The sequence below is a fragment of the Hakea prostrata genome, chromosome 7, assembly GCF_041222555.1.
Source record: "Hakea prostrata isolate BN-2017 chromosome 7, UWA_Hpros_2, whole genome shotgun sequence".
Lineage (NCBI taxonomy): Eukaryota > Viridiplantae > Streptophyta > Magnoliopsida > Proteales > Proteaceae > Hakea > Hakea prostrata.
The window spans coordinates 21,558,450-21,619,397 of record NC_142606.1 but is presented as its reverse complement, the minus strand read 5'-3'; the positions used below and the strand labels follow the sequence as shown (position 1 = coordinate 21,619,397).

General features: G+C 37.8%; 6 protein-coding genes across 16 annotated transcripts; 5 read left to right on the top strand and 1 right to left on the bottom strand.

Annotated features, from left to right (window-relative positions):
- The first annotated feature begins 4,065 nt into the window (after positions 1-4,065).
- Positions 4,066-5,950, top strand: LOC149010518 (RNI-like superfamily protein). Its single transcript, XM_089162932.1, has one exon. It carries the CDS (start codon positions 4,366-4,368, stop codon positions 5,581-5,583), a length of 1,218 nt encoding a protein of 405 aa, XP_089019058.1. The 5' UTR covers positions 4,066-4,365; the 3' UTR covers positions 5,584-5,950.
- An 885-nt stretch (positions 5,951-6,835) lies between these two features.
- LOC149010517 (uncharacterized) lies at positions 6,836-9,434 on the top strand. The gene has a single exon (XM_089160872.1). It carries the CDS (start codon positions 6,944-6,946, stop codon positions 9,149-9,151), a length of 2,208 nt encoding a protein of 735 aa, XP_089016998.1. The 5' UTR covers positions 6,836-6,943; the 3' UTR covers positions 9,152-9,434.
- On the bottom strand, positions 9,421-19,513 carry LOC149010516 (transducin family protein / WD-40 repeat family protein). Of its 4 annotated transcripts, none has more exons than XM_089160873.1 (10): positions 19,208-19,513; positions 18,366-18,926; positions 18,122-18,241; positions 16,731-16,808; positions 15,801-15,977; positions 14,751-14,828; positions 12,615-12,790; positions 11,411-11,569; positions 11,024-11,084; positions 9,421-10,409 (listed from the first exon to the last, which is right to left on the bottom strand). In XM_089160873.1, the coding sequence occupies exons 2-10, from the start codon at positions 18,801-18,803 to the stop codon at positions 10,218-10,220; spliced, it is 1,479 nt and encodes a 492-aa protein (XP_089016999.1). In that variant the 5' UTR covers positions 18,804-18,926; positions 19,208-19,513; the 3' UTR covers positions 9,421-10,217. The 4 variants fall into 4 exon arrangements, with proteins under 4 accessions (XP_089016999.1, XP_089017001.1, XP_089017002.1 ...); XM_089160875.1 differs by having other exon boundaries at positions 18,366-18,913; XM_089160876.1 differs by having other exon boundaries at positions 18,366-18,782.
- Positions 19,514-31,426: 11,913 nt separating this feature from the next.
- LOC149010515 (uncharacterized) lies at positions 31,427-37,068 on the top strand. 4 transcript variants are annotated; one of them, XR_016174494.1, is made up of 6 exons: positions 31,427-34,058; positions 34,499-34,942; positions 35,033-35,279; positions 35,422-35,486; positions 35,756-36,783; positions 36,857-37,068. XR_016174494.1 is itself a non-coding variant. In XM_089162059.1 (3 exons), the coding sequence occupies exons 1-2, from the start codon at positions 31,427-31,429 to the stop codon at positions 34,912-34,914; spliced, it is 3,048 nt and encodes a 1,015-aa protein (XP_089018185.1). In that variant the 3' UTR covers positions 34,915-34,942; positions 35,033-35,678. The 4 variants fall into 4 exon arrangements, 1 of the variants encoding a protein (XP_089018185.1); XR_016174493.1 differs by having other exon boundaries at positions 35,033-35,486; positions 35,756-35,999; positions 36,127-36,783; XR_016174492.1 differs by having other exon boundaries at positions 35,033-35,486.
- Positions 37,069-40,087: 3,019 nt separating this feature from the next.
- LOC149010514 (uncharacterized) lies at positions 40,088-46,321 on the top strand. 4 transcript variants are annotated; one of them, XR_016174722.1, is made up of 5 exons: positions 40,088-42,829; positions 43,334-43,777; positions 43,868-44,331; positions 45,594-45,689; positions 45,763-46,321. XR_016174722.1 is itself a non-coding variant. In XM_089164006.1 (3 exons), the coding sequence occupies exons 1-2, from the start codon at positions 40,108-40,110 to the stop codon at positions 43,747-43,749; spliced, it is 3,138 nt and encodes a 1,045-aa protein (XP_089020132.1). In that variant the 5' UTR covers positions 40,088-40,107; the 3' UTR covers positions 43,750-43,777; positions 43,868-45,754. The 4 variants fall into 4 exon arrangements, 1 of the variants encoding a protein (XP_089020132.1); XR_016174721.1 differs by having other exon boundaries at positions 43,868-44,838; XR_016174720.1 differs by having other exon boundaries at positions 43,868-45,689.
- An 8,652-nt stretch (positions 46,322-54,973) lies between these two features.
- Positions 54,974-59,247, top strand: LOC149010513 (uncharacterized). 2 transcript variants are annotated; one of them, XM_089162266.1, is made up of 3 exons: positions 54,974-57,726; positions 58,232-58,675; positions 59,157-59,247. In XM_089162266.1, the coding sequence occupies exons 1-2, from the start codon at positions 54,984-54,986 to the stop codon at positions 58,645-58,647; spliced, it is 3,159 nt and encodes a 1,052-aa protein (XP_089018392.1). In that variant the 5' UTR covers positions 54,974-54,983; the 3' UTR covers positions 58,648-58,675; positions 59,157-59,247. The 2 variants fall into 2 exon arrangements, with proteins under 2 accessions (XP_089018392.1, XP_089018391.1); XM_089162265.1 differs by lacking the exon at positions 59,157-59,247 and adding an exon at positions 58,766-59,132.
- Positions 59,248-60,948: the final 1,701 nt, after the last annotated feature.

Sequence of the window (60,948 nt, the reverse complement as noted above, 5' to 3'; positions counted from 1 at the left end):
TGGTATTTTAAGTTAATATATAAACAGGTTTATAACTCTTAATAGTGAGATTAATAATGAAAAGCAATGAGAGATTGAAGCTCATTAACAAAAGGTTGGTTTGAAGACAACAATAATTAATAAACTCCATGATTGATGTTAGTAGTTAAAAGCTCCAAGACCACAGCTTTCCTCAAAAGAAGACTGGCTTTAGAGCATCTGTCCGTTGGGTGGTGGCTTCCCCTTTCTCTTAAACTTCCCTTCTAACTGATTAGTTTTTTCTTGGTTTTTTGGTTTTAATTTTTTTCTTCTTTGTTTTCTTTTTCCACCTTCCACATCTGAAGAGCTGTAATATATGTGGTTTTAGCTATGGAGACTAGATGAGTTAAAAAAAATATGGGTATCATTGGAGATTGAGACATGAGTGGTACGATAATAATGGTATCAAAAAAGGGGATTTTGCTTGGGTTCAGTGCCATAAATGTGCTGGAACCATTAAGCGAAGTTTTTAGCTGTCGGATCTAGAATTTGGTCCAAATTTTGATCTCAACTGTTGATTTGTAATAGTTGAGATTTCGAAATCAAAGGTAAAGTTTTGTCAAGATCGAAATATCAGTTGAGATCTCAATCCGACGGCTTATGCTGTATCGCTTAAGAATGCGTTGAACCCAAGCAAAATCCCAAAAAAGGGTGGTCAAAATTGTTTGAAAAACCCTAATAACGACAATTCTTTTGGGTAAAATGATATCTATCTAGTTGATTTAAAATTTATGCTCTTATCGAGGATGATATCATGCAAAAAATCTCGATCTAATTGTAGTAGGAATACCTTTAACATGACTCTCATTCATGAGTCAAGTGTGATACCATTAAAGATCTCCGATAATAGTGGGAATACCTTTAACATGACTCCTATTCATCAGTCAATTATGGTACCATAGAATACCATGAGCCAAGTGTGAACCACACACTCAGGGGTGGAGCTTCCCTCATGGCCGCCCCCCTTTTTTATTGGAGAAAATTTTTAAAATGTAAAGACAGTAAGTAAAACCCTTATTGTGGTCCTCCCACAATGTCGAATCCTGGGTCTATCCCTGAATGCAATGAATTTCTAAATGTAGTATGAATACCTTTGATATGTAGAACTCTAGTTTTTGGGTCAAACATGATATTATGCATACCTTTAGCATGGCTCTCCTTCATGGGTCAAGTGTATATACTATGCAATAAATCACTAATTAATTGTAGTAGGGTCTCGTTTAACACATCTCTCATTTTTTAAAGACATTTAGTTACCACATATGGAATTTTTGGAAGCATTTCATCCAACCAACATGGAGAGAATTAAAGACACTACGTGTACCTCAACTTAGCTTTTTATATGTAACTTAAATATTAAGCAGACTTTGCCCAGACACCAAGGTCATTCAAATTCTTGAAATTTCTATAATTATCAAAATCAAAGACTCTATCAACTACTAATAGTAAAGGAAATCTTTTAATTATCGACTTTGGATCCTCAATGATATTTTCTATGAATGTGGATCATCTTCCTTGACGGTTGTTGATACGGAATCTCGCTCGTCCTTCCCTGTCAAGAACCTGCAAGATACGAGCTCGACCTTGGAGGGTCGAGGTACGTCTCCGACGAACAAGTCAGTACCAATAATCTGATCTCAACTACTCAATAGAGAATTCAAGTAATTGATCACAAGAAGTATGATTACCTGCCCTCTAGTGTTTACCAGAGGTCTTTATATAGTGTATGGTGATAGAGTTATATTCGAAATAACCTGCTATGAGTTGTTGTAGGAGAGTAACTCTTTTAGAAGAGTCCTTTTACCTAACTAACTCTCTTTTCCAGTTGTTTGGTGGTAGGAGTCTACCTACACCAGGCCATCTCATATTGCTATAAAGATGGACTTTTTAGTGTGGTCGGTCCTACCATGAACCGCCTGGCCGGATCCTGTTGGGTTGTAATCCTGGTCGGACCGTGCAACCGTCGGTTCAGACCGGGGATATAGAATGACCATTTTAGTCATTAACAACGGTGAACACTCTATGTTCTCCCAATGGCTTTACAACCACAAATTATGTAGGACCTACAAGTAAAAAATAATAAAATATTTAAAAACAAAAAACCATCATCTTATCCTGTGGGTTTTCTATAATTTGTGGTTAATAGTTGTGGGGGAGATGATCCAAACTCTTCTTGAGTCTTCTTAACAAAAAGCGTGCAGCTTATGCTAGAAACCTGCAGCTTACAATAGAACCCAGTTCGGATATACTACCAAATAACAATACGGGAACGTAAAGGATAAGCCTCTGAATTCAAATATAGAGACAACACACTAAACCCACTTCTCAAAGGTGTGAGGTGATAAAAGAATTGAGGGAAGCAATTGTTAGTGTTGTACTCCTGATTTGATTTGTATGCATTGTAACTCATTGTGCAGTTGAAGTTGCAAGAGTAGGAAGTGGTAGGTACATTGCATGGTGTTCGGCACATAATTAAAAGTCTTAGACGAAATGAATGCTATGAGGTCAATTTCAAAATGGAATTTATACCATTGTTTGATAAGTGGGCTGATCTGAATGGGCCCTTAAAAGGCCCAGGTTCCAAAGGAATCGGCCCACCCTGCGTGTTTACCTTTGTTACCAGCAAAATCTCAAAGAACTAGAACTAGCACCCGTCGAGTGTTGGCCCATCATGACCTTGATTTTGACCCCACAGATTCAGGAAGGATTGGAGCCCAGAAGAGGCAGCTACTAAGTTGTGCCACCCCAGCCCATGAAGAATTCTCATCTGCTACTAAGCCCACTTACCAGGAGACCACCTCTACGGCCCAAATCTCTACCAGCATGGCTAAGTGGGAAGGCCCACCGACAGGCTGGCACCAAGTAACAAAGAAGTTATGGGCCTGGGCTACACGCAATCGGTTTTCAACTTGACTGAGCGAGACCATTTCCATGGCTGATGGACCTTCTTTCTTTAGTTTTGTGTCTACCGGCCCAATAAATTTACTTTCCTACCAAAAAGCAACCGTGTCAGGTAAGACCGTTCGATTGGAGTTAAAACTGAAAAGGTAGTCAAGCCACGGCAAACCCCCATAAATTTATCCAACAAAAGATCACATATATCTTTTACCCCCACCCCAAAAAAGAATTTACAATCTCATCTTTTATTATTAACAAAAAGAGAAAAGTGAGTTTACACATTAGGGTAGCGATACGGTATCACTTTTTTTCTGGCATAAAGACTTTTCACTCATGAACTCAACTACAACGTTGGTAGGTCTGTGTAGGATAGGCACTGCTAGCTGGTAGATGTAGCTTCCATTCAATAAATTTCTACTTCTCTGAGAAATAGAGATCTCTAGAGGCTCTTTCCCTCTAGTTTGTAGTTTGTGGTTGTCCATTAGAGGCGGACATAATTGCTTCCTCACTTATACATTGAACATGGGCCGGTGGGCAGCATTACTAACATTTAGTATCATTCACCACCGATGGGTCTGAGAATGAATCTGGGCCTTACTTAATTAACCACTCGGTTCCGGTTAAACCTTCTTGCTGGTCGGACCAGCTTTAAACCGCTTGTACTTCGTACGCTTGGCTAGCAGTGGATGCTGGCCAAAGTGAATAAAAAAATTCCCATTCCACTAATTTTCCACCGTTAATTTTCAGATATCAACGGTCCTGATACTTTTAACCCTGTGTAAATTGTACGGGAGCTACATTGAATACAAGGGGTATTCTCCGCTTAACGACAGTCGACAGGTTACACGTTGTTCTTCTGTCTTCCCTAGTTAGCCTCTGGTGGTTCCCATGCAAAACGACAACTGCAAGGCTCGAGCTGGTAACTGACAGCTGGCAGGTGTTCCATATGTCCAAACAACAAACGTTACTTGTTGTTTCCATCTGTCCTATCATCTCCAGCTTACGTGGTAAGCTGCTCTATGAGTTGACATCCGAGCCTCAGGTTTGGAATGCCAGCTAGGTTTTGAGAACCGTTTGCACTTCCGAACCTCATCCCGAGTGAAAAAGAGTAAACAATTACGACAACTATGCTTTGTAGTTGCAGTCATTGCATCTTCTCTGAGAAGCCCAAGATAATAATGGAGGAAAAGCGAAGAAGATAGAGAGAGTAAGCGAAGAAGGAAGGACCAAAGCGAAACTGAAACTTAGTCCTCAAGATATCTGTTGTCTTTTTCTCTCTCTTTCTGGCTACCCTCGTGGTCTTACCTGGGGTGTAGCCATTAAAGCTCTCCCGCCCACTCGCACGGGAAGCCTGTAGCTTGCCCTGGAGGAAAGTTGCAGAAAATCTCATCTTCTATCCTTTAAAAGCCCTGTCAATCACGTATTATCTTACCAGGGATATTACAAGGAATGCAGGTGATGAAGATGAAGAACACTACCAAGCAGCTTGTTGTCTCTGTCATTTTTTTGCCAGTTCTGTTATACATTCCATTGGGCGCATTTGCCATTTTAGACCCACTGGATTTCTTGGCTTTGCAATCTATTCGTAAATCTCTAGATGACATGCCTGGTTCGAGCTTCTTTTCTTCATGGGATTTCACCTCCGACCCCTGCAATTTCGCCGGAGTACTATGTGAAGCCGATAAGGTAATCGCTTTGAACTTGGGTGATCCCAGAGCTGGTTCTCCTGGTCTGATTGGCCGTATCGACCCTTCAATCGGCAAGTTGTCAGCTCTTGCAGAGCTCTCCATTGTTCCTGGCAGAGTAATGGGTTCTCTTCCGCCGACATTGTCTCAGTTGAAGAATCTTCGGTTCCTCGCCATAAGCAAGAACTTCATTTCAGGCGAAATACCCACTGGTCTCGCCGGACTCCGGGGTCTTCAAACCCTTGATCTTAGCTACAATCAACTCACCGGCGGTATTCCTCCTTCAATAGGCGAAATCCCTTCTCTGTCTAATTTAATTCTCTGCCACAATCACCTCACTGGTTCAGTCCCTTCCATCACTTCCCAAACCCTAACCCGTCTCGATCTCAAGCACAACAACCTCACCGGTGCCATCTTCCCTTCTTCGCTGCCACCGTCACTACAGTACCTCTCTCTTTCCGACAACAGGTTAAAAGGACCGGTAGACCATTTACTGGAACGACTCAACCGATTGAACTACCTCGATCTGAGCATGAACCGATTCACTGGCAGCATTCCAGGCACTATATTCACATTTCCGATCACGAACCTCCAATTGCAGAGAAATTTCTTCGCGGGACCGATTAAACCACTGGATCAGGTCACAATCACCGCCGTCGATCTGAGCTTCAATAGATTTAGCGGCGAGATATCACCATTGTTGTCGACGGTGGAGAATTTGTATCTGAACAATAACAGATTCACTGGGCAGGTACCCAGCAGCTTCGTGGACGGATTGTTGTCAGCAGGAATACAGATTTTGTACTTGCAGCATAATTACCTGACCGGAATCGAAATCAATCCGACGTCGGAGATTCCAATGAGCAGTTCTTTGTGTTTGCAGTATAACTGTATGGTGCCGCCGGTGCTGACCACTTGTCCTCTTAAGGCAGGGGATCAGAAGACGCGGCCGACGACTCAGTGTGCCGAGTGGAAGGGATGAGATGGGGATAGTGGGGATAGGTATGGGCACAAGTGGGAATCTGATTCTATTTTGTTGCTATTATTCTTTATTTTCTTTTTCTTTAATCTCATTTTTTGTTGGGTAAGCTCTAGTATAATAGGATTCATTTATTTGTATTAGACGATTAGTGGGGTTGTTAATTAAGTATATTATAGAAAGAGGAGAAACAAGGAAATAAGTGGCTGTGGCCTTAGCTTCTGTTGAATGTGTATATATATATTTACCCTTTTGAGGAAGACTATTGAATTGAAAATCTACTTCTCAATGTGACCTTGATGTGTTGTTGAAAAGAAATCATAGAAATTGAAATGATATCAATGCTTAGATGGATGGGTATTTTAGCAATTAAGCCTTATATAGTTTACAATTTTTTCTAAATTGCAAAAATTAGCCCCAAGCTGGATCAAAATTTACAAAAATGTGGTCGCTAAGGAACCCTAACCTCTAGATATTAATAATAACTTTCAATTTGTAATATTCTAAGCAAGGTTTAAAGTATCGGTATCGAGTATTGTATCGGTAAGTTGAATTTAAGAGACGTATCGTCCTGTATTGAGTATTGTATCACTCAGACTAATGTATTTTAGTGTAATTCAATAGAGAGACGTATCGAGATGTATCGTATCGGTTGGGTCAAATATGGATACGTATCGGCTAGTGTATGGTATCGTGGGATACTTTAAACCTTGATTCTGAGGCTTCCAGGATGATTTCGGGTAACCTAAGACGATGCCCACTACTAGATTCAGCTAAGAGGTCTTCTGTGAGGGAAGCCCATCATCTGTGAGGCTTTTTGCTCCTCTCTACAATACGTCCAACTATTGGGCTAGTAATGAATCCGTTGAGACATGACATAGTCATGCTTAAGAACTTTGGTGGGCTTCCAATTTTCCAAATCAGCCTCAGATTGTGTTTTCATATTTTGGGCTGGGCTTTTCCTTTGCCGTGTGCTTAGGTTAAGTTAGGTTAGGTTAGTGGGTATCACATATAGTTTTATGTCCATATGTAAGGCCCATATACAAATCCTTAATATCATATGACATCTCAACCGTGGGTTTAGTAAGACACGTGTTGCTCAGCCGTGTCACGCAAGTTCCAAAGCCAAAGAACTTTCGAACGTTGTGTCCGATTTGAATTTCAAAAAACAATGAGATACCTAATATTCAACTACCCTTTTATACATATATATTATCTCAGACCACCGAACGGCTTCATTTAACCATAAAACCCTAAGAAGGAAAAACCCTATCTTCTCTTCAGTCGCTTCATTCTTTTTTTCACCGTCGCTTCCCAATCGTCGCGAGAACATCGAAGACCTTCTCTCTTCCAATAATCAAAGATGACGAGGAAGAAAGCTTCCCAGCTGCAGGAGAAGCCTCACCAGACTGTTGTAGAAGATACCGCAGAAAAGCTCGCCAGCTTGAAATCTCTCAATGCTCTTCTCCTCAAAGAGACGGTCGAACGCAGACAACAAGTCGATGCACTTGTTCAATCCAAAGAGTCACTGGAATCCGAGATGTCTCGCACTTTGCTCGATAAACAGAGATTGGAGTCCGAGAAATTGTTCATAGAGGACAAAACCATCGCCGCGGACCTTGAACAGAAGCTGACACTAGCTTTTGTCTCTTCACAACTCGGCCAACAAGCTGAGAGCTTGAAGAAAGAAATAAGGAGAGCAAATCAAGAGACCACAACTCAGGCCAACATCTTTCAAGCTAAGCTGGAAGAGAAAATCATTGACAAGGAAAAAGCCCTAAGGGAGACAGAGTCGAAGATGGCAGAGCAGCAGAAAAAGATGAACGAGATGAAGGACGACTTTCACAGGTACAGGAACGAAACCGAGAAGGATCTCGATCTGAAACAACTGGAGGTGAATCGACTGAGGTCCACGGTGGTGGAGCTGCAGAAGAGCAATGCCGATGCTCGGAACGAGATTGTTCGGGTCCAAATGGAACGCGACGAAGTGGAACAAAAGATGGAGAAGAGGTACGGAAACCTGAAGAGAGAGATGGAAGCTGCTGTTCGAGAGAAGAATGAGATTGAGGCGGCGAAGTATGAGCAGCTTCGTCAGGTTGAATCCTTGAAGAAATTTGTTGAGGTCTTAACAGCCGACATCAGCTGTGAGAAGGAAGCGTCCGATCGCGTTCTTCGTGAGAAGAATCTGATTCAGCAAGACCTCGACAACCATATAGAGGAAGTCAAGAGTCTCAGGTCAACTCTTCTTCAACTGGAGAAAAGTAGATCATGCCTCCATGACGAGAACTATCAGTTACAGACAAAGCACAAATTACTTTCGGAAGACAGAGAAAAGATGGAAATAAGCCTTGCTGCTCTGGAAAGAGACAAGGCCTCTGCAGATAGAAACCTGATGCTGAGTTCACAACAAATAGAGGAACTTAAGAAGCAAGTCACGGAACTTGTGGCAGGTGAGAAGCTGATCCAATATGAGAGATCTCAGCAGGCAAAGACGATCATAGCGCTGCAAAATGAAGCAACGCAACTCAGTTCTACCATTTACAGTTTACAAAAGCAGGAAGAAGGTCTCCAGATGAAAATTTCCGAATTGGGAAGAAGTAAGGCTAATGCTGAAGAAAAGGAAGAGCAGCTTTTGATGGATTTCAATGCGGTAGTTAAAGAAAAGGAAGAGAGGGAAAGAATCTTTGAGATGTTGATAGCAGAAAAATCTTTAGACATACAGAGTCTTGAAGAGTACGTGCAGCGGTTAGAGGATGAAGGGAGAAAGATGCAGGAAATAGTCACTGAGAAGGCTGAGATAGAACAGGTGAAGTTTAAGCTGGAGGCCAAAATCTCTGACCAGCATGAAGAGATAGGAAAGCTAAGCGCCACTGTATCCACACTGCAAGACTCGTCTAGAGAACATGAAGAAAACGTCGTTCAACTCCAAGCTGAAGCCACCCAAACTAGAGATGCTCTTGATCGTATTGCTCTTGAGAGGGACGAAGCTCTAAAGGTAATTGATGCCGAGAAAAAGGTGCTCTCCAACTCGAGATTGAAACTTCTGGAATTGGAGAAGATTGTTAAGGAACTCAAAAAAGAAAATGCTCAATTATGTACAGAACGTGACGGTCTACTCAAAAAAAGCAAAGAAGAGGAGAGAAGCCTTCAATTGCTCACTGAGGCGAAGGACTCAGTGCAGAAGAACTTGTTGGAAGTTCAACAATGTCTTCAGGATATGGAAGTCAAAATGATATCCACAAACAACTTGTCTGACCGGACCTTATCCTTGTTAAAGGACACCGTAGCTGTTGTGCGTGGATCTGAACAAGAGGAGCATGGAAAGGCAGAATCAGCTATTGATGCAGAGAAAATTGAAGAGGAGATTCAACCAATTGCAGCAGAGTTGGAAGCAATCAAGAGAGCCTTCAAGAACAAAGAAGCCAAGTTGGAAGACTCGTCCAAACAAGTCCAGTCCCTGGAGAAATCTGTGGTGGAGGCAAAGAAGAGGAGCTTCTGGGCGTGGCTGTCCTCTGCGACAACAATTTTTGCTGCAGCGTTTGTGGCATATGTCTCCAGGGACACCAAGTGATCAGTATTTTCTGATCTCTCCGTAGTTTTCTCTATAGTTTCTTCCTCTGAATAACGGATAGTTGGGGTTCATAGGTTTTTGAACTAGGATGAACATCTACTGATCTGGAAATTAGAAGCATAGATTTTAACGTGGGGTTTGTAGGCCTTTCGTAGGTAACTGGTTCATGTTGCCATTGAAACTTCATTCTGAAGTGAGCAGCAATCTTTGCGCAATTCTTCATGTAATTTTGGCACATCAATCTACATCAAAAAAGTTCAAAGCATGAGACTGCTTTTCTTGTTTACCCCCACAGAAAACCATATTTACTCGATTAAGTTGTGTTATATTAAACACCATTTATGTTAAAAGAAACACCAAGAGACATTTTGACCAAAAACAACTCCAAGAGACGCACCAACAAGATATGTTACATTCACACATATCTTTCACGGCAGAAGAAAAAAATACTCATCATGCATGAAAGAAGATTACAACACCCAAAACGGCCTTACAGAATACTCAAAATCCTCATCCAAACTCCATCACAAATCTCTAAAAGCTGATCCTTTGGTCCACCATCAAAATTTTTAGGAGAGGACCAAAATCGGATACAAGAACTTAAAATCACATACCACAAGTTCAATTTGTTATCTTGAAAGGGAAAGAAGAATAAAAAAAGGATATTAGGGATTATCCGATAGGACACCACCACATTGCATACAAACACGGCACAAGCACACACAGACAAAAAAGGACACAAAGCATTAGCATATGCTTCCACAAAAACAGAAAGGGCCACTACAATGAGGAAAAGATAAGAAACACTGGGTGATGAAGCTGCAATTTTCTATACATGACAGACATATGCTTCCACAAAAACAGAAAGGGCCACTACAATGAGGAAAAGATAAGAAACACTGGGTGATGAAGCTGCAATTTTCTATACATGACAGATTTAGAACCATATATAGGTGTTTCCCTTCCTGGTTATTAAAGAACTTACAGCAGCGCTTCAAATAATAAATACTTGCAAAGAATATTCCATAAACAACTTTTATATGTAACACCATCAGCTTTTCAGTCTTCAAAACATATTTCTCCTTCGGTTTCTCCTTGGTACCAGAGGAGCTGGTTCTTCCCCTCTTCGAGCAAATTCCCATCTGGCTAAGGTTCCATCCCAAGAAGAGGTCACAAGCGTTGGTTCGGAAGGGTGCCAACTACAATCTCTTACAGTAGAGTCATGGTATGCGAGTCTACCAACTTGGGCCCCACTCACCTGGGAAAAAGAGTAAAAATGTTATTGGATTAAGATACAAGGGATGCTACTCTAGTAATGACTATATACGTCTACATGATCCAGGAATTCCTGTGTGGTGTTAACCTCATGAATAGAGGGCAGGTTGGGAATAAGATCCATTTCTATGTGATGTCTATGACTCCCTCTATTATTCCACATAGACTGTCCATTAAAAAGGCATACATTTAGAGAGAACACTAGTTCTAATGATTTGCTATTAATACTCCAACTTCCCCCACCTGGTTCCAGTTTGTCCTCAATTTTACATCCCTATCTTTAAGTCCTCATTTTTTAGATAATTAGTTACAGTGGGGGAACAACAAATTTCACACATTGATTCTTAACAGATATCTTGGGGCAGCTTGAAAACCCAAGGTGGATATTTTCAAGAAGCACATGGAACATTTATCTTCGTGGAAGTACATAAACCATGACCCCCTATAGAGAAACTTATTTTTCTTCAAATTGTCGGAAGATGTAGATGGTGCATTGGAGTGATCATCTAGGGGCATGCAATATTTTAACATCACATCCTCAGGGAAACCCTGCTGAGGTGTTGCATAAACTCCAAAGTTCAGAAGGAGAGAACATACCAAATCATAAATATAAACGCAATTATCATTAGAGCCTGTATATATGTACTTTTGACCAGTGCTGCAAAATGAAATTAACTTCAGATCAGTGAAATTTCGGAATCCAATTCATTTACTTGAAAATAAAATTTCCGGGCAAACACAATCTACAGTTATGAGAGACCAATTTTATGAAATATAATAATAGACCAAGAGAGAGAAGAATAGAGGTGGGGAAGGATAATTGCCGTTGTCCATGTTCATTACCTTCTAAACTTCAAATTATGACTCGGCTCATTAATTAGACTGGCAATCCAAAATACACCACCCACATATCCACACTAGGGAAATTCACACGATCTCTTAAACTGACTTTAAATGACATCCAAGCTGAGGTTAGAAGATCACCTGTAAGCTGGGGAGAAATAACACCGAATGAGAGTGCGCAAGACTGAATGGCCTCTGTATGTAGCCAGTGATCGATCACATGGATGTCTCCGGTATCTTGCCTCATCGGGGTACTCCATCCATCTGTAGTCCCATTCAGAACTCCTGTATCTTTCATTGCTGTTGAGGATTTTTTTTTGGGGTGGGGTGGGGTGGGGAGGTGGGGGAAGGGGAGAAAAAAGAAGAGAAACATCATCACATCAATATTTACCTCTTGAATCTTTTTATAAGGTAATCAATGCATTTAAATATTTAGAAACCCTAACACAGCCTTCTCACGGACTCCTGGTTACAAATTCAGAAGCAGAAGTAACCAAGGTAGAGTTCACATGCTTGGAAAAGATTAGGCAGCTTGGGTTCTTGACATCATACATTTAAAATTTGAACATACAGATATGCAGCCCCCATAGACCATCAAATGGATAAATTTCTGTGCACAAACAATCATCCAGGCAGAACTACGACTGCAGATTCACTCTTCTGTGTTAAAAAAAAATTCATTCAGCCTCACATGCATGAATGCAGCATGAGTATCCAACTTATGTCCAGGGTAAATAATGTGACAACAAGGTTGTACTTATGACACTCCCCAGACCATATAATGGCGATGACACTCCCTAGATCATATAATGGCGGAAGCCTTGCGCATTGGGTACAACCCCCCCCCCCCTTCAATTTCTATTTCTTTTTTAAGCTGGAAATGTAGTTTATGGATTCCATCTTGCACAGGGAGACATCTGAAGAATTTCATTGTCAAAGACTCATCATAGGCAGCATGCTTCAGACGTGACAAATCACTAAAACTTTGAAGAAAAGAAATTTCATCAACAAATCTGCAAGGCCTACTCTGCTTCCGCTATCCAAATAGAATGTCACAACTTCACCAGAATATCAATGCCCGTCCAATGGTTGGGAAAGCCAGGTAGCAAGGGTTCATTGAATATGCCCTCAAGATAATAAAACTCCATTTTGAGGGTGATAAAATGATGGTCTGTCCATCCTGAGGCAAATATCCCATCAAAATTAGTTCTTAGCGCTACCGGGAATGTGGCATCTTCATGACACTGCCTCATTCAGACTCTCAACAATTAGGAAGTTCTGCACCCCGGTTATTCATTAATATAATATTAGATACCAAGGATCCAATTATGGAAAGTAAACATACCTTGTAGTATCTGAGGACATTTTCCGGATATCCCAGAGTTTGATGGTCTGATCTTTACCATTTGAAATAAGATAGCGGCCATCTCCTCGGCTGTCAATAAATGTAATGCCTTCTAGATGTCCAGTCAGGACCCCGGCTGGTTTTTCTCTAGCACTAAAGCACCGTCGGTCCCACACCTGAATAAACATACTAAAATCAATCTATAATTTCAGGAATACAAAACCAGAGCTCCAGAATAATTGCCTACTCCTGGGTTTAAATAACATCGGTTAGTAACTATATTTGCAAATAAATGCTTCTACTACATTACTGTTCCAAAGAAAATTGAAAACAAAGCCATAAAGACAGTTCTCAAAGGCAATAGAGATGCTGAATCTGGATTTGAACTACAGGAATCAGAATAATCTTTATTGTAAACATGATGACAGCTTTTTTGGGGGAAAGAAGACTATTTCAACCACATTAAAATATCTATTCAAAAAGAATCTCAATAAAACAAGGAGGAATATAAAGTACCCTGAGACAAAGAACTTGAAAATAGGAATGCAACCATGAGAAACTGGACCTTCAATTTGAACCACGTTGGACCATTATGTCAATTCAAAACTCATTTTTCCAAACCCAGCTGGACCTGAATAGCACCCTTGTAATGATATTAGTGGATAGTCAGGGTGACATATGAGTTCTTAAGGTAATAATTTAAGGGGGAAACTTATCACCACAATGGAAACAAATGCATTTTAACCATGACTCACATTCTACCACTAGGAAGGTGACGTGGCAGACCCAACTACTGCATATCTAGGGGATAGTTAGGATTTATTCGCATGTCAATTTTCAGCCTTGAATACAATCATTTTTCCGTCCATGCAACGGTGTACCTACCATGTATATCCATCCACCACCTTATAGTTTTGTACACCCTTTTTAAGCATATGAGTGTTCAATGCTTTCTCTTGATATCCACAAACTTGTTGTCTGACCAGACCTTATCCTTGTTAAAGGACACTGAAGCTATTGTGCATCGACCTGCAGAAGAGAAGGATGGGAAGGCAGAAGCAGGTACTGATGCAGAGAAAATTGAAGTGGAAATGCAGCAAAGCGAGGAGCAATCAAGAGAGCTTTTCAAACAAATAAGCAAAGTTAAAGACTCTCCCCGACAACTCGGACTCTTAATGGATCTGTAATGGAGGCAAAGAAGAGGAGCTACTGGGCATTGCTATCCTCTGCAACAACCATATTTCTTTCCCCTAAATTTTTGAGGGTGCAACTTCAACTATAATTTTGGCAGCAGTGTTCTAACATATGCCAAAAAAGGATTCATGCCTATCTGAGTTGCCACATGATGGTAAAGATACATGGTTAAATTAAAATCAAATGTCATAAAACGCAGTGACAAGAAGTTCACCCCTAAAAATGTGTGTGAATTAGTTCCTTAAGCTTCAGCCCCAAAAAAAATGATTTTTAAATTTGGGAACAGGTTTTTTTTCTGTTTCCCAGAGAAAATTTTCCGAGAGGGAGAAAGAGATTCTGAATACAGTTGAGAGTTATCAAACAGGTATTGTCAAAAGAACCATTTTCTGCTTCATAAATCAGGAAACAGTTTTTGTTACCAAATGATGGCTAATAATTTTGAGCTATTGGCAAATTGGAATCAAACCACTTAATCCTTACAAAAGCTCAGATAAACAGGAACAGAGAGACAAGGTTCCCTGACTCAAATCCCTGAAAGCCTATGGTTATTGTTTTGTCTCTAAGTTCCCAAAAGGACCTCTTTCTATGATATATAGATGGGCCAAGGGTCATCCAACCACTACACCACTACCACCAAAGAATCTCCAAGCTCAGCAACATCCATAAGGATTCTCCCAGTCCCAGCCAAAACCTCCAACAATCCCTCTATCAGTGCCCCAAAAGAAAAGCATAAAGAAGAATAAAATTGAAAAGGAAAGACAAAAGAGATATATTTCAGTTGCAACTTTACTTTGTAGGACTCCTAAACATGCTGCATTATCCCAGAGCATCTATATCTAAAAAAGTATCCTTTAAAGAGAGAATATTAAGATATGGAATAGATTCCTACGCTGACAAGTAATTCCATCACAACAGAAAATAGTTATTGCTGGAGGGTCTTACCTTGCAAAGGTTATCATCGCTCCCAGAATATATCAGATTACCACTTTCATCAGCAAAGCATACTGTATTAACATCAGACTGGAAAGGTAAAAGAAAAATTAAAAATCAGTACCATACTATGCAAACATTCATTTTCAATGGAACAAAAGTATGCATTTAACAGGTTTACCTTTGGAGAACCACAACTGATAACATAATTTTTCAGCTCCCCCCCCCCCCCCTTATCTTAACATATAAAAAAAAGAAATAAAACGATGAAAGCAAGAAAGGATATGAACTGGTTTCAGCACCAAGGCTTGTGGGAGGATTCACCACCTACGATTTCCTGATGAATCACCACAGTACCGAATATCTCAAAAAGACAGTTCGGTAACTGAATAGCCAACACCAACAGCAGTGTCTCCCTTCCCATGCATTCATAATATTGACAGTCGGTAATATAGTCGCTTAGGCTCTGTTTGGTGAGTTAAATAAAATCAAATAAAATAAAAGGTGTTTTTGGTGTCTTTCAGTGTCTTTGGAAAAGACATAGGCCAAATTATGTACGGGTGTTCTGGTTAATTTTTTTTCCTCCCCTTTTTTGGCATGAACCAAGCTGCCTAGCCCACTTTTGAGCTTTATTATAGAAACTCCAACTTTTTGCTTCTTCAACAAAAAGCATTTCTTAAAACATGCAGTGGCACAAGAGAAATACACTTAATTCACAAGGGCAAAAGAGGTATTTGCATATGAAACATAACATAACTCTAAAAATGCTTTATGTTTCGTTTGTTGTTATAGAAATGTTTTTTCCCTAGTGTTACCAAATATACTCCTGGGCCCAGATACGTGCAAAAATACATGAAATAGAAAATCTGTGCCCGACCTAGAAACGTGAAAGAACCAAAAAACAGAACCTTAAACGCAGAAGAAATGAAACAAAAAAGGTAACTGCTAAACAAAGAGTTACGAAGCACAAGACCCATTACAGAAAATTGGACACTGAGGTAGCAGTAGATCTAAGTTTGGATTTTAAAAAATACAAATTTATGATAACAAAAAATTATGTACCGCATGCGCCACAATCCGAAGGCTAACTTTATTTGCTACGAGGTCATAAACATAGATAGATTCATCACTACTTCCAGCAACAAGTTCCCGCCCATCCGTTGAAAATTTGACAGAGAAGATCCCGATGGAATATTCACCATCATCACCCACAGAAAAATCCAACCCATCATGTATCTCCTGCACATAACAAAGGACTCCAATTGTGAGGCAAACTAGTGATGAAATTAGAGTAACTCCATAGGAAGTCGTTATAACATTTGCAGGCTAACCATTCTGTGTTTTACATTATGAAGACAAGAACAAGTTAATTTAAATTTGAACCCTTATGGGAATAAATCTCAGTAGTTGGTAGGCCATAATATAGTACAGATGGTGCACATTTGGATCAGAAAGACCCACCACCATATATCTCTAACCTACTACAAACCCTGGAGTAAGGAGTGTACTTTTCAGAGGAAACCGACACATACAATAGAAGAGTACCTGCTAAGAGGAACCTAACCATACCATGCTACACAATTTTTTGCATGGACATTTTAGTACTGGTGGAAAATGAGCTGAAATGGAAAATCAGTATCAGGATCAAAAGGACATCTGATTTTCCAGTTAAAGGGGATTAAAAAACTCGAAAGTTAAAATGTCAAACATGAACATTTATGGCATTATCCAAACAGTCCACCTCATGACTACATTTATTCATTCAACATTAAAAGCTATTCTCTTAGGAACCCCCCCCCCCCGGCGGAAAACCATTATCATACCTACTGATTTTGAAGATCATGAAAAGAAGGTAAAACTAAAACAAGGGACATCAATAAAAGAAATAAAAGTCATGCCCAAGCTACAACTCTCGTGTCACTAATAGAAGCACCTATTAAGTACTCAGACTTCCTACTGAACTGAGGAACTACAATTATTTCAGATACATACAGTAACATTAGCCACTGACTTTGTTGTAGCTGATTCAACATTCACAATATGGACAAACTGTGACATACTAGCATAAACCTGCATTAAAATATATAAGATTGGTGAGAATGTTACCGAAAATTGGATACAGTTCAAATTAACAAGCTCAAATAATCTAATATGGTTACCAAGGGAAATAAAATAACACAATGATATGTTCAAGTAGTGCACAACACTAGAAAAAGTTAAATTCAAATGTCTTCTGGAACTTAAGAATAGGGATGTCAAATTAATGCATGTTGCAACATTATATGTTGTAAGTGCTAACTGTTAAGCTCTAGCAGCAGCAAGTGCCTGTTCAAGTTGTCTGTGATCAACAATTAAAGAATTGGACATAGTCATTTAACTGGAAAACACAAGCACCATTAGAAAGTATAAAAGCATCAAGGGATGAGATCAAGGACCAAATCTTGTGTTTGAAGCCCCTGTGGGATATTTTCTCACACTTTTCTATGGGATCCTAATGCAGTTAAGTCACCTAAGAAGTCACTTATTTTAATAAAAATAAGCTCTGCATTGAATTATATGTGCATTGGGCCTTTGTTCCCATGTGTCTTCATTGTAATAGGCCACCTTAATAGGTCTAGAATACCGCTAGAGGCTACACATACATGATCTAGCCCCCTCCATCTGTCCCCCAACCCAAACCTTTCCTCACCCATCATTCTATCCAAGCCAACACATCCTACATTTTTTGCTTTGACAACCCATAATGCCATAATGGACTACCTCTCACCTCTCCTTTGCCTTCCAATTCACTCGTCCCATTTGCATCCTTGCCCTTTCCTGTAGTTGGCTTAGATCTAGGCACCCTCAACCCCTGAACATTGAGTGTTGCTGGTTTGGTTCTACTTTTGGAGATTCCTCGATCACCAACACTATAAGGAAGCTTTTCCTTGGGGTCTGTATCTCACAAATTTCAATGAAGCGCAACTTCTGTAGATGGACTCCCAAATCTCAGACCTCTAACCAGATTTAGAGAGCCATTTGTAATGATGCTAGCTCTAGCATTTCCATTTTTCCCTATTAAGGCCATTTTAGAAACCCCAAGGAACAGGCATATTGTTGTTACCTAGGTTGATAGCTCCTTGTTAACTTCTGCTAAGCATTCTTAGTCTGGCCTCTCCCTTCCCCTCTCTTCCCACCTTGGGGTCTTTCTTTCTCTTCAGGGTGTTTATAATACATTTTGTTGATTCAATCAACACCCAAAAAATTTAGGGAATCAATACCCAAAAAAATCAAGCAACCCTTTGATTATGTTTATAATATATTTGTTAACTCACCCCAAAAAAATAATACACAGCAGATATATCAACGTATTTATTTGCATTAAGAATCAACACTTAGCTTACAAGATAACGTTGATCTGGAGAGAGAGATGTGTCGGTAACTGTCCATCTCAGACTTCTAGCGTGAATGTCTTTCTGAACTTTCCAACCTTTATCCACATTGTATACTCTGATGTGGCTCCCCTATTCCAAAAAGGAAAAAGTAATTAACTGCACCTTATTACGAAAAACCACACAAACAAAATTGTATGCTTTAATTTATTCTTTCTCCCAAATAAGTACAATATAGAAGCAAATGATGAAATACCTGAAATCCAGCAACAAAAAGGGAACCATCAGCAGAGAACTGGGAGACATAAGCTCGGCTTCTCATGGCATCCACCCGGGTTGGAGGACTATTGACAGGTAAATATCTACCAAGAACATGACAACAATCTGATTGGGAGAACCTCCCCCTCCCTGTATAGTTGGCCTCTCGACCAAATATCATCTTCACCGTAGAAACGGTCGATTCCCGCTTCCCAGGTGACACCCGACTCAAAAGGTCACTTGGTCCCGATCTAAGTTTGGTGAGCTGAGAAATTTCATGATCAAGGTGAGCCAAAGGTTCATTGGGTCTCTGGTTTTGACTGACAGAAGCACTCTCGCTGGTCTGCTCACTATCGCAGAGGTCAGAATCGATCTCGAGTCTACTCATTGCATAACCCATTTCATCGTCTTCAACCTCAAAGATTGGCATAAACATAATTTAGAACCATCGATGACCAATCACACCAAGCAAACCTTGAACTCATTCCCAACCGAACTTCCCATTCATATTGACTTTTACCAAAACCGAAATAACTTCTCCAAACTCTGCATGATCATGCTGTGAAAATTTACAGAAAAAGACGAGACAGGATTCAACCAATTGGAGTGGAATTCGTGTTCCACTACAAGACTGTAAGCACGCAAGGAATTGCCAAAAACAATTGCGAGAAACACAAGAAGAAAAAAAAAAAGATAAAAAAACGAAAATAGAGGACCGTACCAATCATCGAAATGTAACCGACAACTAACTCTACTACGCAAAGCAAATCAGAAGTAATCAGATCTTTGACACTAAGGAAAAAGAAGATACAAAAGTTGAGAGAAGTATTGAAATCTCACCTCTAATCACTGAACCTCAGATATTCAGATTCCAGACGATCGAATCTTCTACTGAGAATCTGAATCAGGCAAAGCAGATTCAGAAACTCTCTCTCTGTCCGTCTCTGTCTCTGTCTCGCTCTGCTTTGGGATTTTGTACAGGAAAACCAAAGAGAAGTTAAAACTTAATCTTCTGGTTCAGTCGACCTGTGTGATTCTGTATCACAAACCCCTCTCTCTTTCACTTTCTCTGTTTTCTTTAAATATCTTCAGGTTCAGGTAAACGAGGGCCTTTTATGTCGACACATCTCGTGTACGATTTCTAAACAGGCAAGGCAAATCGACAACTGAATATAGCGCGCATCGGCCTAACCGTATATGTGTGGGGTCGTGCTTCGATACGGACTTTATCCAAAGGTTGAGGAAAAATTTTTATTTTTATTTAATCTTAACCTTTGAATATAACTGTTGACACGTGTCTTTCATCTAAAAAAATTATATTAAAAAATCAATATGTGTGTGGGTGGGGGAGTGCGCGAGGTGGGAACTTTTCCTTTCTTCTAACCCTGTGACGTGGAAAATATAGAAGCCACATATGAGGGAGTGTTGATCCTCTGCTGCGCTACCATCTGTGTGATCGTATCATATTAGGAACAGAAATAGATCCAACGGTTCTAACCGATTTAAGTGCGTAACCGTTCGATGTGCATCTATACTTGGATGTTGCAGTCTCAACGATCTATAATAGGGAAGGCGTTAATGGTTATCTTAGGAGAGATTTTATATGTGTTTTTTTTTTCTTGTGTTTTGAAAAAACAAAATCTGAAGAGTTTTTTCAACTCATTTTATATTTTCTTCTATTTTTTTTTTCTTTGGTACGTGAAAAGAGATTTTATATAGATAGCAACAAGGTGTTAGATCTATGAGAGATTTCTAACCAAAGATTTTGTTCTTTTTTATTTTATTATTATTATTATTATTTTTTTTTGTCTTTTAGATATTATATATAAATTTTTCTAATGATGATCATTTATCTTAGTAAGTCAATAAGGATTTTGGCATTGAACTACATGTACCACATCATAATGGGGTCAATTGATGATATTAATTTCATTTTACAAACATACTTTCGGAAAAAGTATGCATGAGGAGCACCGTTTGATGATCACATAATAATATGTCAAATTCAACTCAATTTTGTAAAATATTTAAAAATAAAATCAAGAATACATAAAATATGTCAAAAGCATAACTATGGAAGTATCATCCAAGCACTCTTACGCAGAAATGATCAGGAATCAAAATAATTTCAGATTTACAATAATTTTAGTAAATAAAAAATAAATGCTAAAATGTGTAGTATATGTTGGTACTTCTTTTGTTTTCTCTCTCATTTTATCTTATGAAATAACATGCATGCCTAGTCTCTCTTTCTTTGCTAATCTCTATTTATGATTAATTAAATGTCATTTAGATTAAATTAGTCTGCTTATGGCAATCTCAGAAATCAAGAACCAAAAATCAAGATTTTAGTTTACTTCGTCGAAAGTTAAAAAGAGTGATCTTTTATTTTAATTTCATAAGGGGCAGATCTGAGTTTCAAACAAATTTTCAAGTGCAAAATTTGCTCTCTTAGATTGTAAAGAAAACATGCTTGAAATAAACTTACAAAAAATCGCTAATGATGGGTTAGTAAAGCGGTTAAAGGCCCAAATCTCCCTAAAGGAGATCTTGGGTATCCATTCGGCAACATTAATTATATAAAAAAGCTCCCTTGAGAATGTAATCGTAGTACGCGTAAGCTGGCTCGGATGAACCTCATCAAAAAAAAAAAAAAAAAAAAAAAAAAAAAATCCAATCCCTAAATCACTTCCAGTTGGGAGAAATAAAATCTCCTAGTTGTCAAAGTTTATTGAAAACTTGTTTAATTAAAAGAAATAATGGAGACTTAAAGCTTAACTTTTTTTTTAATTTTTTTGGGAAGAACCTTTATTTTCTTTACTCTTACTTACAAGTCCCAATTAATGGAACAAATTAGGCTTCACATTGATTAGCCTCATTCTTATACTTCATAAGACAAAATGTAATATATATAAGTCAGACAAGCAACCATATTTTTCTTCATTGCCAATTTGGACGATCAACATGTTTTATTAGTCCACCCCCACTTTCGAACAAGATCAACGGCAAAACGTCAATTTACGCCCCCCGCTAAGCAATGTTTTGACTTTCAAATTTAACCTATGCAAGCATTAGCCTTGGGACATGACGGCTATCAAACCGTTTGGGAGTAAACTTTGTACTAGTAGACTACCACCTCCAATGGTTCTCATATCTAGAATTTAGAATTCAAAAATAAAAAATGTGTTAGATTCACTAATTCAAATCCTCTCTATCCAAGCAGACCATCCCATTATCCCCCACCTTCTGGGTTGGGTTGACACATGACTTGCCCGAGGTACATGGATAGCCCAACCCAATGGGTAAGGGGATTAGGGGATGGCCTGGAGAGGACCTGAACTCTAGATTCACTAGGTCATCAAAGCCATTAAAGAAGGTATTATTTCAAATGACGTTGTCTCTTATATTAAGGACATTTTGTTATTTTCATTTTCTTTTCTTATATTTCTTGGCATTTTTTCTTTAGTAGTTTGATATTGGAGGCCCATAGACCTAGGGGAGGAGAGAGGAGGAGAGGTTTGGAAGAATGGAGGTTCAAATTAGAGATGTTTTTGGTCTTGGCTCCTCTATATAAAAAATTATCACCACTAGGTCCACTATCATGCGAGAAGCACGAACAAATGAGTGAAATCATCATGAATTATAACAAAATTTTATTTCTAGGTAAAAGGGTTTTTTTTTCTTGATTTATTTATATGGGGATTGTTAGAGACTAGTATTATACTATGTATTTGTTGTGTATTTTTCACATATACTATATCGTATATTATACTTTATACCTATGATATATATATGTGTTCTACTCTCTCTGAGGGTAACACAAGTCATTCTAATTTCATCATCTAACAGGGATGGAGAATTATGTATACCCTAGGCGGGAGTCGAACCCACAACATCTTTATTAAAAGGTGTTGGTCATCACCAATCAAGCAGCCGTGTGATTGTCCTACTTTATTGAGATAAATCGGTCCCTGTGGATCGCCATTTCGGTTGTTTTGAGTTTTGAGTTTTGAGATTCCGACACAATTAAATCTCGATCCAAAGTTTGGACCTTAACACTGGTTATGGCGTCTTCTTGGCATAGGTAGAATTGCAAAGAAAGGAGAGCTTCTAATCCATTAATTTAGGGTCATAGACATGGATGATATTGGGTTTTTTTGGTTCCCAACACGTGGAGTGGCCATTGATTTTGGTTGTTGCAGCTCGCTGGAGTCGCTCTCCTCCTCCCCAACCCTCCCTCTGTTCGCATTTCACAGTTCGCAAAGCCTAACTTTTGATTCAGAAAAACTCGGAACCCTAAAGAAGTTCAGTTTAGTTAGGTGACGATGAAATGAGCTTGTAATGTTTCCTAGGCCACAACGGTGAAACTACTTTTGCAGGTACGCTCTGTAGAAGCCAAATCTCCATCTTTATTTCCTCCACTATCTAACATTTGGGGAGCTCTAGCTGCAATTTCATCAAAGGAATCATTGATCCAACGACTAGTTACTGCTACGATGGCATACCGAAGTCGTTCGCTTTACTCACAAAGAAGAAGCGCTCTTCACATCACATAGCTGAAATTGGCGAATCAATTGGTTTCTCATATGGGAGACTTCAACAAGATCTCCTCAATCTTGGAATCCGGAGCTTCTTCCTTAATTCAACACTACAACAATGGATATGCGTTGATTGAGCTATTGGGTTCCTGGCCTCGGTTATCCGTAGAGGTACCATTCTCCTCATTCTAGGGTTGTTAGGTTTTTTTATTAAAAATCTATATTAAGTTTCAAAATTAGTTTTTGCATTTCTTTTATTTAATTATTTTGTTAGTGTGTGAGGCACCATGAGGTAAGGGTGGTAATGAGGCACCCTGAGTAAAGGAGGCCCTTCATGACTTTGGTTATGAGGCTCTTCATGATATTGGTCATGGGTCTTAATGGTCTTGATCATGGTGGTGTGGTGGGGTTACTTGAAGGGTGGAATTTACTTCAATTCTAACTCTTGACCATCAATTCTCATTTCAACTTCATGACCATTCATGGCCATTACCATGAGTGGAGGTTAAGGTCTTTGAATGAGTTAAATCTTATTCATTTCAAAAAAGTGAATATGAGAGTTACTTCCCCAAGTAGTGGGGAGGTTAGGTCAATGGGGTTTATTCACATTAATGGAGGAGGGACAAGCCATTGATTCTCCATTAGTGGAGAATTGATTCTCCCCTTGTGAGGAGGTGTGGTTTGGGCCTATACAAACCCAACCCTTCCTTGCATATTGTGTGCAATAGAGACACTCCTCACTCACATTGTTTGTTTTACAAAGTTCATTTCTTTCTTGAGTTGTCTAAGTGTTGTGCTCTAGCTTTTGGCTTCTTGAAGGGACTAGAAGAATTACCTCATCTTCTAGTTGGAGGTTGCTTTATCTTGGAGGTGGTGATGCGAAGAACCCTTGGTAGTAGGGTGCATCAATTACCTTAAAGACAACACTCAAAGTGTGACTCAACCTAATCGATCGGTGGTTCGTTCGGTTACAACTTCAAGCTCTCCGGATTAGCTAAGGATCTTCATCTCGCTCTCCGGATTAGCTAAGGATCTTCATCTCTCAATTGTATTGCAATTTCATTTTTATGTGTTTGAAGAATTTGTAATACAATTACCCCAACAAGGGTTAATTTGAGCTTTTGAATATTTTCAATCATACATTCAAAACAGGTGTCTTTATAACACCTACAAAAAGGCTTTAATACAAAAAAAAAAAAAAAAAAGCTTTTGTCAGAGTTTTTCATTTCAAGAAACTTAATAGCTCCCTATCCCCTAGTGAAGATCATATGGTTACTTGGATAAGTTATTTAGGTTTGGTGTATCTTCATTCTTCTATAGTTCATGTTGTTGTTCATCATTCCATGTTCATAATGTGTTCTTCTTTTCCTCTGAGTGAAACGTGCTTATTTGGTCATTCCTTCTGCAATATCAGAATTTGTTTTTGCAACTTACCCGTAAATCACTTAATTTTTATTAAGGGTAGACTTGACAGATCACAACATTTTGAGATGCTACTTGTTTTTATCAAATTCTCAACCTTATTTTTTCACCCTGTTGACATTGATGGATGTTTTTGGGGACATGCAACAATTTAACCCTACAACAACTTTTTAACACAAATAGAGCTCCGTGCATGGCGGAAAATGATCACTAACATCAAAGAGGATTGTACCCAGGGCACAGATTCCTGAGGAGGTCATATATACACAGTGTTAACCTTATTTCAAGAGAGGCTATATTCAGGACTTGAATTTGTCACCAAGCATCCAACAAATGAGCACCTGACTGTTATCAGCAAGTGAACATCACTAATCTAGTACAGTTAAAAACAAAATAGGATGCACTATTCTCTGAAGGGCCTCAAGTTGAGAGCTATGTCAATAGAATTCTAGGAAATGTAATGATATACTAAGAAATCCTGGATTTTGTTAATCTAAATATATGATGTCCTTTTTGTGGGTAGAGCCTTCAAGTTTTCAAGTTTGTGGAACTCAAGTGTGAATATAGAATTCTAAGAAATGCTATGATACACTGAAGAAATCCTGAACCTTTTTCTAGGCAAAGCCTTCAAACTTTCTAGTTTCAGGAACTCAAGCTTGATTATATTGCAACCTAACCAACTTCAAAATTTCTCCCGGCATGATGCAGTCAGACAAGTAGTTATAATTGTGATGTTCACCACTTGAAACTACTGGGAGAACCTCAGAAGATTGTCTACTGTTTCAGCATTCCAAAGGCAAGAGAATGGGAAATAAGGAAAAGACTGTCTACTGTTTCAGCATCCCAAAGGCAAGAAAATAAACTGAGAAAATAAAGATATTAAGGGCTCTTAATTATTAAAGTGTGTTCAGACATCCATTCCAAGCAAACCTTACTCAGTCTCAAGATCAACCACAACACATGCAACTGGCCTCTATCTCTCAAACACCAATGCAACAGAATCCTGCCTCATCTTCAAATCGATGGAATAACCAATGTAGTAGGCATACAGTTCATTTCCAGATCTACCAAAAGCCAAATCATACAGCCACTAAATGCTATTTTCGTTATTTGAATTCAACAGGTAATAACACTGCAATGTCATCTCCATCAGCAAACATGGCTGGACTATAACCCACGCCAACTAATATACATCCAGAGTGGTATCCAAATACGGGCGCAAAAAATTGTTTTATGTTCACCATTTTACTGAAGATAACAATTGCTATTTTGAGTTTCACCCATTTCATTTTTGTGTGAAGGACAAGGTAATCAAGCGGCCTCTACTTTAAGGCACTCTTAAAGATGGCCAGTTGTATCAACTAAAGGGTTTCCATTCTCTTGTTTCTCCTACAGCTAATTCTAGTGAATTCTCTAATAAAGTATCTGATGATGAGTGGCATGCATGGTCAGGCCATCCTCAACCATGCACTGTTCGTTCTTTAATCTCTAGACATTCTTTACCATGTTCTTCTTCTACTTTGAATAAATATTCTTATTGTTTTCTTGGTAAATTACACAAAACTTTTGGTATTTGAGGTTCATCCAGGCTAGTTTGCGCGCAACTTAATTACATCCTCAGGGGGAGCTTTATTGTCTACAAGGGTCGAACCCATGATCTCTCCACTAAGAAATATGGATCTTACCACTTTACTAACCCTGTATTGACAAATTACACAAAACTTATTTACCAAGTGCTAAATCAATTAGTGCATACTGCTTGACTTAATTAGTGATATTTGGGGACCCTTTCCTCACACCTCAACCACTGGGCACAAATATTTCATTATATTTGTGGATGATTTTTCAAAATTTACTTGGATATGTCCCTTGCCAATCGTTCTATGCTTTGTCTCATTTTTGAACAATTGAAAAGAGCGGCTGAAAAACAATTTTCTAGATCTATTAAAGCATTCCAATCTAATTGAGGTGTCCCACATACAACCAAATTCCCAAGTTACTAATGCAGCTCCAACATTATTGCCTAACGAAAATGTTTCAGCTATTGTAGAAAGTGACACAGGCTCACCAGATCCATTGCCTTCTCAACCAACAACAAGGGCAGAAGTACAAGTGCCTCTACAAACCCATCACATAGGTCAGGCATAATCCTAAACCCTCAACAAAGTATCCCTTGCCTTCTGCTAATTTGGTTGAGTCAAATATGGAGAAGGAGGCCACTTGTTTCACAGATGCTAATAAATTTGCTTAGTGGCGTGATGCAGTGTTAGATGAGTTTAGTGTTTTATTGTTCAATAAAACTTGAATACTAATACCTCCTAACCCGTCTTACAATGTGGTGGGCTGCAAGTGGGTCTACAAAATTAAGAGAAATGCTCATGACACAATGCAACGATATAAAACTCACCTTGTGGCAAAGGGTTATAATCAACAAGAGTGGATCGACTACACAAAGACATTCACCCAGTTGTAAAGCCCATGACAAGTCGAACAGTTCTCTCATTAGCAACAACATCTAATTGGCAACTGTGGCAACTTGATGTTAGCAATGCATTTTTACATGGGTCACTCACTGAAGATGTTTATATGATCCAACCCCTTGGATATATGAACACAGAGAAACCAACTCATATTTGCAAACTTAAAAAATCACTCTATGGTTTGAAACAAGGTCCCGTGCTTGGTTTCAAAGACTCAGCGGTTACTTAATTACACAGGGATTTGAAAGCTCAAACACTGATACAAGCTTATTCATCCTATGCCAGGGAAATACAAAGTTTATATTCTAGTTTATGTCAACGACATCATCATCACTTGATCGGATCCTACACTTCTGGCCACAATAATAATTGTATTACAAAAAGACTTTGCAATACACGATTTGGGAAACCTGCATTATTTTCTGGGCATTGAAATCTTGAAACATCCACAGGGAATTCTTCTATCACAACAAAAGTATATAGTTGATCTCCTACAAAAGATAGGTATAGATGGTGTCGAACCAGTTCATACAGCAGTGGCCACAAACACTTCTCTCTCTATGTCACAAGGAATTCTGTTGAGTGATGCTACATTGTATCGGAGCAGTGTTGGAGCACTTCAATACGTCACTCTAATGTGGCCTGACTTATCCTTTGTAGTTAACAAAGTCTGTCAATTCCAAAAACTACCAACGAATGAGCATTGGCAGGCTGTGAAAAGAATCTTTCACTATCTCAAAGAAACCTTAAATCATGGGTTACTACTATCACGGGTTCCAATACAAACCTAATGGCATACACTCACTCAGATTGGGCTGATGCCCTGATGACTAAAGATCCACAGGAGGATATGCCATCTTTATGGGAGATAACTTGATTTCTGATCAGCTAGAAAACAATCCACAATAGCTCTGCCAATGATGGGTTAGTAAAGCGGTTAAAAGGCCCAACCTCGCTAGGGGAGGTCTTGGGTTAGCACCCATTCGGCGGCATTAATTATATAAAAGCTCCCTTGAGGATGTAACTGTGGTGCACGCAAGCTGGCCCGGATGAACCTCAAATCCAAAAAAAATCCACAATAGCTCAGTCATCAACAGAATCTGAATATAGAACCATAACAGATGCCACGGACATTTGGTGGGTCAAGGCAAATTGCAAGTTAAGTTCATCAATACCAAATATCAACTTGTTGATATATTTACTAAAGCTTTATCAAAGGTGCGGTTCCTAGACATCAAAAACAAGTTGAAGATTATTCACCAACGTCCATCTTACACTTGAGGGGGGGTCTGTTAGAAAACTAACTTGCTGTCAAATGGAATTTGAAATCTTTAAAATTTAAATTTCAAATGTATTGCTGACTCTTTCAAACTCTAACCACTAGCTGCTAGTGATAGAGTTTGGAACAACAACAAACTCCTTGTATATTATAGAACTCATAATATAGAACTGCTATTACCCACAAGCAAAGGTAAGGCTTTCTCCCAGATCTTCTGCACTTACACAAGAATGACCCAGTCTCAGCCTAGAAACTGTGAGGAAGATGATCAGGAGCTAAAGTTTGGGTAGAAATATTATGAAGTGTCAAATTAGTATCAGCATAAGCTAATGAACAATAGTTAGTAGTCCTGTAAAGGACATATCATAGTAAGAGATTTAAAGAAAAGAACGAAAAGTTGGTGGCTCTGGAGAGTAGTTTACATCAATCAATTTCCTACGCACATCCTATAACTTATCATTGCTCTTGCGCTCCTTCACTATAAGAGTTTGGTTGCGTGATATGAAGTCCTCCAATTCTCCTTTTAACTGCTCAATCTCAGACTCTGGCATTTGACTTTTTCGGTGTTAACTGAATTGATTGATATCTGGATTTCATACCGTGTAGCTTGGTGACACAGAAAACCATGAAGTAAGATTTTGTAGTTATAACTAACTTATATATAAACATAAATAATAAGCTGATCGACTATTGGCTTTGTGCAATTATTCACCATATCAGAAGGGAAAGCAATAAAAGACCTTCCTTGCATTCTGTGTAGGTTCAAGGCACTATGACAATTGAGATTATTGTTCACACGTGGAAGCTAACTAGATTGTTGATTTTCCATTGGTATAGATAAGTTAAACCTGTCACTGATTTCCTTCCAAGGGAGCTAACAACATAATCATCTATTATTGAATTCCCAATTCAAAATAAAGGAAGAGTTATTGGTTGCTGCTCAATGTAGAACTGTATATCTGTCTTTCACAGTGACACTTCTTGTTGGGCTGGTTGTGCACTTCAACGGATGGTATTTTCCATGTCTGATTTGAATTCTTGACTAACCTTTCCAATGATTTTTCTTGTAATCTTTTAAACTTCTAATAGAGCATGATTTTTAGCCTTATTTAAAATAAAAAAGAAAAGAAAAGAAAAGAAAAGAAAAGAAATAGGTATTGATCATCTGTCCATTGCCCATTGTATTTCTTTTTATTTCTTCAATATAGTTTCCATTTCACCCCAAATCAAAATAAATCAAATTCAGCATCAAGAATGCTTGTTTCCCAAACCTCATTAAGTTACATATAAATGTACGAAGCTCTTTTTTGTCCAGCATCAAACGGTTGAGAAGTTTGTCCTTCTTCCGTTCTTCTTCTACCACTTCAGGTTCAGGTTTCACATATCTCTCCAGATATGTAGCCAAAGCTAGATGCTCTGCCCTTTGCTTGACACTACTGCAATCTAAAACATTATTATCCACGCAAGTAGCATGTTGTCAAAGCTCCTCATAGAGTTAGTTTATCTTTCTCTTGCACAGAAAACACAGGGGCACTGAAACATGCTATTTGAATCTTTTACACTAGCTCCTATCCACTCTTCAGCTTTTCATATGATTTTTCTTCGTATCCATTCATCTAATATTCAATAATGTCTATGTTTTACATTGAAGTCTTACCATTAAAATTTTGAGTAGGAAACTTAGAAATGAAATTGTTGCTCCAAAATCCTGTTTGACAATGCAAGTGAACGAGCCTACAAAAACGTGCTCTACCTCGTTGGTCGAACGATGCCTCCGACGATCAAGTTAGTGAAGATTTTGAATAAAAAGTCTAGTTGAAGATTTCAATGCCACAGGCAGTAACTCAAGAATGCGTACCAACTGATAATGGTGAAGATGTCCGTATTTATAACTTAAGAGATTGATTACCTTGACCGTACGGTGACGAATCCAACTTGAACTCTAGAAGTGCTCTTCTCTTCTCAGAGGTTCTGATCCACTGAGTATTGCTTATGTTTAGGTCTTTGAGTTCAAACAGTCTCTACCAAATTCAGATTCCCTAACTTGTCGGGGTCCTTAATATTTTGATCATATGATCCAGAAATTCCGTACTCAGTCATGTTAAGAAGTTAGTTGAACTCTGTTAATCCACACTACTTTGCGAGTCCTATGGCCTCTACTATGAAGTTGGTTGTCCAATCAGTCCTGTTCATTCAAGCTTATTTATATCAGAAATGAAAATGAAACAAGTCAAGAACAGTATTCTCGGTGGATAAGGATGAATGATGAATGCTCACTCTCAAGGGAAATAAATGTGAAAACCTATTTAGAATTCTGAACAGGTTTACCCATTCAGTTACGACCAAATTAAGAAGCCAAAAAGGTTATAGGCCACATCAGATGATCGAAATATAAGGGAGGCAGGTAAAAAAATGATCAAATACTTGAAAGCAACAAACAAACAGAACACTAATAAGGGATTTTAAATAAATAATTAAGCACTCTCCATTGAGAAGACCGCCAGTTAAAAAAACAAACCAACTCCAACGTTACTGTCAAATATATATATATATATATATGGAAAAAGTATGTCATACTCCACCCAAGTTTTACGCTCAAAGCTTGAATAAAAAGATCGAAGATCAATGGAGAAAATACCAAGTTAATTACCTACAGAAATTTCATCCTAGCTCTCTACAGAATTAGTTCCCGGCCCCATCCATAGGTGTGTAGATTCAATTCAACCAGCTAGCTGGTCTTCAAATAAATGGTGGTTGGTGAAGTGGTCAAGATTGATGCAATTAATAACCCCCTTTATTAATTAAAGAATCCCTGCTGCTTCGATCTTTCTTAAGCTAATAACTTTGTTGGTATCGATCAAGAGAATTAACCAAACCATCGCTTACGCATCTTTGTCAAATCGCTTATTCTTCACCACTGAGACTGAGACAACCCTTTCAGATACGCATTTCTTCCAAGGAAAATAATATATAATTACATATTATCAAATTAAGGACAGTCTAGCTAGCTCTAACCAAAGACAAGTCGCCATGCATCAAACTATACATCAAAGACCAACCGAGTGTCGACCATCCACGTGAAAGACGCGCGCGAAAGACTAAAGATGGAGTCTTTCTTTCATGGGCAAATTAAGACCGATGACACCAGGAGTCTACCCATAGGGCACGTCTTAAAACCGTTTATATAGTTCCCTTCACTGGGATCATTTACCTGCAACAACATTACTCACTCTTAATTGCCATTTGAGTAGTGATGGCTTATGTGCAGTTGGTGTTTCCATTATGTTGGGTTAACGTGGGAATATTTCTCATTGTTCTCTGGTGCGGCAGCTTCATGAGCATGAGTTTGGCCCAATCACCATCCTCAGCACTCAATGGAACGGATGATCGGCTAGCCTTGTTGGCCTTCAAGGCTCGCATAACCGAGGATCCATTTCACGTTTTGAGCTCTTGGAATGACTCCGTCCCCTATTGCGAGTGGCAAGGCATCACGTGTGGCAGTCGCCGGCATCCAAATAGGGTTAGACGGTTGGCATTACAGTCCTATAAACTGATAGGATCCATTGCACCGGAAATTGGTAACCTCAGCTTCCTTGAGCTGATTTCTCTCCAAAACAACAGCTTACATGGTGAAATCCCTAATCAGATAAGCTTTCTATCTAGGCTTCAATATTTATTACTACAAAACAACTCTTTTGAGGGGAAAATCCCACCCAACATATCACATTGCTCCAACCTTAGAAGACTCCGGTTGGAATACAACAATCTTGTAGGGAAGATCCCGATAGAGTTCGGCTCCCTGTCAAAGCTTCAACTCCTTGGAGTTGATAACAACCGTTTAAGTGGACAGATTCCAACCTCTTTTGCTAACCTTTCATCACTTGAAGCCATTTCTATGTCGTACAACGGATTCAGTGGAAGTATTCCAGATGCCTTTGGCCAAATGCCAGGATTAATGGATCTCTTTTCTTACGGAAATAAGTTATCAGGTACGATACCTCCTTCTGTACTTAATCTTTCTTCGCTCCATGCAATTGATTTTGGAAATAATCAACTTCATGGGAGTCTTCCACCAACATTTGGACTCAATCTACCCAATCTAGAGTGGTTTTCAATTGCAATGAACCAATTTCATGGATCTCTTCCAATTTCAATTTCCAATCTATCAAAACTCCAACTGTTTCAAGTTCACAACAACAATCTTGTTGGGAAAGTGGCAATTGATTTTGGAGGCTTATCAAAACTAGTTACATTATCCTTAGCCGCCAATCATTTGGGAAGTGGAGGGAGTGATGACTTGAATTTTATCCACACATTGACCAACTGCACTAGTTTGAAAGACTTAGTTTTTTATCAAAATCTATTTGGTGGTGCGCTCCCCAACTCCATGGCAAACTTGTCAACTCAACTACGTGTGCTTATAATCGATGAAAACCAAATATTTGGAAAAATCCCAGGAGGGATGGAGAACTTTGCAAGCTTAGAGTTTTTGAGCTTAGCTGGGAACCTCCTAGAAGGCAGTATCCCATCTTCATTTGGAAGATACGAAAAGCTATATATCCTTTATTTAGATGGGAATAGATTCACAGGGCCAATCCCTTCTTCTCTTGGAAATTTAACAATATTAAGTGATCTCTATTTACAAGGCAATCATTTGCATGGACAAATACCCTCAAGTCTTGGAAAATGCAAAAGTTTGTTACGATTGAGCCTCTCCAACAATAATTTTAGTGGTATCATCCCCAAAGAAATATTTTATATTTCCACATTAATAGAACTAAACTTGAGCAAAAATCATATATTTGGTTCTCTACCTATGGAAGTGGGTTCACTGATCAATCTTGATATCTTAGATGTTGAAGAGAACATGTTGTCTGGTGATATCCCAAAAGCCCTTGGTGCTTGTACGAGCCTACAACACATTTATATTAGGAGAAACTTATTTCAAGGGTCTATACCACTCTCTCTAAGTTCTCTAAGAGGTCTTGAAGATTTAGATATTTCACACAACAACTTCTCTGGTCTTATCCCAAAATATTTGGGAACATTCAAGTTTCTCCAAAATTTGAATTTATCATCTAATCATCTAGAGGGTGAGGTACCAACCGAAGGAGTCTTTAGAAACTTGAGTGCATTTTCAGTCCTTGGGAACAATAAGCTTTGTGGTGGCATACCAAAACTTCATTTGCAGGCATGCAAGATTCAAAAGCCCAAAGAGCATGGTAAGCTACAAGTTCTCAAATTGATAATCACCATATGTGGTTGTGGGGCTTTTCTATCTTTGATTTGTACACTATTATTTTTCATTATTCATCAGAGAAGGAAAGATAGGAAAGAATCCACGATACCTTTGGTGGGTGGTCATCATTTTAAGGTATCTTATGCTCAACTCCTTAAAGCTACTAATGAATTTTCATCAGGGAATTTGATTGGAGTAGGGAGTTTTGGTTATGTATACAGAGCTGTTCTCAATCATGGAGATACAGTTGTTGCAGTTAAGGTCTTCAAAATTGAACAAAGAGGTTCATCTAAGAGTTTCTTGGCTGAATGTGAAGCCCTTCGAAGTATACGGCATCGTAATCTTGTCAAGATCTTAACGAGTTGCTCAAGCATAGATTTTGAAGGGAATGATTTTATGGCTTTAGTGTATGAGTTTATGCCTAATGGGAATCTTGAGAAATGGTTATATCCGCATGCAAATGTAGTGGATGACGAACAAAGGCATTTAAACCTCATTCAAAGACTGAATGTTGCGATTGATATTGCCACAGCATTGGATTATCTTCACCACCATTGTCATATGCAAATTATCCATTGTGATCTAAAGCCAAGCAATATTCTTCTCGACGATGATTTAACTGCACATTTGGGTGACTTTGGCATATCAAAAATTGTTTCAAGAGCAACGGGAATATCTCAAAATCAATCTAGCTCAATCAGAATAAAAGGATCTATTGGATACACCGCTCCAGGTAATGTGCCATCTTTATTATCTAGTATGAATCTTTTTCTCTTCTTTTGTGAATTCTTAAGATGAGTCCAAGTATTTGTCTCTCATATTCCACTTCAAATTTTAAGGCATGATTATTATTTCACTAACATGTTAAAGTATATTTGGTCTCTTCGTAAAGAAGAGACCAAGATTCAATGTCTCAAACAATTGAAAAGTGATGCAAGATAGTGCTATCCTTGACTTCACTTGACTCCTCTTCTGCTCTTTATTTCCACCGCAAGCGTATATAACCAATGAAATTTCGTCCATGGTTATGCTTAACTTCACCTTTGAATTCAATAGAATAAGAGGAGAACAAGCCCTTCCTTTGTCATGTTTATCTTATTGTAATAATCAATAGGATTATCATATTCTTGCTAGTTCCAATAGTATTGACTACCCATGACACATATATTGCAGAGTATGGTGGAGGAGCTAATGTATCAACACATGGTGATGTTTACAGTTATGGCATTTTGTTGTTAGAGATGTTCACTAGGAAACAACCTACCGATGAAATGTTTAAGGATAACTTTAATCTTCATTTCTGGGCAAATATGGCTTTGCATGATGATGTGATGGCTATCGTTGATCCATCATTTCTCCACATGGAAGAAGATATTGAAGAGACAACCCAAACTATAGCTAAAATCACTGAGAGTCACAGATGCATAAAGGAAATTGTTCGAGAATGTCTCAATTCAGTTATTGGAATTGGTGTTGCTTGCTCAGCTGAATCACCATCGCACCGAATGGACATTAGTGTTGTGGTTAATGAGCTACATTTGATCAGGGACATTTACCTTGGAGCTGATACTTTGCAACAAAGAGTATAACCCAAACTTAGAAGGGTTATTGAACTTGGTAAGCAATCACTTCCTTTAAGAATAGAAGCTTCTTGTCATCTCAATGTATGAGTAAATTCATTAAAGTTTCCTAAACTTGCTGATGTAGGACTATCTTCTAAGGAGTTTGGGAAGATGGATGCTTTTCTGGCTGGATAATTTTCTTCTTCTTTTTATATATTTCCTTTCTAAGAATTAGTATCATTGTTTTTGGTGTTCTCTCTCTATCATGGGTCAAGTAGTTAAAAAGGAACTGATGTAATGTTTTCTGGGCAATTTTTTCTCTCGTGTATACCTTTCTTCTTCTCAATTAAGCAAGACAATTTGTATTTCGAAGATGACCGATTGTGGAAAAGGTTAGTAACAAAAGTGAAGAGGTTTGAGTGTTACCATTGTTGTTAAGGTTCAACTTGTGAATTATGATGGAAGTATTTGTTAAGGTCACATCGAATCCTCAGTATCCTTCAACTTATATATCAGAAACTTTTGCATATGAAGGCAACAGAAAGGTCGCAGATCAGGAGAAGGAAGGCTTGGGTCACCTGAAAAAAAGTTGGTCAACAGTAAGGGTTTCTTGAAGGATTACTTTACTCCTTAAACAGTTTATTTATTCCACTCTGTTCTTGTATCACCACAAGTTTCAGAGGCTTTATTTCTCATATACAATACTTGATAGCAGAAGTTAGGCTTTATATTGCCAAGCTTTGTGTTGTTTTTCAATTCATCAGAGCGTTTTCTTTGTTAAATATGTTATGCCCAATATCACATACAGTTTCTATTGGAGGCCTTCGCAGGTTTTTTTTTTTTTTGGTCTAAATTTTTAATGGGTCAGATTTCAGAGGAATGGGTAGTCAAAAGCAAGAGAAAAGACTATGATGAGTTCCTGCAACATGTTACTGCCATGCTTACACAAGTATCTGAACCCCACTAGACAGTCTCATGACAGGGACTATAATTCTACAGGTCTAATGGAGAAGCATCTCCAAAAGCTTGCAGATTTGAAGGCTATTTCAAATTCTATGGTCGAAGTGGAACTGAAGAAGAACAAGCTCCTCAACAGTTTGATGGACAACAGTGTGAGCTACATATAAATATTAATCTCCATAATTTTGTTGTAAACAGACATAAATGCTGGAGATTTTGTTACCTAGTTTTGGTTTTAGCTACAGATCTAACTCCTTGATTTTCTCTTATGTTTAATAGAGATGATACATCAGAATGAACAGAACCATATCAGGAGGACTAGCTGACAAAGAACGTGAAATTAAGCAGGCAGTAAACAGCAACATCAAAAGAAGAGCTGGAGACAATGAATCAACGGCTGTCTGAAAAAGGAGATCAACAGCTTTGATTTTCTCTAAACTCCATCTGAATTAGCCCTTTCTTTCTCTTCATTTTTAGCCTTTTCATTGCTAATCCTATTGATTTTTCGCTCCTCTGGCCTATCTTCTCTCTGATTTCTGTCATTAGAAAAATTACCAGCTAACCCACATTTATTGTTAACTAATGAATAATGTAAATGGACATTTTGCTGTCTTTTTGAAGATAAAAATGAACATTTTTTGAAGTGTGTACATAATTCCCGAGTCCTCAAGTCTTTGTTTTTCTCCTTCACCCCCATATGTGAATCCATAAGGCATAATTCATGGTTCGTTCCATTTGTTTCCATATGCAAAAATTGATGTATGATACATTTAATTCTATGTCCAATATTTGTTCTAGTCTTTATTTACTAATGCTTGAGTTTATTTCAAGTGGAAACAGGGAATGGAAGTTGAAGCACGCATGCAAAATGATACAAAGGGCCAAAGAGAGTCTGCTGATCCACCTAGTAAATACCATTCTGATTCCTATACAAAGGTAAACCTCTCACATAACTAATTCAACGTTAATTTCCAGTTTTGATATATCAATTATGTCAATAAATTTACAGGGATTCTGCATCAGAATGAAGAACTACAAGAGCATTTATATGGTTTTCATACTGATGTGGAATATACAGTTTTCACCAATGAAAATGAGCCAAAACCAACACCACCAAAGGGTTTATCTGCTCCCTATAAGTGTTGGTCAATAGGTAGAAGCTCAAAGAGAGGTGTTCTACATCTAAGTGATTTAAGATCAGGTGGTCCACAGTAGAATTTTTTTTTTTTTTTTTTTGAGAATCTTTTCTCTAGAAGAACAGTGAACTATGTACATTGCATTTTCACTGCTATTTGATAGTAAAGACTGAGAGTTTCTCATGGACAAAATCCAATCACTACTACAAGTCTATCCATCTATTAATCAAATCATTAATTTAGAATTGATTCTGGGTCACTCATAAGTAACCCATAGAGCACGTCTTTAAGTTCAGTCCATGCATGTATAGTTCCCTTCAGTCGGACCATTTACATGCAACTATTAATTAATTGCCATTTGAGCCATGATGGGTTATGTGTGGTCGGTGTTTCTATTCTTTTGGATTAATGTTGGAATTCCCATTCAAAGCTATTTACATTTGTATTAGCTATCAATCATTTGAGAAGTGGAGAGAGTGGTGACTTGGGTTTTATGAACAATGAGCAACTGTATTTTAAAAGTGTAAAGGATAATAAGTCTCTGAATTCAAAATTTTAAAGTCTAAGCTCACTGTCTGTTCTCAACCAATGACCTTGTGGGGGAGTGTAAAGGATAAGATCATGAGTTCAGAACCGTGTACGGATATCGTAAATCCAAAAGAGAGTGGAATTGGCTACACACCTTCAGAGACTTATCATTTACAAAAAGAGTTATTGCTTGATGATAATCTAGCTATTTGGTGGTGTGCTTCCCAACTCCGTGGCAAACTTGTCAACTCAACTCAGACCGGTTGTAATGGACGGACTTTGCAAGCTTAGAAGCATTGAACTTCAATGGGAACTTGCTAGAAGGTAATATGCCAACTTCAATTGGAAGATACAGAAAACTACATAACCTTTATTTGGATGGAAATAGACTCACTTCTCTTAAAAACTTTAACATTATTAAAATTTTATTTTAAATGATAATCATTTGCATAGAAAAATACTTTCGTCTTGAAAATTACAAAAGTTTGTTACGTTAGGCCTCTCCTAAAATAATTTCAATAGTATCATTTCGAAAAAAATATTTTATATTTCTATGCTAATAGAACTATACTTTTGGCATAAATTATATTAACAATTCACAAAGTGAGGAATTCTAGATTGACTTTCAAAATGTTCAAATTACAAAAACTTAGAGAAAGTGATCTTTGAAGAAAATGGTACATACAATGTAAGAAGAGACATTGTCTGCTGGGATATTGAAAAAAAAAAAAATTTTAATTAAAAAAACACAAAAAAATAGTGGACAAAATAAGAGGATAGGAATTAAAAGAAGAAGAATAATAGAGATTTGAATTTACATCCACGATACAAAGTCTTTCTTTGGCGTGTAATCCATAATGGTATTTTGTTGAATAATATTCGTGTAAAATGGAACAATTCTAATGGCTCCTGTGTGTTTGTGGTTGTTCAAATGAAACTGTTTGGCCTGTTCTTTTATCATGTGAATTTGCTAAGCATTTCCATTTTGCTGGTCCTCTCAACTTCAGAACTGAACATCTTAGTGCTAATTCCATGTTAAATTTACTTGTGAATCTGTGTATCCAATATAAGTGGACAAAATCCATTATTTTCTGGATTTTATCTACCTTATCTGTCACTTTCTATTATATTTGGAGGGCTAGAAATCATGCTATGATAAATGGAAAGAGAATAACTCTAGGTGAGACTCTTAACACTATTCTATATTGGATCAATGAACTTAAAATATCTTTTCCCCATGACAAGCTGCCAACATGGGAAAGTAATTCTCCTAACCAGCCTTGCCGCACCTACAGGATTTGCATAGTTTAGTAGTCCTGTAAAGGACACATCATAGTAAGAGATTTAAAGAAAAGAATGAAACGTTGGTGGCTCTAGAGAGTACTTTAAATCAATAAATTTCCTCGCTCTCAAGGGAAATAAATGTGAAAACCCAGTTACAGTTCTCTGCACCTTTACCCATTCAGCTACAATCAAAGAAGCCGAAAAGGTTATAGCCCACCAGATGCAATATAAGGCAGGTAAATGATCAAAGCAACAAACAGAACACAAGGGATTTTAAATGGATAATTAAGTACTAGATCTCCATTGATGAGAAAACCAGCTGTTCATAAAATCAAACCAACTCCCACGCACTGTCAAATATATGGAAAGAAGTAGGTCAAACTCTAACGAAGTTTTTCGCTCAAAGCTTGAAAAAGAAGATCAATGGAGAAAATACAAGTTACCCACAGAAATTTCAACGACAAAGTCTGCAGAATTCCCCCAATATGTACATGTAGACGGACACAATTCAACCAGGACTTATATAAAATGGTTGGTGAAGCGGTCATGATTGATGCAACCCTTAAAGAATCCCTTCGATCTTCAGCTAACTTTGTCTTTTCAGCAGATAATGCCTTCCTACGTTGTCGTTAGGCCAATTTTCAAGTATAGAGTCTTTTGAAGGATTCTGGAGAGAACCATGCTAGCGTCTTGGTAGTTGGTTGTCTCTTCCTCACCGCTGAGACAACCCTTTCAGATACGCAGGCACTTCTTCAAAGGAAAATAATCATTACATATTACAAAAGGTTGTCTTGCTCTGACCTACCACAAGTCGCCATCAAATTAGCAAAGACCGGAGCTCGAGTTCAGGCTGCCCAATAATTGACTAGTATTGTACTGCAAACGGTTAAGATCTCATCTGGACCGAGATCAAGATCTCAACTGATCATTTACAAAAGAATTTTCATACTTTTTTAGAAATGGACGGTTGAGATCGAAATACCGTTCGCCCTAGGTGCTGCGCAACATCCAAGCAATTTTACAAAGACAGAGGGTTGTCCATTTATGTTAACAAGTCTTCCTAGAATCATTACACATAATTGTGCTACCCAAGCAATTTTTAAAATACCAAGTGTTGTCGGTCCAAGTTAACAAGTCTTGCTGGAATCTTTACACATCACACGCTCAAAAGACTAAAGACCGTGTCTTTATGGGCAAAGACATTAGGAGTCTACCCATAGCACACATCTTAAAATAGTTCATATATATAGTTCCCTTCACTGGGATCATTCACCTGCAACTTTACTCACTCTTAATTGCCATTTGAGTAGTGATGGGTTATGTGCGGTTGGTGTTTCCATTGTGCTGGGTTAATATGGGAATATTTCTTATTATTCTCTGGTGCAGCAGCTTCATGAGCATGAGCTTGGCACAATCACCATCATCATCATCATCACTCAATGGAACGGATGATCGGCTAGCCTTGCTGGCCTTCAAGGCTCGCATAACCAAGGATCCATTTCACGTTTTGAGCTCTTGGAATGATTCCGTCCCCTACTGCGAGTGGCAAGGCATAACGTGTGGTAGTCATCGGCATCCAAATAGGGTTAGATCGTTGGAGTTACCGTCCTATGGACTGATAGGATCCATTGCACCGGAAATAGGTAACCTCAGCTTCCTTGAGATGTTTTCTCTCAAAAACAACAGCTTACATGGTGAAATCCCTCATCAAATAAGCTTTCTAGCCAGGCTTCAATATTTGTATCTGCAAAACAACTCTTTTGTGGGGGAAATCCCAACCAACATATCACGTTGTTCCAACCTTATAGTACTCTATTTGATGTACAACAATCTTGAAGGGAAAATCCCGATAGAGTTCGGGTCCTTGTCAAAGCTTCAAGCCATTGCAGTCCATAAAAACCGTTTAAGTGGACAGATTCCAACCTCTTTTTCTAATCTTTCATCACTTGAAGTCATTTCAACAATGTACAATGGACTCAGTGGAAGTATTCCAGATGCCTTTGGCCAATTGCCAAGATTAATGAAGCTCTATTTTTACGGAAATAATTTATCAGGTACGATACCTCCTGCTCTATATAATCTTTCCTCACTCCGTTCTATGGATTTTGGAAATAATCAACTTCATGGGAGTCTTCCACCAACATTTGGATTCAATCTACCCAATCTACAGTGGTTTTCAATTGCAATGAACCAATTTCATGGATCTCTTCCAATTTCAATTTCCAATCTATCAACACTCCTGGTGTTTCAAGTTAACTACAATAACCTTGTTGGGAAAGTGGCAATTGATTTTGGAGGCTTATCAAAACTAACTACTTTGTTTTTAGCCTCCAATCATTTGGGAAGTGGAGGGAGTGATGACTTGAGTTTTATCCACACATTGACCAACTGTTCTAATTTGAACTACTTAGATTTGGGTATTAATCTATTTGGTGGTGCACTCCCCAACTCCATGGCAAACTTAACTCAACTGAGAATGCTTATAATCGAAGAAAACCAAATATATGGAAAAATCCCAACAGGGATGGAGAACTTTGCAAGCTTAGAGTTTTTGAACTTAGCTAGAAACCTCCTAGAAGGCAGTATCCCATCTTCATTTGGAAGATATGAAAAGCTATATATCCTTTATTTAGATGGGAATAGATTCACGGGGCCAATCCCTTCTTCTCTTGGAAATTTAACAGCATTAAGTGATCTCTATTTACATGGTAATCATTTGCATGGACAAATACCCTCTAGTCTTGGAAAATGCAAAACTTTGTTACGATTGAGCCTCTCCAACAATAATTTCAGTGGTATCATCCCCAAAGAAATATTTTATATTTCCACACTAATAGAACTAAACTTGAGCAAAAATCATATCTTTGGTTCTCTACCTTTGGAAGTGGGTTCATTGATCAATCTTGAAATCTTGGATGTTGAAGAGAACATATTGACTGGTGATATCCCAAAAGCCCTTGGTGATTGTACGAGCCTACAACACATTTATATGAGGAGAAATTTATTTCAAGGGTCTATACCACTCTCTCTAAGTTCTCTAAGAGGTCTTGAAGATTTAGATATTTCACACAACAGCTTCTCTGGTCTTATCCCAAAATATTTGGGAACATTCAAGTTTCTCCAAAATTTGAATTTATCATCTAATAATCTGGAGGGTGAGGTTCCAACCGAAGGAGTGTTTAGAAACTTGAGTGCATTTTCAGTCCTTGGGAACGATAAGCTTTGCGGTGGTATACCAGAACTTCATTTGCAGGCATGCAAGATTCAAAAGCCCAAAGAGGATGGTAAGCGACAAGTTCTCAAATTGATAATCACCATATGTAGTTGTGGGGCTTTTCTATCTTTGATTTGTACAATATTATTTTTCATTATTTATCAGAAAAGGAAAGATGGGAAAGAATCCACAATACCTTTGGTGGGGGCTCATCATTTTAAGGTATCTTATGCTCAACTCCTTAAAGCTACTAATGGATTCTCATCAAGGAATTTGATTGGAGTAGGGAGTTTTGGTTTTGTATACAGAGGTGTTCTCAATCATGGAGAAACAGTTGTTGCAGTTAAGGTCTTCAAAATTGAACAAAGAGGTTCATCTAAGAGTTTCTTGGCTGAATGTGAAGCCCTTCGAAGTATACGGCATCGTAATCTTGTCAAGATCTTAACGAGTTGCTCAAGCATAGATTTTGAAGGTAATGATTTTATGGCTTTAGTGTATGAGTTCATGCCTAATGGGAATCTGGAGAAATGGTTATATCCGCATGCAAAGGAAGTGGATGATGAACAACGGCATTTAAACCTAATTCAAAGACTGAATGTTGCGATTGATATTGCCACGGCATTGGATTATCTTCACCACCATTGTCTTATGCAGATTATCCATTGTGATCTAAAGCCAAACAATATTCTTCTCGATGATGACCTAACTGCACATTTGGGTGACTTTGGCATATCAAAAATTGTTTCAAGAGCCACGGGAATATCTCAAAATCAATCTAGCTCAATCAGAATAAAAGGATCTATTGGATACACCGCACCAGGTAATGTGCCATCCTTATTATCTAGTGTGAATTTTTTTCTCTTCTTTTGTAAATTCATAAGATGAGTCCAAGTATTTGTCTCTCATATTCCACTTCAAATTTGAAGGCATGATTATTATTTCACTAAGACTCCAATTATTTGTGTTACATATTCCCCTTCAAATTTCGAGGCATGATTATTATTTCACTAACATGTTAAAGTATATTTGGTCTCTTCGTAAAGAAGAGACTAGGATTCAATGTCTCAAACAATTGAAAAGTGATGCAAGTAAGGTGCTATCCTTGACTTCACTTGACTCCACTTCTGCTCTTTATTTCCACCACAAGCATATATAACCTAGGAAATTTCTTCCATGGTTATGCTCAACTCACCTTTGAATTCAATAGAATAAGAAGAAAACAAGCCCTTCCTTTGTCATGTTTATCTAATTGTAATAATCAATAGGATTATCATATTCTTGCTAGTTCCAGTAGTATTTACTACCCATGACACATATATTGCAGAGTATGGTGGAGGAGCTAATGTATCAACACATGGTGATGTCTACAGTTATGGCATTTTGTTGTTAGAAATGTTCACTAGGAAACAACCTACTGATGAAATGTTTAAGGATGACTTTAATCTTCATTTTTGGGCAAATATGGCTTTGCATGATGATGTGATGGTTATCGTTGATCCATCATTTCTTCACATGGAAGAAGATATTGATGAGACAACCGAAACTATAGCTGAAATCACTGAGAGTCATAGATGCATAAAGGAAATTGTTCGAGAATGTCTCAATTCAGTTATTGGAATTGGTGTTGCTTGCTCAGCTGAATCACCATCACACCGAATGAACATTAGTGTTGTGGTCAATGAGCTACAGTTGATCAGGGACATTTACCTTGGAGCTGATACTTTGCAACGAAGAGTATAACCCAAACTTAGAAGGGTTATCGAACTTGGTAAGCAATCACTTCCTTTAAGAATAGAAGCTTCTTGTCATCTCAATGTATGAGTAAATTCATTAAATTTTCCTAAACTTGCTGATGTAGGACTATCTTCTAAGGAATTTGAGAAGATGGATGCTTTTCAGCTGGAAAATTTTCTTCTTCTTCTGCTTTTTTTTCCTGTAATTTCCTTTTAAGGAATTAGTATCATTGTTTTTGGTGTTCTCTCTCATTCATGGGTCAAGTAGTTAAAAAGGAACTGTTGTAATTTTTTGTGGGCAATCTTTCTTCTCGTGTATACCTTTCTTATTCTCAATTAAGCAAGATTATTTGTATTTCGAAGATGACCAATTGTGGAAAAGGTTAGTAACAAAAGTGAAGAGGTTTGAGTGTTACCATTGTTGTTAAGGTTCAACTTGTGAATTATGATGGAAGTCTTTGTTAAGGTCACATCGAATCCTCAGTATCCTTCAACTTATATATCAGAAACTTTTGGATATGAAGGCAACAGAAAGGTCGCAGATCAGGAGAAGGAAGGCTTGGGTCACCTGAAAAAAAATTGGTCAACAGTAAGGGTTTCTTGCAAGATTACTTTACTCCTAAAACAATTTCTTTATTTCACTCTGTTCTTGTATCACCACAAGTTTCAGAGGCTTTATTTCTCATATTCAATACTTGATAGCAGAAGTTAGGCTTTATATATATTTCCAAGTTTTGTGTTGTTTTTTTTCTTCATTAGAGCATTTTCTTTGTGAAATATGTTATGCGTAATATCACATACAGTTTCTATTGGAGGCCTCCGCAGGTTTTTTTTTTTTTTTTTTTGTTCAAAATTTTTAGTGGATCAGATTTCAGAGAAATGGGTATTCAAAAGCAACCCAAAAGCAAAAGCAAAAGCAAGAGGAAAGACTCTGATGGGTACCTGCAACATGTTACTGCCATGCTTACACAAGTATCTGAACCCCCTAGACAGTCTCATGACAGTGACTATAATTCTGCAGGTCGAAGCATCTCCAAAAGCTTGCAGATTTGAAGGCTATTTCAAATTCTATGGCAGAAATGGAATTGACAACAGTGTGAGCTACATATAAATATTAATCTCCATAATTTGTTGTAAAACAGACATAAATGCTGGAGATTTTGTTACCTTAGTTTTTGTTTTAGCTACAGATCTAACTTCTTGATTTTCTCTTAGTTTTAATAGAGATGAAAAAACTACATCAGAATGAACAGAACCTCAAGAGAAGAATTCAATTAGAAAAGGAACTAGCTGACAAAGAACGTGAAATTAAGCAGTTAACAGCAACATCAAAAGTAGAGCTGAAGACAATGAAGCAACAGCTTTGATTTTCTCTAAACTCCATCTGAATTAGCCATCTTGCTTTCTCTTCATTTTTACCTTTTCATTGCTAATCCTATTGTTTTTTTGCTCCTCTGGCCTATCTTCTCTCTGATTTCTGCTTGTGCCTATTACACCTTCTTTGCTTCAAACCCCCTCTATTAAATGTATTTTGATAAAAACCATCTTTGGATTGTTGTATTGGTCTCTTTATGTGCTGATCATGGGTGTCGATTATCTAATTCCAAACTTCTCTTCTTCCATACAGTTAACCAATTCTCATGCTCTCACATTTAACTGTTCTCTGGAACAATGTAATCCAAGTAATCGTGCTCTGTTTTGTTCTGTTCTGATGTATCTATAAGGCATAATTCATGCTGCTTTCCATTTGTTTCCATATGCAAAAAGTGATGTATGATACATTTAATTCTATTTCCAATATTTGTTCTAGTCTTTATATACTAATGCTTGAGTTTATTTCAAGTGGAACAGGGAATGGAAGTTGAATCACGCATGCAAAATGGTACAAAGGGTCAAAGAGAATCTGCTGATCCACCTAATAAATACCATTCTGATTTCTATACAAAGGTAAACCTCTCACATAACAAATTCAACGTTAATTTACAGTTTTGAATAATCAATTATGTCAATAAATTTACAGGGATTCTGCCTCAGAATGAAGAACTACAGGAGCATTTGTATGCTTTTCATACTGATGTGGAATATACAGTTTTCACCAATGAAAATGAGCCAAACCCAACACCACCAAAGGGTTTATCTGCTCCCTACAAGTTAGTCAATAGGAAGAAGCAGAAACAGAGGTGTTCCACATCAAAGAGATTTAAGATCAGGTGGTCCAAAGTAGTTTTTTTTTTTTTTTAAGAATGTTTTCTCTAGAAGAACAGTGAACTTGTTAACTAATTCAACATTTGTATTAGCAATCAATCATTTAGGAAGTAGAGAGAGTGGTGACTTGGGTTTTATCAACAATGACCAGCTGTACTTCAAAAGAGTTATTGCTTGATGATAATCTAGCTATTTGGTGGTGTGCTTCCCAATTCCGTGGCAAACTTGTCAACTCAACTCAGACTACTTGTAATGGACAGACTTTGCAAGCTTAGAGGCGTTGAGCTTAAATGAAAACTTGCTAGAAGGCAGTATTCCAACTTCAATTAGAAGATACAGAAAATTATATAACCTTTATTTAGATGGAAATAGACTAATGGGGCCAATCCCTTCTCTTGGAAACTTAACATTATTAAAATCTTATTTTAGATGATAATCATTTGTAATGAAAAATACCTTCAAGTCTTTCAAAATGCAAAAGTTTGTAACGCCTACCCTAAAATAATTTCAATGGTATCATCCCGAAATAAATATTTTATACTTTTACGCTAATAGAACTATACTTGGGCATAAATATATTAACAATTCACAAAGTGAGGAATTCTAGATTGATTTTCAAATGTCCAAATTACAAAAAACTCAGAGAAAGTGATCTTTGAAGAAAAAGGTACATGCTACGTAAGAAGAGACATTATATGATGGGAGATTGAAAATAAAAATTAAAACACAGAAAAATAGTAGACAAAATAATAAGATAGGAATTAAAAGAAAAAAGAAGAAGAATCTGGGAATACTTTAAATAATAGAGATTTAAATTTACATCCAAGATATAAAGTCTCTATTATTTAAAGTATTCCCAGATTCTTCTTATTTTTTCTTTTAATTCCTATCCTATGATAAATGGAAAGAGAATAACTCTAGGTGAGACTCTTAACACTATTCTATATTGGATGAAGGAGCTTAAAATATCTTTTCCCATGACAAGCTGCCAACACAGGAAAGTAATTCTTCAAACCAGCCTTACCACCATCAGGATTTTCATAGTTTAGTAGTCCTTTAAAGGACATATCTTTTTTTTTTTTGTAAGAAAGAAAGGATTTTGTTGAAAGGAAAATCCTCTATTACAATCTACACCTAACAAATCAAACAGTAAAAGCCAATAAATACGGGGAGTGGGGGAGTTGATAGTTAAAGATGCTTCTTGTGTCAGCGCATTGTCCTTTGCTAGAGAATCCGCCACCATATTCGCTTCACGCGGTGCATGTTTGAACAAGATAGACTCAAATGATTCTTGGAGTTTGAGAATGTCAGCTACTATTGGGAATACCTTCCAAGGAGCCTTAGTGAGGGGATTATGTAGAATACTAATGATCGCTTGGTTATCCGATTTTACCTCAATAGATGCTAATTGGAAGTCTATTGCCTAGATCAGTGCTTGACGAATGGCTGGAGCCTCTACCAAAAGGATATCCTGAGCTACTAGGCCTCGGCCAAAGCAGAAAAGCATGTGTCCTTGAGAATCTTGAGCAATACCACCGTAACCTGCTAAATTTTTGTGTTGGAAGACTGACCCATCTACAGTTAAAGGACATATCATAGTAAGAGATTTAAAGAAAAGAATGAAACGTTGGTGGCTCTGGAGAGTAGTTTACATCAATCAATTTCCTACGCACATCCTATAACTTATCATTGCTCTTGCGCTCCTTCACTATAAGAGTTTGGTTGAGTGATATGAAGTCCTCCAATTCTCCTTTTAACTGCTCAATCTCTAACTCTGTGGCATTTCACTTTTTCTGTGTTAATGAATTGATATCACGGTATCATACCGTGTAGCTTGGTGACGTAGAAAACCATGAAGTAAGATTTTGTAGTGTTATAGGTTTTAGGTTTGAACCTTCGAATCCAAGAAACCAAAGCTAACTAGTGCCCCTGGATCAATCCCGGTTCATTGAGCTACTTCTCGACAAGGAGCTTTTCGGCAGGATGCCTGTTGGTGAGAAGAGAGCCTCATAGTGACTTCCAGCTGTCACGAGGGACTTCTCTGAAGGCTTCCACCGGGCGCTCGACAAGCCACATCTTGGCTAAAGTAACGTTGCAAGAGGTTTCTGCGTATCTCTCTCTCTCTCTCTCTCCAAACGTCAATCCACGCATTAATTTCTGCATTGAATGCATTGAGATTCATTAAATGCTCATTGACAGCCCCGAAGCTTCTCATTCGCTTAATGCCATCTCAAGTAATGCACTATATCGTTTTGTCTGCCGAAGATTGGACTTGCTGCCATGTCTAAGTCAGTGATAATTTGATCACCTTATTCGGCGGGATTATGCACAGTTGTGCTGAAGCTCTTGGAGAAGATTAGTACTTGACTTGTTGATCAAGCTACGCTTCTGGACCATCGCCACCCTCCACATGGGATCTAAGCATCCAATGGTCACGAAGAGTTTCCATCACTTCAGAGATATGCGAGCAATATATATACGATCACTCTTCACAAAAGGGGTAAGGTTTTTCAGGAACATTAACTCTGATTCATTACTCTCCTGCAGCTACCCAAGAAGATATTCTCTCTTCGTCTTCTGGGAGCATTTACTCCTCCCTACGAGGATTTGTATTCAACAAGATCTAACTTAATCATTGGAAATAGATTCCCATCACTAGAGGCGGCACACACTCACTTTCCTTGTTTTCCAGAATCCAAGAACCAGGTTTGATCTTGGAACGAACCAATTGGCATGCAGTTAGATTTTGAAGCAACATGTAGTTATATCCAACTTATGTATAAACATACAAGTAATAAGCTGATCAACATATTTAGTATGTTGGCTTTGTGCAATTATTCACCACATCAGGAGCGAAAGAAATAAAAGACCACAGGCTTTTCCTTGCATTCTGTGTAGGTTCAAGACACTATGACAATTGAGATTATTGTTCACACGTGGAAGCTAACTAGACTGTTGACTTTCCATTGGTATAGATAAGTTAAACCTATTACTGATTTCCTTCCAAGGGAGCAAACAACATAATCATCTATTATTGAATTCCCAATTCAAAATAAAGGAAGAGTTATTAGTCGATGCTCAATGTAGAACTAGATATCTATTTTTCAATTGACACTTCTTGTTGGGCTGGTTGTGTACTTTAGCAGATGGTATTTTCCGCGTCTCATTTGGATTCTTGACTAACCTTTCCAATGATTTTCTTCTAATTTTTTACATGATTTTTAGCCTTAAAAAAAATTTAAAAAATTAAAAAATAAAAAAATAGGAAGGAAGGAAGAAAAAGATTATCAAACGGTTGAGAATGTTAAGGACTAGAATATATGATTTCCATTTAAGTCCTTTGTATTCTATAAATACTGTAAAGATGGTAAAACATAGATATGGAATTTACACAGATTAATATGGTATCATGCGCTGGTTCGGTTCTTTGTGGACCTAACTTTTTTTTCTAAATAGGATATTTTCAATTCTTGAAATTCTGTTTTTGGAAAATCTTGAAATCACGATTTAGGGTTTTTCTCTGTTATTCGTTCTTATCTCTGGCTTTTGCTTCGACATCATCTCCAGATCTCATGGCTTCTACTTCGACATCATCTCCAGCACCACCTCTGCCTCCGCCTCCACCATTATCGGTTCCATCTGGTATTCCTGCTTCATCCACTACCGGTTTCTCTGTTCCTCCATCACCTATTTCTTCTTCTTCCTCATTCTTTGGTCTTACTAATATTCAACATTTTCTTCACATCAAACTCTCCTCTGAAAATTTTCTCATTTGGCGATCTCAATTTTTGCCTATTTTGCGAAGTTCTGGCCTTATTGGCCATGTTGATGGCTCTTCTACATGTCCTCCACCGTTTCTTGATTCCATTTCACAACCGCCTATTTCAAATCCTGATTATCTTCTTTGGCAGTATCAAGATCAAGTTCTTCTCTCATGGATTCTTTCATCTCTTACTGAGACGGTTCACTCTCAGGTTGTTGGATTGTCAACTGCTGCTGCTGTTTGGGAGGCTTTATCTTCTACTTATTCCTCTGCTTCACAGGCAAGAGTAATGCAACTACGAATGCAGTTGCACGGTATAAAGAAAGGTTCTGATTCAATGTCTGAGTATCTTCTCAAAATCAAGAAAATTTCAGATTCTCTCAGTCTTGCGTCTCAGCCGATTTCAGATCCTGATATGATTCTTTTCATTCTTGCTGGATTGGGCTCTGAATATCAATCTTTTGTGACCTCTATTAATACTAGAGAACATCCTGTTCGTCTTGCTGATTTGCACGGTCTTCTTTACTGTGAAGAAATTCGCCTTGCTTCTGCTTTGCAAGAATTGACCAATATTTCTGCACATGCTGCTTCTTCTTCTGCAACCTTCAATACGGCTTCTCGTGTGCGTCCTTCTCGGTCAAATTCTGGTTCTTCACCTCATCAACATTCTCGTTTTCAATATGGTCGATTTGATAGATTTCAAACTCAGGGAGGGCGCCGTGGTGGTCGTTCTACTAGCGGAATATTTTGTCAACTCTGTGAGAAGTATGGTCATCATGTTAAGAATTGTTATCAGCGATACATTGGTCCTCCTTCTCATTATCAAAGTCGTCCTATTCCTCCTTCTTATGAAAATCCTCATGCTTATGTTGCTAAAAAGGATCTTCTTGTTCGTTATATATCTACCACAGAGCAACTTGCGGATCTTCTCACCGAAGGTCTCTCTAGTCCTCGGTTTCGACTTTTGCGATCCAAACTCAAGCTCCTTGAAGGACCCTTGACTTTGAGGGAGGGTGTTAAGGACTAGAATATATGATTTCCATTTAAGTCCTTTGTATTCTATAAATACTGTAAAGATGGTAAAACATAGATATGGAATTTACACAGATTAATAGAGAAGTTTGTCCTTCTTCCGTTCTTCTTCTACCACTTCAGGTTCAGGTTTCACATATCTTTCCAGATATGTAGCCAAAGCTAGATGATCTGCCCTTTGCTTGACAGTGCTACAAGCTAAAACATTATTATCCACGCAAGTAGCATGTTGTAAAAGCTCCTCATAGAGTTAGTTTATCTTTCTCTTGCACAGAAAATAGGGGCACTGAAACATGCTATCTGAATCTTTTACACTAGCTCTGATCCACTTTTCAGCTTTTCATGTGATTTTTCTTCGTATCCATTCATCTAATATTCAATTATGTCTATGTTTTACATTGAAGTCTTATCATTGAAATTTTGAGTAGGAAACCTAGAAATGAAATTGTTGCTCCAAAATCCTGTTTGACAATGCAAGTGAACGAGCCTGCAAAAACGTGCTCTACCTAGTTGGTTGAACGATGCCTCCGACGATCAAGTTAGTGAAGATGTCGGTACTTATACCTTAGGAGATCGATTACCTGGACCGTATGGAGATGAATCCAACTTGAACTCTAGAAGTGCTCTTCTCTTCTCGGAGGTTCTGATCCACTGAGTATTGCTTATGTTTAGGTCTTTGAGTCCGAAAAGGCCTTTACCAAATTCAAATTCCCTAACTTGTCGGGTTCTTAATAATTTGATCATATGATCCAGAAATTCCTTACTCGACTATGGGCCTTTCCGAAGACTTAAGAAGTTGGTTGAACTCTGTTTAATCCACACTACTTTGCGAGTCCCATGGCCTCATAGTGGTCCAACCAGAAGTTGGTCAGACAAATATGAAGCTGGTCGGTCCGATCAGTCCGGTTCAATCAAGCTCATTTATATCAGGAACGAAAATGACACAAGTCAAGAACAGTATTCTCGGTCGATAAGGATGAATGATGAATGCTCGTTCTCAAGGGAAATAAATGTGAAATCCCATTTACAGTTCTGAAGGTTACCCATTCAGCTACGACCAAATTAAGAAGCCGAAAAGGTTATAGGCCACCAGATGAGATATAAGGGAGCAGGGGCGGACCTACTAAGGGGCCGAGGGCCATGGCCCCCTTGGATTTTTGAAATTTTTTTATTTTTTATATTAATTTCATTCATTTTTTCAATTTTTTCTCTTCTCACACGTGAAATATCACTATTGGCCCCCTTCAATATTGAAAACAATTTTTAAAGGTAAAATAGTAAGTATAAATGTCATCCCTAGTTAAAAACAACTCCTCAGTCTCTATTTATTCTCTCCTCTCTTCTCTCTCAGACTCTTACATCTTTTCTTCTTATTTATTCTCTTCTCTTTCTATAAACGTGGGTTAAAGGAAATTTTTGGAAAAAAAAAAAAATCTTATTAAATATTCAAAATATCATTTTTAATTAGAAACTAACTCCTCAATCCTTATTTATTCTCTCATATCTCCTCTCTCCTCTCTTCTTCTCTCTCCTCTCTTCTTCCTATTTATTCTCTTCGATTTCTTTCTTCCTATTTATTCTTTCCTTTCTGCTATAGGTGTGGATTAAGAAAATTTTGAAAAAAAATCTTCTCCACAATTAGTTACCCTTTTTTCTCAATTTATTTGTTATTTTTCTTTTTTTCAAATTTTTTTTTTGTTACTCTTTATTTGTTTATTTCTTTTACCATTTTTGTTATTTGATTTTATATTGTAAATAAAATGTCAATAGTTAGTAAGGTAACTAACTACTATTGACTTGTATCTTTTACCTAAAAAAATTTAGTTTGCATATGACTTTTCAAGGTTGAAGTCATGTATTTTTTTATACTGTTGCTGTAATTTACCTATATCTTGTCGGAAAAAAAATCATTATTAATAATTTACCTATTATTGTCAAATATGTGTGGGTCCCACAAAATATGTGGGCATATTCATTAACATAATAAAATATTCATAGGTGGGACCTCCAATGGGTCTTTTAAGGACCCATATAATATGTTTGCCAAAAAAACATTGGTGCTTCACCAATCTGGACTTCCATTCTTTGCCTCTCCCAATATTAAATCCTCGTTCCGTCCCTACAAGGGAGGGAGGTAAAAAAAAATGATTAAATACTTGAAAGCAACAAACAGAACACAAGGGATTTTAAATGCATAATTAAGTACTCTCCATTTATCTGGACCCCCTAAAGTTTGGCCTATGTCATTTTTAGTTCAAATAAATGGACACTTTGCATCTACTTCCCGTGAGGTATTCAATAAGATCAATTAAGGACAATTTGTGATTTTTATGACCAAAATACCCTTACATCTATTCTACCGTCAGATTTGCATATTTTCTTTACAATTAAATCCAACGGTGAAAATCAAAAGAGTGAGAGTGTTTACTGGATGCGCTCCTATACTGACAATTTCCCATTACCTCTAGTTGACCGTTAGATTTTAGACACGTGGATCATACCAATCGGATGAACATAAATCCATCTGAAAAAATACACATTTCTAAGTCACAATTCTCTCTCATCCCCTTCATCGTCTCATTCAGCATCTCTGCCTTTTTTTCCTCTTCAACTCCGGCGACATTTGAATCGATTGGAACACCTTAAAACAAAAAGCAAAACAGAAATTTTCTGTTGTGTTGGGTTATGTCTCCTTGGATCAAAGCTTTTATAGTTCCTTGCTTTAAGAAGAACGCTTTTCAACGTTTGGTAAAGATGGAAAGTGTTCTGTACATCTCAGATTTTCAAGCAAGTTCTATCCGGGGATTCACGGCAGCTATTCGGAGATTCGATATTCTATAATCGCAAATTATACTTGATTGGATTCACGGCTCCAATCTCCAATACTTGCAGGATCGCCACTCACTATTCTTTCTTCCCGTTCGATCTCTTCTTTTTGGAATGATCCATGTGTATAAAATCTAACGGATCTAGTAAACACCTAATTCTTTTGATTTTCACCGTTGGATTTTATTGTGAAAACAATATGCAAATATGACGATAGAATAGATGTAAGGGTATTTTGATCATAAAAATCACAAATTGTCTTTAATTGATCTTATTGAATACCTCAAGGGAGGCAAATGCAAAGTGTCCATTTATTTAGACTAAAAATGACATAAGCCAAACCTTAGGTGTCCAGATGAAAATTACCCTAAAATCAAAGCAATTCCCACGTAATGTCAAATATATATGGAAAAAGTATGTTAAACTCTACCGAAGTTCTGCTCAAAGCTCGAATAAAAAGCTAGGAGATCACTCGTTCTTCAAGTCATTACTATTGTAATTCTTCGAAGATCGTAGCTTTTACACACTGCAAATCCTTGTTTACAGTCATACGTGGATGAAGTAATCCTGAACTGTTGGCCGGTTATGAAATTCTTCAAATGCAAAATCCTAATGAATTGTGTCAATCTCCTTAACGTTGAAGCAATCAAACTGAGCCAGATGGATTTCAATAAAGGAAAAAATGACACATTGTTGTGTGGTTTCTTTTGACTTCCACGAGTTCGATCTGCAGAAAAGTTTCTCAGCTTGAATTTTTCCGCCATAGGAATTAGCAATTCCTCGGCCAATTTGAAACAACCAATTCAAAAATGGGAAAAGGAAACCGACAAAAGTTGGCGGAATTAGATTGGAACGGCAAAAATCAAATCTGTTGAAGTCGTTCTGTAAGTCTATTCTCTCCTACAGAAATTTCAACCTCTCTACACGCTACGGAATTAATTCCCCATCCATAGGTGATAGGTGTAGATTCAATTCCAACCAGCTGGTCTTCAAATGGTTGGTGAAGTGCTCAAGATTGATGCAATAACCCTTTAAAGAATCCCTCGATCTTCTTTAGCTAACTTCGTTGCTGGTATCGATCAGAGAACCAAACCATCGCTTACGCGTCTTGGTCAAATCGCTTCTTCACCACCGAGACTGAGACAACCCTTTCAGATACGCAACTTCAAAGGATGTCTCTGGCCAAAGACAAGTCGATCGCCATCAAACTATCAAAGACCGAGTGTTGTCCATCCACGTTTACACGTCTTCCTGGAATCTTTACACATTACACGCGCAGAAGACTAAAGACGGAGTCTTTGATGGGCAAAGACCGATGACACCAGAAGTCTACCCATAAGGCATGTCTTAAAATACTTCACATAGCTCCCTTCACTGGGATCATTTACCTGTAACAGTACTCACTCTTATCCCAAATGCAACAGTACTCAGTTTTAACTATGGGTTTTGTGCGGTTGGTGTTTTCATTATGTTGGGTTAATGTTGGAATATTTCTCATTATTCTCTGGTGCGGCAGCTTCATGAGCATGAGCTTCGCACAATCACCATCATCATCACTCAATGGAACGGATGATCGGATAACCTTGCTGGCCTTCAAGGCTCGCATAACCGAGGATCCGTTTCGCGTTTTGAGCTCTTGGAATGATTCCGTCCCCTACTGCGAGTGGCAAGGCATCACGTGTGGTAATCGTTGGCATCCAAATAGGGTTAGAGCGTTGGAGTTACCATCCTATGGACTGATAGGATCCATCGCACCGGAAATAGGTAACCTCAGCTTCCTTGAGAAGATTTCTCTCAAAAACAACAGCTTACACGGTGAAATCCCTCATCAGATAAGCTTTCTGTCGAAACTTCGAAATTTAGATCTATACAACAACTCTTTTGATGGGAAAATCCCACCCAACATATCATGTTGTTCCAACCTTATAGTACTCCAGTTGATGCACAACAATCTTGAAGGGAAAATCCCGATAGAGTTCGGGTTCCTGTCAAAGCTTCGAGTCCTTGCAGTCCATAACAACCGTTTAAGTGGACAGATTCCAACCTCTTTCGCTAATCTTTCATCACTTGAAATCATTTCTATGATGTACAATGGATTCAGTGGAAGTATTCCATATGCCTTTGGCCAAATGCCAAGATTAATGGAGCTCTATTTTTACGAAAATAAGTTATCAGGTACGATACCTCCTGCTCTATATAATCTTTCCTCACTACATCTTATTGATTTTGGAAGTAATCAATTTCACGGGAGTCTTCCACCAACATTAGGATTCAATCTACCCAATCTACATTGGTTTTCAATTGCAAAAAACAAATTTCATGGATCTCTTCCAATTTCAATTTCTAGTCTATCAAAACTCGAGGTGTTTCAAGTTAACTACAATAATCTTGTTGGGAAAGTGGAAATTGATTTTGGAGGCTTATCAAAACTAGTTACTTTATTCTTAGCCTCCAATAATTTAGGAACTGGAGGGAGTGATGACTTGAATTTTATCCACACATTGACCAACTGCACTAGTTTGAATCACTTAAATTTTGACCATAATCTATTTGGTGGTGCGCTCCCCAACTCCATGGCAAACTTGTCAACTCAACTGACAGTGCTTGTAATTGGTGAAAACCAAATATCTGGAAAAATCCCAACAGGGATGGAGAACCTTGCAAGCTTACAGTATGTAAGCTTTGCTAGCAACCTCCTAGAAGGCAGTATCCCATCTTCATTTGGAAGACATGAAAGGCTATATATTCTTTATTTAAATGGGAATAGATTCACGGGGCCAATCCCTTCTTCTCTTGGAAATTTATCATTATTAAGTGATCTCTTTTTAGATGGTAATCATTTGCATGGAAAAATACCTTCAAGTCTTGGAAAATGCAAAAGTTTGTTACGATTGAGCCTCTCCGAAAATAATTTCAGTGGTATCATCCCCAAAGAAATATTTCATATTTCCACACTAATAGAACTATACTTGAGGAAAAATTATATCTTTGGTTCTCTACCTTTGGAAGTGGGTTCATTGATCAATCTTGAAATCCTAGATGTTGAAGAAAACATGTTGTCTGGTGATATCCCAAAAGCACTTGGTGCTTGTACGAGCTTACAACACATTTATATGAGGAGAAATTTATTTCAAGGGTCTATACCACTCTCTCTAAGTTCTCTAAGAGGTCTTGAAGATTTAGATATTTCACACAACAACTTCTCTGGTCTTATCCCAAAATATTTGGGAACATTCAAGTTTCTCCAAAATTTGAATTTATCATCTAATAATCTGGAGGGTGAGGTACCAACCGAAGGAGTCTTTAGAAACTTGAGTGCATTTTCAGTACTTGGGAACAATAAGCTTTGTGGTGGCATACCAGAACTTCATTTGCAGGCATGCAAGATTCAAAAGCCCAAAGAGGATGGTAAGCTACAAGTTCTCAAATTGATAATCACCATATGTGGTTGTGGGGCTTTTCTATCTTTGATTTGTACAATATTATTTTTCATTATTCATCAAAGAAGGAAAGATAGGAAAGAGTCCATGATACCTTTGATGGGGGGTCATCATTTTAAGGTATCTTATGCTCAACTCCTTAAAGCTACTAATGGATTCTCATCAGGGAATTTGATTGGAGTAGGGAGTTATGGTTCTGTATACAGAGGTGTTCTCAATCATGGAGAAACAGTTGTTGCAGTTAAGGTCTTCAAAATTGAACAAAAAGGTTCATCTAAGAGTTTCATGGCTGAATGTGAAGCCCTTCGAAGTATACGGCATCGTAATCTTGTCAAGATCTTAACGAGTTGCTCAAGCATAGATATTGAAGGGAATAATTTTATGGCTTTAGTGTATGAGTTCATGCCTAATGGGAATCTAGAGAAATGGTTATATCCGCATGCAAATGGAGTGGATGATGAACATAGGCATTTAAACCTCATTCAAAGACTGAATGTTGCGATTGATATTGCCACGGCATTGGACTATCTTCACCACCATTGTCATATGCAGATTATCCATTGTGATCTAAAGCCAAGCAATATTCTTCTGGATGATGACTTAACTGCACATTTGGGTGACTTTGGCATATCAAAAATTGTTTCAAGAGCCACGGGAATATCTCAAAATCAATCTAGCTCAATCAGAATAAAAGGATCTATTGGATACATCGCACCAGGTAATGTGCCATCTTTATTATCTAATATGAATCTTTTTCTCTTCTTTTGCGAATTCATAAGATGAGTCTAAGTATTTGTCTCTCATATTCCACTTCAAATTTGAAGGCAAGATTATTATTTCACTGAGACTCCGATCATTTGTCTCGCATATTCCCCTTCAAATTTCAAGCATGATTATTTTTTAACTAACATGTTAAAGTATTTTTTGTCTCTTCGTAAAGAAGAGACTAAGATTCAATGTCTCAACAAACAATTGAAAAGTGATGCAAGTAAGGTGCTATCCTTGACTTCACTTGACTCCTCTTCTGGCTTTTTATTTCCGAGCAAGGATATATAACCTAGGAAATTTCATCCATGGTTATTCTCCACTTCACCTTTGAATTTAATAGAATTAGAAGAAAACAAACCCTTCCTTTGTCATGTTTATTCATTGTAATAATCAATAGGATTATCATATTCTTGCTAGTCCCAATAGTATTTACTACCCATGTACATATATTGCAGAGTATGGTGGAGGAGCTAATGTATCAACATATGGTGATGTCTACAGTTATGGCATTTTGTTGTTAGAGATGTTCACTGGGAAACAACCTACTGATGAAATGTTTAAGGATAATTTTACTCTTCATTTATGGGCAAATATGGCTTTGCATGATGATGTGATGGCTATCGTTGATCCATCATTTCTCCACATGGAAGAAGATATTAAAGAGACAACCCAAACCATAGCTGAAATCACTAAGAGTCACAGATGCATAAAGGAAATTGTTCGAGAATGTCTCAATTCAGTTATTGGAATTGGTGTTGCTTGCTCAGCTGAATCACCATTGCACCGAATGGACATTAGTGTTGTGGTCAATGAGCTACAGTTGATCAGGGACATTTACCTTGGAGCTGATACTTTACGACGAAGAGTATAACCCAAACTTAGAAGGGTCATCGAACTTGGTAAGCAATCACTTCCTTTAAGAATAGAAGCTTCTTGTCATCTCAATGTATGAGTAAATTCATTAAAGTTTCCTAAACTTGCTGATGTAGGACTATCTTCTAAGGAGTTTGGGAAGATGGAAGCTTTCTGGCTGGATAATTTTCTTCTTTTTTTTTATATATATTTCCTTTTTAAGAATTAGTATAATTGTTTTTGGTGTTCTCTCTCATTCATGGGTCAAGCAGTTGAAAAGGAAATGTTGTAATGTTTTTTGGGCAATCTTTCTTCTCGTGTATACCTTTCTTCTTCTCAATTAAGCAAGATAATTTGTATTTCGAAGATGACTAATTGTGGAAAAGGATAGTGATAGAAGTGAAAGGTTTTGAGTGTTACCATTGTTGTTAAGGTTAAACTTGTGAATTATGATGGAAGTATTTGTTAAGGTCACAACGAATCCTCAGTATCCTTCAACTTATATAGCAGAAACTTTTGCATATGAAGGCAATAGAAAGGTCGCAGATCAGGAGAAGGAAGGCTTGGGAGTTGGGTCACCTGAAAAAAAGTTGGTCAACAGTAAGGGTTTCTTGAAGGATTACTTGAAGGATTACTTTACTCCTTAAACAATTTCTTTATTCCACTCTATTCTTGTATTACCACAAGTTTCAGAGGTTTTATTTCCAATATACAGTACTTGATAGCAGAAGTTAGGCTTTATATTGCCAAGTTTTGTGTTGTGTTTTTCTTCATTAGAGCTTTTTCTTTGTGAAATATGTTATGCATAATATCACATACAGTTTCTATTGGAGGCCTTCGCAGCATTTTCTTTTCTTTCTTTTTTTTTTTTTTTTCCTCTCAATTTTTAATGGATCAGATTTCAGAGGGATGGGTAATCAAAAGCAAAAGCAAGAGAAAAGACTATGATGGGTTCCTGCAACATGCTACTGCCATACTTACACAAGTATCTGAACCCCCCCTAGACAGTCTCATGACAAGGACTATATATAATTCTACAGGTCTAATGGAGAAGCATCTCCAAAAGCTTGCAGATTTGAAGGCTATTTCAAATTCTATGGCAGAAACGAAATTGAAGAAGAACAAGCTCCTCAATAGTTGATGGACAACAGTGGTGAGCTACATATAAATATTAATCTTTATAATTTTGTTGTAAACAGACATAAATGCTGGAGATTTTGTTACCTTAGTTTTGGTTTTAGCTACAGATCTAACTTCTTGATTTTCTCTGATGTTTAATAGAGACGAAAAAACTACATCAGAATAAACAGAACCATATCAAGAGAAGAATTCAATTAGAAAAGGAACTAGCTGACAAAGAATGTAATCCAAGTAATCTTGCTCTGTTTGTTCTGTTCTGATGTTTCTTTTATGTTGCTTAACAGTTTCTTCTTTTGGTGAACGTTTGGCTTAACAGTTTAGGTTCACGTTTCTGTCATTAGAAAAATTACCAGCTATCCCTCATTTAGTGTTAACTAATGAATAATGTAGCATTTTGCTGTGTTTCTGTATATAAAAATGAACATTTTTTGAAGTCTGTACATAATCTCGATCGATAACAGAACTCCCCAGTCCTCAAGTCTTTGTTTTTCTCCTTCACCCCCGATATGTGAATCTGTAAGGCATAATTCATGGTGCTTTCCATTTGTTTCCATATGCAAAAATTGATGTATGATACATTTAATTCTATGTCCAATATTTGTTCGAGTCTTTATTTACAAATGCTTGAGTTTATTTCAAGTGGAACAGGGAATGGAAGTTGAAGGACGCATACAAAATGATACAAAGGGTCAAAGAGAGTCTGCTGATCCGCCTATTAAAAGAAGAAGAAGAAGAAGAAGCTGGGAATGCTTTACCTCCCAACAAACCCAACTCCTCCTGCAAATTCAATTCCATTCATCTAGGCCTGCTGCAACTGTAAATTCACATTTGATTAATGGGTTTTACGGTGTTGCTTTTGTCCATTTGGATTAGTGCCAGTATACTTGTTCGTCTCTTGTGCAACAGCTGCATGAGCTTGGCAGAGCAATATTCACCTTCAACAGTACCTGCAATCAATGGAACGGATGATCTGCTAGCATTGATGGCCTTCAAAGCTCGCATAAGTCATGATCCCTTTCACATCATGAGCTCCTGGAATGACCCCACAGTGAATGGTCAGGAATTGTATGTAGCGATCATCGGCATCTGAATAGTAAGAGCTTTGCACTTGAGATCTGGTGGGCTGGGGGCTCCTTACCACCAGAGATAGGAAACCTAACCTTCCTTCAGATGATTTCGC

Excerpts from the sequence above, each read along its gene's own strand:
- LOC149010518 (XM_089162932.1), top strand. The coding sequence starts at position 4,366 with ATGCAGGTGATGAAGATGAAGAACACTACCAAGCAGCTTGTTGTCTCT.
- LOC149010517 (XM_089160872.1), top strand. The coding sequence starts at position 6,944 with ATGACGAGGAAGAAAGCTTCCCAGCTGCAGGAGAAGCCTCACCAGACT.
- LOC149010516 (XM_089160873.1), bottom strand. The coding sequence starts at position 18,803 with ATGTTTATGCCAATCTTTGAGGTTGAAGACGATGAAATGGGTTATGCA. Across the intron at positions 16,809-18,121 it reads CTCCAGATCAACGTTATCTT|GTTTATGCTAGTATGTCACA; the intron begins GTAAGCTAAGTG and ends ATTTTAATGCAG. Across the intron at positions 14,829-15,800 it reads TTCGGATTGTGGCGCATGCG|TCTGATGTTAATACAGTATG; the intron begins GTACATAATTTT and ends TTACCTTTCCAG.
- LOC149010515 (XM_089162059.1), top strand. The coding sequence starts at position 31,427 with ATGAGTTTGGCCCAATCACCATCCTCAGCACTCAATGGAACGGATGAT. Across the intron at positions 34,059-34,498 it reads TATTGGATACACCGCTCCAG|AGTATGGTGGAGGAGCTAAT; the intron begins GTAATGTGCCAT and ends CATATATTGCAG.
- LOC149010514 (XM_089164006.1), top strand. The coding sequence starts at position 40,108 with ATGGGTTATGTGCGGTTGGTGTTTCCATTGTGCTGGGTTAATATGGGA. Across the intron at positions 42,830-43,333 it reads TATTGGATACACCGCACCAG|AGTATGGTGGAGGAGCTAAT; the intron begins GTAATGTGCCAT and ends CATATATTGCAG.
- LOC149010513 (XM_089162266.1), top strand. The coding sequence starts at position 54,984 with ATGCAACAGTACTCAGTTTTAACTATGGGTTTTGTGCGGTTGGTGTTT. Across the intron at positions 57,727-58,231 it reads TATTGGATACATCGCACCAG|AGTATGGTGGAGGAGCTAAT; the intron begins GTAATGTGCCAT and ends CATATATTGCAG.